Source organism: Triticum aestivum, chromosome 1A (genome assembly GCF_018294505.1).
Source record: "Triticum aestivum cultivar Chinese Spring chromosome 1A, IWGSC CS RefSeq v2.1, whole genome shotgun sequence".
In the NCBI taxonomy this organism is placed as follows: domain Eukaryota; kingdom Viridiplantae; phylum Streptophyta; class Magnoliopsida; order Poales; family Poaceae; genus Triticum; species Triticum aestivum.
The window spans coordinates 542,013,886-542,085,974 of NC_057794.1; the positions used below are offsets into that span (position 1 = coordinate 542,013,886).

The 72,089-nt window shown below is 44.4% G+C and overlaps 2 protein-coding genes across 2 annotated transcripts in view; one reads left to right on the forward strand and one right to left on the reverse strand.

Moving 5' to 3' along the window:
* Nucleotides 1-27,176: 27,176 nt before the first annotated feature.
* LOC123064843 (probable WRKY transcription factor 75) lies at nucleotides 27,177-28,369 on the reverse strand. The gene has a single exon (XM_044488250.1). It carries the CDS (start codon nucleotides 28,167-28,169, stop codon nucleotides 27,507-27,509), a length of 663 nt encoding a protein of 220 aa, XP_044344185.1. The 5' UTR covers nucleotides 28,170-28,369; the 3' UTR covers nucleotides 27,177-27,506.
* Nucleotides 28,370-59,149: 30,780 nt separating this feature from the next.
* The window catches only part of LOC123064853 (myosin-17), an 18,466-nt gene continuing 5,526 nt past the window's right edge, over nucleotides 59,150-72,089 (forward strand). Inside the window, exons 1-31 of the mRNA XM_044488261.1 lie at nucleotides 59,150-59,589; nucleotides 60,436-60,570; nucleotides 60,929-61,072; nucleotides 61,164-61,309; nucleotides 61,419-61,575; nucleotides 61,730-61,788; nucleotides 62,045-62,204; nucleotides 62,279-62,428; nucleotides 62,506-62,642; nucleotides 62,725-62,871; nucleotides 62,950-63,051; nucleotides 63,143-63,200; nucleotides 63,296-63,397; nucleotides 63,866-63,903; nucleotides 64,046-64,172; nucleotides 64,258-64,425; nucleotides 65,162-65,293; nucleotides 65,428-65,537; nucleotides 65,644-65,704; nucleotides 66,193-66,370; nucleotides 66,478-66,683; nucleotides 66,896-67,015; nucleotides 67,110-67,208; nucleotides 67,312-67,500; nucleotides 67,746-67,885; nucleotides 69,916-70,083; nucleotides 70,239-70,406; nucleotides 70,558-70,725; nucleotides 71,330-71,497; nucleotides 71,617-71,784; nucleotides 71,938-72,089. The exon at nucleotides 71,938-72,089 is cut by the window's right edge and continues 16 nt beyond it. Of these exons, the coding sequence (XP_044344196.1) occupies nucleotides 59,587-59,589; nucleotides 60,436-60,570; nucleotides 60,929-61,072; nucleotides 61,164-61,309; nucleotides 61,419-61,575; nucleotides 61,730-61,788; nucleotides 62,045-62,204; nucleotides 62,279-62,428; nucleotides 62,506-62,642; nucleotides 62,725-62,871; nucleotides 62,950-63,051; nucleotides 63,143-63,200; nucleotides 63,296-63,397; nucleotides 63,866-63,903; nucleotides 64,046-64,172; nucleotides 64,258-64,425; nucleotides 65,162-65,293; nucleotides 65,428-65,537; nucleotides 65,644-65,704; nucleotides 66,193-66,370; nucleotides 66,478-66,683; nucleotides 66,896-67,015; nucleotides 67,110-67,208; nucleotides 67,312-67,500; nucleotides 67,746-67,885; nucleotides 69,916-70,083; nucleotides 70,239-70,406; nucleotides 70,558-70,725; nucleotides 71,330-71,497; nucleotides 71,617-71,784; nucleotides 71,938-72,089 (4,060 nt within the window). The 5' untranslated portion in view covers nucleotides 59,150-59,586. The remainder of the gene's footprint in view (nucleotides 59,590-60,435; nucleotides 60,571-60,928; nucleotides 61,073-61,163; nucleotides 61,310-61,418; nucleotides 61,576-61,729; nucleotides 61,789-62,044; nucleotides 62,205-62,278; nucleotides 62,429-62,505; nucleotides 62,643-62,724; nucleotides 62,872-62,949; nucleotides 63,052-63,142; nucleotides 63,201-63,295; nucleotides 63,398-63,865; nucleotides 63,904-64,045; nucleotides 64,173-64,257; nucleotides 64,426-65,161; nucleotides 65,294-65,427; nucleotides 65,538-65,643; nucleotides 65,705-66,192; nucleotides 66,371-66,477; nucleotides 66,684-66,895; nucleotides 67,016-67,109; nucleotides 67,209-67,311; nucleotides 67,501-67,745; nucleotides 67,886-69,915; nucleotides 70,084-70,238; nucleotides 70,407-70,557; nucleotides 70,726-71,329; nucleotides 71,498-71,616; nucleotides 71,785-71,937) is intronic.

A 72,089-nucleotide genomic window follows, 5' to 3' on the forward strand; every position in this document is an offset into this window, starting at 1 on the left:
CTCCCGCACCTCTCTGAACTGTTAAGAAGGAGATCAATATGCATGTGTATTAGTTGTGTGACTAGATATCGATAATGGTGTAAAAATTGTGAATAGTGTTCTGACAAACGTACCTAGTCCTGTCTTTGAGATCTGCTCCTTTCGAACGTCATCATGTGAATGTTCTCGCAAACGTAGTATGCACACAGATTATTTCCCGGCGCCTGCTTCAGGGCCTTTACGAGAATGGAATTTGATCAGATAATAATTAACCAAGCATGATAATTAAAGAGATGACAGCTAGCTAGCTAGTACTACTTAATTACTTATCCTGGGTCGATACCATTTCAGCTTTCCTTTCCATTGGCCTGGAGTGACGCTGATGAACTTTGCCCAAGCCCTGCCCGCCGACAAAGAAAATGAATAAAGGGGTTATTAAATAGTTCATATCAGGAAATGACGAACTAAATAGGCCAAGATATAGTTAATAATGATTGAAATTACCTGTTGACTATCCCAAACAAGATGGTGTAGTCACTTTCTTTTTTAAGTAGTGAGTCCAGTATTTCAACTGATCCTTCATTAACTTTAATGATTAACAAGATCCAGTGAAATCTGCATGTACACATGTTTGCATGTCTTAATTAAGCGGGCATATGTAAGCAAAAACATGTAGCTAGCTAGTAGGCAAAAACAGAATTTGTAGTACAAGACAGTGTGACTCACTCAAAGTTGTAAGGAGGTAGTATATCTTCATTGGTATTGAGGCGCTTGAAGAACTCTAGCATGTTTTTCTCTACACTTTTTTCATAATATGCATCTAATTTCCATGTGTATTCATTAATGGTATTTGGGTCAATGAACCCAATGCCATAGCGTTCACCTTTTTTCATTTCATACATCTTCATCCTTCATAATACCATAGAAAAAATATAGTGAGGATAATTACAGGTAATGATTGATCAAAATGATCGCTACAGCTAGCTTGAGACTTCAATTATAGAAAGAAATCACTTATAGACAATAGCAACTGACGATAGATTTGTCGAGTGCGTCTTCATTGTATAACTGAAATAGTTCTGAATACTCAACGGACACAGCTTTCTCATGGAAGTAATGATCCTTCCTTACATTCACCATGAGGGACTCTCGATTTGAAATCTTGGTAATGTCCATGTACCATTGATGCAATTCATACATTCTCGTTGGGAGCTTCTTGACCTCGTCTGGCTCGACCAAAGGTTGGCCCCGGACATATTTCCGTTTTATTTCCTCCTCTCTAAGCGGAGACATGGACTCGATCTCGAGGAGTTGTCCAACAATGATCTTGAGGATTTCAGCCTGCCTTATATGCTCCTCGGTTATTACCACATCGCCCAGCTCAGGAACGTAAATGGTTTACCCACAATAATATTGGGCGCGCCTACTCTCATGTGTTGTTGGCACAACAAGCGGGGGGATTGACCGCGCCGCCTGTTCTCCCAGCTGGGGAACGGTTTTACCGCATTTTTTGCCAGCTGATTTGCTCGAGCTCGAGCTCGCTTCTTTCTGTAGACGTGCTCGATTTAACTTCCTGAGGTGGCGCTCATAGTCTGTGTCAACAGGCTTGGGAGCTGGTGGTCTAGCCATACGAATGAAGTGGTCAATCTTTTCCTCAGGCACTTTCTCCCTTGGCGGCGGTGGTGGTTTCGGTGCAAAATGGGCTTCCACCTCGGCCTTCGATATGGTTGCGTTTTCCTCCTCGAACTTGTCGTAAGGCCTCTACGGAAGAGGCGTGAGGCTGCTTGGACCATATTAAAATCGCTTGCCTCCGCTTGTACCTCCCGTCCTACCGCGACTTGTACCTCTACGCACCATAGCTGCAGCGGCTCTCTTCCGTGATTGCTGAGGCGGCGGAGACGTCTGACGTGGCTGAGTTGGACGAGGAAGAGTGGCCTGAAGCTGTGCCGGACTTGGAGGAGGAGTGGCTTGAAGTTGTGCCGGACTTGGAGGAGGAGTGGTCTGACGCTGTGCTGGACTTGGAAGACGAGTGGCCTGACGCTTTGCCGGACTTGGAGGAGGAGGAGTGGCCTGACGCGTTGGTGGACTTGGAGGAGCGGGAGTCTGCTGACTCGGTGGCGGACTTCGACGAGGAGTCGGTTGACGCGGTGTCGGTGGCCTTCGAAAGATGATGCAATCCTTTCTCCATAGGATGATACGATTTTTGGCCTCGCCCAGTGTGTGCTCCTCGTCACCTCCAGGAATGTCAAGCTCTAGCCCCGAATATTGGTCCACCACCTCATCAACCAAGACACGAGCATAGCCCGTTGGAATCAGGTTTCAATGGAAGGTTGCCTCAGTGGGATTTGTAAAAGCAACGACGTCCGCCACTGAGAGAGTCCTGGATTAGGGGGTCTCCGGACATCGGGACTATATACTTTGGCTGGACTGTTGTACTATGAAGACACAAGATTGAAGACTTCGTCTCGTGTCCGGATGGGACTCTACTTGGCGTGGAAGGCAAGCTAGGGAATACGGATATGGATATCTCCTCCTTTGTAACCGACCTTGTGTAACCCTAACCCTCTCCGGTGTCTATATAAACCGAAGGGTTTTAGTCCGTAGGACAACAATCACAACATACAATCATACCATAGGCTAGCTTCTAGGGTTTAGCCTCTCTGATCTCGTGGTAGATCTACTCTTGTACTACCCATATCATCAATATTAATCAAGCAGGGCGTAGGGTTTTACCTCCATCAAGAGGGCCCGAACCTGGGTAAAACATCATGTCCCCTGCCTCCTGTTAACATCCGGCCTAGACGCACAGGTCGGGACCCCCTACCCGAGATCCGCCGATTTTGACACCGACATTGGTGCTTTCATTGAGAGTTTCACTGTGCCGTCGCCACCAGGAAGGATGTCTCATCCCGTCTTTAAAGACGACACTATTGCTAAGGGAGCTTTGGCTATCGGCCAAACTCTCCGGCTAGGTGGTTTTCTTATGACCGCCTGTTCGGCCGCTGCGCCAACGATGACTTCTTGGGTCATCGAAAGCAATCTTCACATCAACTTGGAACCTGCCGAGCAGCTAGATCCAATGGAGCTCTCTTCCCTGAACGAGCTCTTGGATCGCATCGCCGCCCTGGGAGTCGCTACAGACTACGATCAGATTGGGCCTAAACCCGATCCGAGAGAGATCAACTCTCCCCAGGTAACCCAACACGTTGCAGTGGTGGAAGAACAATGCGGCAACCCTTCATCTATCTTAAGGACTAGCTATGTCCGGATTCCCGATCCCTCCAAGCCGGATACACGCGGAGGGGAGGACGTCACTCAAGACCTGAACCTAGAGTCAGGCAGCGGGCTAGATTTATTGGAAAACATCCAAGAATCCAAACTTCAGAGTTCGGAAACTCCTTGGCCCCTGAGTCTCAGATTGGGTGAGGATTCGGGTTCAATTCCACCCACCCACCCAAACATAAGCGATCTATCCCAATTAGGCAAGAGCCCGAAGAAACACTACACCATTACTGGGCCAGATTCCTCCTGGTCATGAACATGATAAAGGACTACCGCGAGGAAGACGCAATTTCATTCTTCTGCAATAATTGCACGGACAAGGGAATCATCAACGCCATAAGTCGCCGCGAAATTACACGCTTTGCCGACTTGGTGTCCATAGTACGAAAGTACTGTGCAATGGAAAGCGCTTGGAAAATCAAAATAAAATTTTGGGATAATCCGGCCCTGAATACAAACCCAGTCCGAAATAAAAGGGTGCATTATCACAATACACCTGGGTTAACTACCAAAAAGCATAAGCCCTCTACGGGGCAAGGAACCATACTGGAGGGATGGCTCAACGGACCCTGCAAAATTCATAGTACAGCGGATGCAATACCAACACACAGCCTTAGAGCATGTTGGATACTCCGGCAGGTGGCCAAAAGTGGTGAGGATCTACTCCTCCCAAATACCACAAAGCACCATCCCGTGGACAACAATACGGTGTTAACGGTCTTCGAGACCTTCGCGTCAAATAATAGACGCAAGCGAACACTCCGCAGCATGGCCGAAATCTGCCACATAGCAGAAATAAATCCTTGGAGTGACACGGCTATTACCTTCAATACCAGTGACGAACCTAAATTCTGAACAGCCCGAGCACCAGCCGCACTGGTCCTCGGTCCAATCGTGAACGGCTTTCGACTCACCAAGGTACTCATGGACAGCGGCAGCGGATTAAACCTCATCTATGAGGAAACTCTTCAAAAGATGGAAATAGACTGGAGACGCATTGAGCAAAGTAGCACAACCTTTAGAGGAATCATCCCCAGTCGGGAAGCACATTGTGCTGGGAAAATCACACTAGATGTGGTATTCGGCACGCGGGATAATTACAGGTCCGAAGAAATTACATTCCAAGTGGCCCCGTTCAGCAGCGGATACCACGCTCTGTTAGGGCGGGAGGCGTTTACAATCTTCCAAGCCATACCCCATTACGGGTACATGAAGCTCAAAATGCCCGGGCCCAACGGAATCATCACTCTTGCTAGTGATCCAGACATAGCACTCCGCGCCGAAAATAAGACTGTCGCACTAGCCCTCGAGGCACTGTTCGAAGCCCTAGCGGCCGAGAAACTAACTGCGCTGTGCTCCACGGTGAACAGGGACGACGTGATACTTGATAAAAGATCCAAGTCCACCTCCTTTAAACCGGCGGACGAAATACTCAAATTCCAAGTCCATCCAACGGACCCTACAAAAACAGCTTCCATCGATGCACAATTAAACCCTGATGTCGACGCTGCACTACGAGAGTTCCTACGCGAGAACTGGGACATTTTTGCCTGGCACCCTTCAGACATGCCAGGAATCCCATGCAGGCTGGCCGAGCACAGCCTAAATATCCTAAAAGGATTCAAGTCAGTCAAGCAGGCTCTTCGGCGTTTCTTCGAACCTAAGAGACAAGCCATGGGAGAGGAACTAGCCAAGCTATTAGAGGCCGGATTCATCAGAGACATAAAACATCTGGACTGGCTAGCAAACCTGGTGATGGTACTAAAGAAGGACAAATCCTGGCGCTTGTGCGTCGATTTTAAGGACCTTAACAAGGCCTGCCCAAAGGATCCCTTCCCCCTCCCCCGCATCGATCAAATCATCGACGCTACCGCAGGAAACGATTCATTGTGTTTCCTCGACGCATACTCCGGCTACCATCAAATTAAAATGGCAGAGCCAGACCAAGCCGCAACGGCATTCATCACACCATACGGCCTGTTCTGCTTCAACACAATGCCCTTCGGGCTCAAAAACGCCGGCGCGACATATCAGCGCATGATTCAGACATGTCTGGCAAACCAGATCGACAAAACAGTGGAGGCAAATGTAGATAACGTGGTCGTCAAAACCAAGCATGTCGAATCTCTAGTAGACAACTTGAGGCTCACATTCGATAACCTCCGAACATATGACATCAAGCTCAACCCGGAAAAATGCGTTTTTGGCGTACCAGCCGGAAAGCTCCTGGGATTCATTGTCTCCAGTAGAGGTATTGAAGCTAATCCGGCCAAAATCATAGCATTGTCATAGTTGGCTACCCCAACAGACCTCAAGCATATACAAAAATTGACCGGATGCGTAGCGGCTCTAAGCCGCTTTATCTCCCGCTTGGGAGAAAAGGCATTACCCCTTTATCGCCTCCTCCGGCGCACCGAACACTTCGAGTGGATGGATGCCGCCACGACCGGACTCAGCGAAATAAAAGCCATATTGGTAACAAACCCAGTCCTAGTCGCGCCAAACATTGGCGAACCAATGCTATTATACATTGAGGCAACTCATCAAGTAGTAAGCGCAGTGCTCGTCGTTGAACGAGAAGCGGACGGACACAAATTCCCCTTCAAAAGCCGGTTTACTATGTGTCCACTGTCCTTACTCCATGCAAATCACGGTACCCGCATTATCAAAAGATAGCATACACAGTATTTATGGCATCCCGGAAGCTGCGACACTACTTTCAAGAGTGTCCGATAATGGTAGCCTCGGAAGTACCACTTAACGATATTATAAACAACCACGACGCGATGGGCCGGATTGCCAATTGGGCCATTGAGCTCCTCCTATTCGACATAACTTACAAGCCACGGCGAGCTATTAAATCGCAAGTTTTGGCTGACTTCGTCACCGAGTGGACGGAAGCCGAACTCCCTAAGGAGTACGGCACATATTCAAACTAGATCATGCACTTCGACGGCTCCAAAATGTTGGCTGGTCTGGGGGCTGGCGTCGTTTTGACGTCCCCAACAGGAGATTCAATTCAATACGTACTACAGATAATGTATACGGACTCCAACAACGCAGCCGAATATGAGGCCCTTCTACATGGTCTCCGGATGGCAGTATCCATGGGCATTCAACGCCTAGAGGTGCGCGGGGATTCGAACCTCGCGATATCCCAAATAAATGGAGACTTTGATGCCAAGGATCTGAAAATGGGAGCTTATCGCAATGCCGTCCTAAAAATGTCAGCTCGGTTCGAGGGGCTCGAATTTCACCATGTGGCTCGGGAAAACAATCAGGCGGCGGATATCCTCACCCGCATCAGCGCAAAACACGATGCGGTCCCTCCCAACATATTCCTGGAAAGGCTCTTCAAGCCATCCGTAGCATGGGAAGGGGACACCGGTAACAACAGTCCGGACCCGGCCAAAATACCCGATACCGAACTCTCTGACACAATCGGAGGCTCCGCCACCGAAATAACACATTCAGCCCACGAAATAATGGCCATTATTGCCCCGTGGACAAAACCATTCATGGCCTACCTAACTAGACAGGAACTTCCGGAGGACCAAAATGAGGCACGCTGCATAGTGCGGCGATCCAAGGCCTACAGGGTCCATGAGGGAGAATTGTACAAAAAAGCGCTACCGGAGTCCTTCAAAGGTGCATCTCCGAAGAGGAAGGGCGGAACCCTTTGGCAGAAATTCACGCCGGACTCAACGGTCATCACGCCGCAGCCCGGGCTCTTGTAAGCAAGGCCTTCCGTACAAGATTCTATTGGCCAACGGCCCGGGCAGATGCACAGGACTTGGTCCAACATTGCGCCGGTTGCCGGCTCTTTGCAAATCAAAGCCACATGCCACCCACCGCCCTCCAAACAATCCCCATTACATGGCCCTTCGCGGTCTGGGGGCTTGACATGGTTGGACCCCTTAAAGGGGGAACCCACAAGAAAAAATACTTATTGGTCATGGTGGATAAATTCACCAAATGGATAGAGGCTAAACCGGTTAAAACAACCGAATCCGGACCGGTGATAGATTTCATACCCGGGGTTGTATACTGTTACGGCGTCCCCCCACAGCACCATCACCGATAACGACACGAACTTCATGGCCGACGAGGTAAAACTCTGGTGTAGCAAAATGGGCATCAAGCTCGATTACGCTTCAGTCTATCACCCACAAACCAACGGTCAAGTCGAACGAGCAAATGGTCTTATAATGAGTGGCATTAAACCCAGATTAGTGTGCTCCTTAACGGAGTCTGACACGCACTGGGTAGAGGAGCTCGACTCCGTACTCTGGGGGCTGCGGACAATGCCGAATCGTAGTACCGGATATACACCGTTTTTATGGTGTACAGCGCAGAGGCAGTCCTGCCCTATGACATAATTCATGACTCACCTCGAGTGCGCATGTACGAAGAAAGAGAAGCCGAGCTCAATCGGCAGGACAGTCTGGACACCTTGGAGGAAGAGCGCGGCATAGCCAAAGCCCGTTCCGCATTTTACCAGCAACAGGCTCACAGATACCAAAGCAGAGAAGTACGGGCCAAAACTTATAACGTTGGCGAACTAGTTCTACGACTGCCGGATAAGAAAAAGAACAAGCTCGAGCCCAAATGGGAAGGTCCCTTCATTATCGACCAAGTTCTAACCGGTGGAGCGTACCGACTGCGGGATGCATCGACTAGTCGACTCGAGCCGAACTCATGGAACACAGCTAGGCTTCGAAGATTCTACGCCTAGCATCGGACTCTATGTTAGTCCCCTCCCTTTGTCCATTTTTCGCATATACATCATCTGTCTTGTTTCCCTTTCTTTCTTTTTCTTATTATTTCTCTAGGCCTTCAAGGGTCACCTGTGCCTCACTCGCACATTACGGATGCGCTAGCCGCACTCTTCATACCTGGGGGCTTCTTTCACAGAAGCTTAAATTATTTACCTGGGCCTCACACCCAACACATGTGTTATACTTCCGCATGTACCTTTTTTCACCATTATATGCATCGATATGACTTAAGTTTTGGCCAAGCTGGGTTGCCTGGCTCTTGTATTTATGCCCTACGTTCCAGTTAATTCGGCTAGGGCATAAGGGCAGGACCTCTGTGATTGTTACCGCCGGGTCAGCCGGATGTGTACCTCAGACTGGGTGAAGCCGAAAGCTAGCATTCTTAAGGGAATATTCGGCCAGTGAACAAAAGATGACTTTTATTTATTTTCCATATCTGCCCCCAGATTCTTTTTCTGCGCTTCTTATCGCAGTCCGGACATGCACTTTAGGGCATGCTCACCCAGGGAAAGGAACCCTTAACGGAACTATTCTCCCTGGAAGATGTTTCTTACTACCCATGTGATATAACATAACTAGTTGGGCACTTGTCTGATAAAGCACTAATGTCCCCTACGCCTGGTCTCCACGCATGCCCCGGTTCTTACATAACCAAGAGGGTATTCGGATACACTCCGGACCGTCGGGTCCCGAGGTTGAAGCGAAAAGGTCCGCCACGACAAACGATCTACAATCCGGCTAGAAGGCATTATACATGTCACTTTAAATTACATAGTCAATTTGACTGGTTGAATTCCTCTTCAATACCATCCAATAGGATGTCTAGCATACAGTCCTATTGGGAATACTTTGCGGCCAATTCTACTTGGCCGTACACTAAGCTCACAGGGATCTCCTTCCCATCGGGCCCCACAGGTCCGACTTCGGCCATGTGGTTCGGGTCAGCCTTCGTGTACTGTGTCTTCACCATTGCCCAGGCTTCCCTGGCGCCCTGACGGCAGGCCGATATCTTCCATAATCGGAAGCGTTGGCATGCTCCCTTCAGCTTTTCTACAAGCTCTCCAAGGCCTTCGGGTATGAAGACGGATGGCCACAAGGCCTGGGCGACGCCTTGCATCACCTGTCGAACTCGTTCGTGCAGCTGTGAGAGCTCGGGAAGAAGGTCACCCGTTGAACCGGGCATTTCCTCGGCAGGACGACCTGTTAGCATACCTACAGACATAACTCTGTCAGCCAGCTTCCTCGCCGAACACTTTTTCAAAGTTCGTTCAAGCACTTACTAAATATGCCGCGTCGAAGCCGCCGATTCTCCTTAACAGAGTCCGACAGTTGGGCACGAACATCTTTTAGTTCCACGCCCAGCTTGGTGTTGGCATCTAGGAGATCATTCTTCTCCTGCCTCACCCTCGTAAGCACGCTCTCACCAGCCTTTAGCTGGCATAGGAGTTGTTGCTTATCCGGATTTACTCCAGCGTCATCTGCAATTTTATCGTCAGATCTGCATATACGCCGCATCCTATATGACACTTATCATTTGAAGGATATATTACCAGAGGGGGTCTCTTTGGGCTCCCCTATCGCGGCCAGTGCAGCCTGAAGTTGGGCTCTGCACTCTTCCAGCTCCAGGGACAGTTTAGTATTCTTTTCGGTAAGAACCTGCATAACAAATGATCCTTAAATCAGTTATTCTAACTGTTTCAAGTCTCAGGGGCTACTGATATATATAATCACGAAATTTTCTCACCCGTGTGTCTTTTACATACTGCTCCGTGGTTCTGGCTAGACCATTTTGAGCGGCACGGAGGTACGCATCTCCCGAGTTGAAGGCATCCAATGCCTCTTGGGAGAAACAAGCGTCACGAAGAACAGTCCGGCGACGCCTGTGGTTCATGGCACTTTCCACCTCGAAATTGGTGGTGGACAGTTTATCCGCATCCTCTGTCGCAGGAGCGCCCGGCGCACGCCTCGTATTCGTTCCCGCCTCCGAATCCGGCCTTGGAGCCTGGCTGGTGGAGGCGCGATTAGTAGCCTCTACGGGTATGGTCCGGTGAGCGCTCTTTTTCCTGAAAAGAAGGCACGGGCGTTAATATGCCTCTGAGAATAATGTCTTGCAAAAATATGGCGCGCCGTACCGCTGCGCCGGTATCTCAATCCGGACTGCAGGTCTTCTCAGCCTGCCTGGCCTCGCGGCCCCTTGTTGGCTAGTCGCCGCAGGCTCGGCCTTCCGCCTCAAGGACCTCCCCTGCAAAACACGGCTGTTATACGACAATCAAAAACACGCAAGGACGGATCCGCTTTCGAAGTGCTGGGATTTCGGTCTTAGTCACCTGTGAGGCTGGAAGTAGCCCAGGGTAATCGGCTGTAATGGCCACCAAAGCATTGTCATTACTGGATTGGTAGAATACCCCATCGATCAGCTCCACAGATATGTCCGGATCCTCCTGGGAGGCCGGGTCGAGGGACCGTCCAGGGTCCTCGGGTTGTGGAGGGGGCTGCTTATCTTCTTTACAGCCTGGTGCAGCTCCTGCGATGAAATCGCTAGACTGAATACTTAACTACAGGAATACGAAACGGATAGGCGAGAAAAAGTCTCCGCTTACCCAGCTCGGAGGATTGTACATAGAAAATCCGCCCTGCGGGTTGACACGAAGGAATTCCTCCTCTTCTCCCTTGTACAAAGTGGATAAAATCTTCATTAGATCAGCAATCGATCCTGGCCCTTTGCGGCCGTGGCGGGTGGCGTCATCCTCCCCGTTGAAATCCCACATGGGGTGGCCTCTATATTGAAGCGGCTGCACCCCCACATAATACATATGGCCATGACCTCGATCATGGTCAATCCGGATCGAGCTAAAAAACTTATCCGGCTCATCAGCTAAAGAACGTCCCTGTCATCTTCCTCTAGGGAGCTCCATGGACGCCAGCTCCGGCGCTTCTTCAAAGGTGCATTGTCAAACTCAGGAAGGCCGATTCTAATAGGATCCGGGAGGGGGACGTCTTCTATATAAAACCATTCTGAAGGCCAGTTTTCGGACGTCTTCTTTGGGGTTCCGGACAGGTATCCGGTCCCGGCAATATGCCACACTTCGGCTCCGCCCACTTGATATATTGACCCCTTCTGAGAATGGGGCACAAGGCAGAACAGTTTCTTCCACAAAGCGAAATGAGCCTCACAACCCAAAAACAACTCGCAAAGGGCTACGAATCCTGCGATATGCATCATGGAGGCAGGCGTAAGGTTATGCAACTGGAGGCCGTAGAACTCCAGGAGCCCCCGGAGAAACGGATGAATTGGAAATCCGAGCCCTCTTACCAAATAAGGGACAAGGCATACCCGCTCTCCCTTGGAGGGATTGGGAAGGCTCTCCGCTTGCTCTCCGCCATCATAGGTGGCAAGCCCGGCTCGAACCGGGACCAGGTACGCTGGGGGAAGAAATCCCTTGGTCTGAAGCATCACTAATTTGCTGTGCGGGACAGAACATCTCTCCCAATCTCCAGGCTTGGGGCTAGGGGAGCGAGAGGAGGAGCTGTGTCTACTGGCCATGATGGAATGGATCTCTGTCGAATGCGCTCCGATGAAGGATCGCCGAGGGAGGATGGTGTGATTTGGATCTGAATCCTCGTCTTTTTAATAGGCAGCTCATTCACACAGCTAGGGGGGTAAATGTAAAAACACCATGGCTCTTCACATTCGCTCGACACATGGAAAGTGGCCATTATTGGGCATGGAATCCAAGGAGTGCAACATTCACAAGAGGTCGGACACTATTTCGACAGGTACACGGAATTTGGAGAGGAACCCGCCCTGCAATGCCGAAGGCAATACTGCGCGCCGGACTCATCGTCATTGAAGCCTGGTTCGGGGGCTACTGAGGGAGTCCTGGATTAGGGGTCTCCGGACAGCCGGACTATATACTTTGGCCGGACTGTTATACTACGAAGATACGAGATTGAAGACTTCGTCTCGTGTCCGGATGGGACTCTACTTGGCGTGGAAGGCAAGCTAGGCAATACGGATATGGATATCTCCTCCTTTATAACCGACCTTGTGTAACCCTAACACTCTCCGATGTCTATATAAACCAAAGGGTTTTAGTCTGTAGGACAACAATCACAACATACAATCATACCATAGGCTAGCTTCTAGGGTTTAGCCTCTCTGATCTCGTGGTAGATCTACTCTTGTACTACCCATATCATCAATATTAATCAAGCAGGACGTAGGGTTTTACCTCCATCAAGAGGGCCCAAACCTGGGTAAAACATCGTGTCCCCTGCCTCCTGTTACCATCCGGCCTAGACGCACAGTTCGGGACCCCCTACCCGAGATCCACCGATTTTGACACCGACAGCCACCTTCATGGATATGTTCTTCATTTTGAAGTGTAGCTCGCAGTTAGTGTTCTCCATGATGTCATCCACGGGGTATCTATCCAGCATTGCATCGCCCGGGGCCGAACCCACGCTACTTCTCGGCATGGATGGGACGGTGTTATCCAATGCTGGATCATCCGCTAGCTGCTGCAGCTGCTGAGACCCCCTTTGCTGGCTAAGTGAGTCGATCTGTTGCTGCCGCCGCTGGAATTTGACTGCCAAGTCTGCGTGCGCTGATTCTAGGCCTTGAAGGCGTTCATAGTCCAGCTTCCTCTGCTCCTCCTCCATCTTCCTCTTTTTCTCCTCCGCAATCTTCTTTCTCGCACGGGTTCTATAGTCGGCGTTCCAGTCCGAAAACCCCTCATACCACGGAATAGCGCCGTTGCCTCGTGTTCTTCCCGGGTGTTCAGGATTTCCCAGGGCACGCGTAAGCTCGTCGTTCTCTCTGTTGGGCTGGAACACCCCCGATCGAGCCTCTTCTATTGCAACAAGTAGCTTATCTTCGGCTCCGTTCAGACATGCCTTCTTCGAAACTTTGCATGTCTTCGGGTCCAACTCCCCCCCCCCCATGCGCATAGAACCAAGTCATGCACCTGGGGGGCCAGCTAAATGTTTCTGGGGTGACACCTGCATCCTCAGACTTAGCCCACTTAGGCTTTGCCACCGCGTAGCCACCTGGCCCCAGCTTATGAAACTTATCCTTTTTTCGGCATTGGCCTTGTTTATTCTCGACCGTTCCTTAGATAATTCCGAATCCTTGAATTTCACGAAATCGTCCCAATGAGCACTTTGCTTCTCTAGAGTTCCCTCGAATACTGGAGTCTTCCTTCCTCCCTTGACGTACTTGTACCATACACGATTCTTGTGGTTGTTGAATGCAACCGCCATCTTCCTAAGAGCAGCGTCCTTGACTTTCTCCACATCTGCATCTGTGAAATGATCTGGTAGGGTGAAATGTTCCACGAGAGTTTCCCAAAGCAGAACTTTTTGTCTGTCGTCGACAAAAGTAAGATCTGGATGTGGCTTTGCTGGCTCTCTCCATTTTTGAAGGGAGATCGGGAGTTGGTCCTTCACAAGAACTCCACACTGACTAATGAACTTGTCCACAATCTTCTTAGGAGCTAATGGTTCGCCATTAGGTTTGATGGCCTCGATATTGTACTTTACGCCCTCCTTCAACTTTTTGTTCGGGCCTCGTTTCCTGCTGCCTGAAGATTTGCTTGATCCGGATGGCTGAAAGAAGAAAGATCGATTCGTTAATATATCTTCAAGTCATTTAAAACATGTGATGATCACCAGATGCCTGCTTATATAAATATACCTCGTCGGTCTTTGTTGTTTCAAGATCAACATTTTCTTCTTCATCAATATCATAATCATAGTTCATGACTTCATCAATTCGGTCATCACAATCGAATATCAGATCACCCTCCCCGGTGTTGTTTAGATATCCGGAGCCATCATAATCTTCTTCATTCTGATCATCATCTGGCCCGCGAGGATGGCGTATGATATCGAACAGGGTCTCTTCTCCCTCTCTGCCGGTATTGTCCGCCATAGCTTTTATTTAACTAACTCAAACGAAATATAAAACAATTTAGTATTCAAATTACAATGCATGGATGCAATCAATTAATAAGGAAAAACTGAATCAATCATAGTACATAATAAGCATCATCGAATATAATCTCGAATACATTGTCTCGAATAATAGATATAATCTCGAATTCATCGTCTCGAATAATATATATCGAATACATCACTAGCTAGCTAGCTAATAAAGATCGAATACTAAAGAGTAATCTAGGCCACTCGCGGTTCCTGAGGCGTGGGCGGTGGACAACCAAAGTGAAGGAACCATCACTGGATCATAGCTCGAGTGATCTCCCCAAAGAACCTGCCAGGCATTGGAGAACCTGACGTCCATAGCAGCCATGTAGCGATGGACATGCTCGTCCTCCTTCCTGACACGGTGATGTACCACCTCTGGCGGGGACGGCTCCCTCCACACCGACAGTGGCCCACGCAAACGCCACCAAAGGAGATCAGGGTCGACGACGGGACCCGAGGCCGGGTTCCTCACCAAGCGTCGCGCCCTTGAAGGTAGCACCTCCCAGTGCCAGCCCGGCGAAGCCCAGTCCCGGACATGGGTCCTCTGAAGTAGGACGTCGTCGCGAACGGGTCGACGACGAGGATGCGGGCCGGGCATCGTCGACAACAAATACTATATGCCGCAAAAGTAAATTAACATTTTTTAAATGATGGATTGTGATTTCATATATGCAAATTCTAAATTTTATAACTAAAAATATAAGAAACTAAAAAACATCGATCATCATCTAACAATTTGAAATTAATCTAATTCATCTAGCTAAAACTAACATTTCCAAAATTTCTAACATTTCTATATAACTAACATTTCTATAACATTTGTATAAAAAATAGAAAAAACCTTTGACATTATATATATTATAACTAACATTTCTATATACTATTTGACATTAATCTAATCTAATTAATTAATTCATCTAAAACTTTGTATGAAAAACAGAAAAACTAAAAAAACTAAAAACAAAAAACTAAAAACAGAAAAATTGTGTGTGTGCGCGTGTAGTGTGTGTGTGTGTGTGTGTGTGTGTGTGTTTGTGTGTGCGCGTGCGCGTGTGTGTGCATTAGCTACGGCCGGCGCCGGTGGCGCGATGGCTTTGATCGATTGGAGGGAGGAGAGGGGCCGGGGGAGGGGCTCATAGCGCGCGCGGGCGAGGTCGAGGCGACGGTGACGGCGAGGCGAGGTCTATCCAAGGAGACGGCGACGGCGAGGCGAGGGGACGATGACGGGCCGACGACAGGGGCGGCGCGGAGTCAACGGGGACGACGCGACGAGGACGGGGGCGTCACGGAGTCGACGGGGACGACGCGACAGGGGCGGCGACGGCATGGGACGGGGCGGCGGCAGAGAGAAGTGCGAGATGAGAAACTGAAATTTTTCGAAGTGTTTGTTATACAGGGGACACCTTTAGTACCGGTTGGTGCCACTACCCGGTACTAAAGGCCTGTTTTGGCCAGGCCAAGCGGCGGGAAGAGCACACCTTTAGTACCGGATGGTGGCTGGAACTAGTACTAAAGGCCCACTCATTAGTACCGGTTGGAGCCATCAACCGGTACTAATGGTTGTGCGCTGCCACCGGCGGTGCACAATGTTTAGTCCCACCTCGCCGAGCAAAGGGCAGCCGCACTGGTTTACAAACCCAGCCGCGGCTGCTCCTTCGAACTTCTCTATATAGCAGACTTCTGGACCTAACTATGGCGCGCTGCCCTATGAGCCTGCTGGCCCTTCTGGGCCTGCATTTTCACACCCTAGGTCTAGCAGGCCCACTAGGCAGCGCCCCAACAAATTTTTCGTATAGTTTTTTCTTTTCTGCATTATTTATTTTCTTCTATTTATTTTTGAGTAATTTTTTATATAGTTTTTTCTTTTCTGCATTATTTATTTTCTTCTATTTATTTTTGAGTAATTTTTTTAAATAGTTTTTTTATTTTCTGCATTATTTATTTTCTTCTATTTGTTTTTGAGTAATTTTTTATATAGTTTTCTTTCTGCTTTATTTATTTTCTTCTATTTATTTCTGAGTAGTTTTTTTTTCTGTATTTAGTTTCTTTGTAATGCCCGTGTAACAGATGAGTTTAAAAAACATTGAAGTACCCGTGTAACAAATGAGTTCTCGTCCGAAACACTGATACTCCGAAAGAGATTGTCCAGTTTGTACACAAAGTGCGTCCAGTTTTTGTCGTGACCCTCTGTACTCTTTTGCACATGCTATGCGGGTGAAATGATGATACCATGCCCAATTTCAACATTTTCAGAGTTCATTTTATAGTGATTTTCAATTTCACGGTCATTTAGCTCTCTAAACAAATCGGTAAATGACTGAAAAACAGCAAATGATGTCAGAACATGTTGGAAATTGATGACGTCGCTTTGAATGATGCATAATGAACGTAAAAGAAGTACGGAGTTCAAATAAGTTTAAAAAATATTAAAGTGCCCGTGTAACAGATGAGTTCTCGTCCGAAACCTTGATACTCCGAAATAGATTATCCAGTTTGTACACGAAGTGCGTCCAGTTTTTTTCGTGACCCTCTCTACTCTTTTGCACATGCTATGTGGGTGAAATGATTATACCATGCCAAATTTCAACATTTTCAGAGTTCATTTTGTAGTGATTTTCAATTTTACGGTCATTTAGCTCTTTAAACAAATCGATAAATGACTGAAAAACAGTAAATGATGTTAGAACATGTTGGAAATTGATAACGTCGCTTTGAATGCTGCATACTGAACACAAAAGAAGTCCGGAGTTCAAATAAGTTTAAAAAATATTGAAGTGCTCGTGTAACAGATGAGTTTTCGTCTGAAACCTTGATACTCCGAAAGAGATTGTCTAGTTTATACACGAAGTGTATCCAGTTTTTGCCGTGACCCTCTCTACTCTTTTGCACATGCTATGCGGGTGAAATGATGATACCATGCCAAATTTTAACATTTCAGAGTTCATTTTGTAGTGATTTTCAATTTCACGTTCATTTAGCTCTCTAAACAAATCAGTAAATGACTGAAAAACTGCAAATGATGTCGGAACATGTTGGAAATTGATGACGTCGCTTTGAATGCTGCATACCGAACGCAAAATAAGTCCGGAGTTCAAATAAGTTTAAAAAACATTGAAGTGCCCGTGTAACAGATGAGTTCTCGTCTGAAACCTTGATACTCCGAAAGAGATTGTCCAGTTTGTACACGAAGTGTATCCAGTTTTTGCCGTGACCCTCTCTACTCTTTTGCACATACTATGCGGGTGAAATGATGATACCATGCCAAATTTCAACATTTTCAGAGTTCATTTTGTAGTAATTTTTAATTTCACGGTCATTTAGCTCTCTAAACAAATCGGTAAATGACTGAAAAACAGCAAATGATGTGAGAACATGTTGAAAATTGATGACGTCGCTTTGAATGCTGCATACTGAACACAAGAAGTCGGAGTTTAAATAAGTTATTAAAAATAAAAAGAGGTGCAATGTTGGTTAATTAGCTTCAAGCCTTTCGGAATAGTGTAGACTGTACTGCACATAGCTTCATGCAATCTATGCTATTCCGAAAGGCTTGAAGCTAAGCAACATGCAGGTGAGCATTGCGCCTCTTCTTCATCGTCTCTGCACTCACGGCTTATAAATCGCTCATACTGCCTCTCTCTTGGCGAGGTGGGACTAAAAATCAGCTTACTAAGAAACTATAGTAGCGGTTCATGCCATGAACCGGTACTAAAGGTCTTCGTGGGGGGCCCAGCCTGACACAGCCTCATTAGTACCGGTTCGTGGCATGAAGCGGTACTAAAGGTTGCCCACAAGCCGGTACTAATGATGTCCGCCCGCCTAGTCATTGGAACCGGCACTAATGGACACATTAGTGCCAGCTCAAATTCAAACCAGCACTAATGTGCTTCACATTTGACCCTTTTTCTACTAGTGCAACTAAGCCTGAGCAAAGCTCAAACTTATTGGTCGGAACTGGCTTTGTCATCATATCAGCAGAATTATCATGAGTACTTATCTTGCATACCTTTAATCGCCTTCAGCAACAACATCTCGAATATAATGAAATCTGATATCAATGTGCTTTGTTCTCTCATGATACATTGGATTCTTTGTAAGATATATAGCACTTTGACTGTCACTTAATACGGTAGGGCAATATGAATCTACACAAAGCTCAGAATACAAACCTTTCAACCAGATAACTTCTTTGCATGCCTCAGAAATAGCCATATACTCGGCATCGGTAGTGGAACAAGCCACAATAGACTGCAAAGTTGCTCTCCAACTCACAGCACAACCACCAATGGTGAAAACATAGCCTGTGAGTGATCTTCTCTTATCCAAATCACCAGCAAAATCAGAATCAACAAAACCAACAAGTCCATCTCTAGTTTTCCCAAACCGTAAATAAGCATTAGAATTACCATGCAGGTATCTGAAAATCCACTGAACTGCTCTCCGATGCTCTTTTCCAGGATTAGCCATGTATCTACAGACAACACTCAATGCATATGATAAATCCGGACGAGAACAAACCATGACATACATAAGTGAACCAACTGCACTCGAATAGGGAACTCTAGACATGTACTCAATATCCGCATCTGACTTAGGACATAAGGCTAATGATAATTTGAAGTGTGCAGCTAATGGAGTACTTACTGGCTTGGCATTATGCATATTAAAACGACGAAGAACTTTATCAATATATCCCTTCTAACTTAGATATACTTTTCCAAACGGTCTATCTCTGGATATTTTCATGCCAAGTATTTTCTTTGCTGCACCCAAATCCTTCATCTCAAATTCATTACTCAATTGCTTCTTTAGTTCATCAATATCTGACATACCCTTTGCAGCAATTAGCATATCATCAACATAAAGGAGCAAATAAATAGTTGGAACCTTTGACAGTTTTGAAATAAACACAACTATCATAATTAGACCTTTTGAAACCTTGAGAGAGCATAAAGGTGTCAAATCTCATGTACCACTATCTAGGGGATTGCTTCAATCCATAAAGAGATTTCTTTAACTTACAGACAAGCTTTTCTTTTCCAGGAATAACAAAACCTTCAGGTTGTTCCATATAAATATCCTCTTCTAATTCTCCATGTAAGAATGTAGTTTTAACATCCAATTGTTCAAGCTCAAAATCATTCATGGCAACAATACTAAGTAAAGTGTGAATAAAGCTATGCTTCACAATAGGAGAAAAGACTTCGTTATAGTCAATACTTGGAATCTGGCTATAACCTTTTGCAACTAACCTTGCTTTATATCTTGTCTCATCGTTAGGAGAAACACCTTCTTTCTTCTTGAAAACCCACTTGCAACGAATATGTTTCTTCTCTCTAGGTAATGTTACTAAATCCCAAGTGACATTATTTTCAAGTGATTCCATCTCATCATGCATAGCGGTCATCCACTTACTATCACCAGAAATAATAGCATCAGAATATGAAGAAGGCTCAGCATTACGTTCAGTTTCTTCTGCAATAGATAAAGCAAAAGAAACAATATTGCACTCTTCAATTAACCTGTCAGGTTTATTAATACCCCGCCTAACTCTGTCACGTGCAAGATTCCAACTGGGCGGAACAATAGGCTGATTTCGAGTGGGAGTGATATGATCATCATTAGCAACGGGTTCATCATGTGCATCAACAATTTCATTACCCGATGTATCACCTGAATCAATAACATGCTCCACCTGAACAGTAGGCTCTTGAACAATAGGCTGTTGTTCACTCTCAACGAGAACATTAGTAGATGAAACATCATGTAACATAGCAGATTCATTAAAGATAACATTTCTGCTAATAACAACCTTCTGGGTTTCAGGATTCCATAATTTAAAACCTTTAACACCAGACTTATAACCAAGAAAGATGCACTTAACAGCCCTAGGCTCCAATTTTCCATTATCAACATGAGCATAAGCAGTGCAACCAAAAACTCTCAACTGTGAATAATCAACAGGTGAACCAGACCATACATCAATTGGAGTTTTCTTATTAAGAGCAATAGATGGTGAGCGATTAATCAGATAACAAGTAGTGGAAGCGGCCTCAGCCCAAAAACGCCTATGCAAACCTGCATTGGACAACATGCAACAGGCTTTGGAAATAATGGTCATGTTCATACGCTCAGCAACACCGTTTTGTTGAGGAGTATAAGGAACGGTGTAGTGTCTTACAATGCCTTCAGACTTGCAATAATTCTTAAATTGCTTAGAACAGAATTCCATACCATTATCAGTGCGAAGTATTTTTACCTTCTTTTCAGTTTGTTTTTCAATCATAATCTTCCAGTCCTTCAATGCCGAGAATGCTTCATATTTATGCTTCAAGAAATATGGCCAAACTTTTCTCGAATAATCATCAATAATAGTCAGCATATAACTAGCACCACCTACTAACTTTCTGCGAGATGGTCCCCACAAATCAGAATGAACATAATCAAGAATACCTTCAGTTGTATGAGTCGAAGTGTTGAACTTCACCCTCTTGTGTTTGCCGAAGATACAATGCTCACAAAATTTCAATTTACCAGGTTCATATCCATCAAGAAGACCTCTCTTATTTAACTCTGCTAAACCAAGTTCACTCATATGTCCAAGACGCATATGCCAAAGATTAGCAACATCACAATCAGAATTCTTTGAAATAACTAGAGTAGCGTTACCTGAAACGGTAGAACCTCGAAGGTAATAAAGACCATTGATCGAACTTAAGTCACCTTCCATCACAACAAGAGAGCCTTTGGTGACCTTCAAAACACTATCAACACCTGAATACTTGTACCCCTTTGCATCAAGGGCACTAACAGAGATAAGATTTCTCTTCACCTTCGGAATATACCGAACATCTGTCAAAGTTCTGATTATGCCATCAAACATCTTGATTCGAATAGAACCTATGCCTTCAATCTTGCATGGTGAATTATCAAAATACAAAACGGAACCAACAGCAGTAGTGGAATCAAAAGTATTAAACCAATCTCTATGTGGACACATATGAAAAGTGCATGCGGTGTGAAGTACCCACTCATCATTAGTCTCAGCACATCCAGCAATAACGACAAGAGCATCATCGGAACTATCATCACGAGCAATGTTAGCAGAATTTTCACCTTGTTTGTTACCTTTCCTCTTTTCCTTATTCTGAAACTTGAAACACTCTGGGATGTCATGCCCGTCTCTCTTGCAATATTTGCAATATTTCTTGTCTCTGGATTGCGACCGGCCTCTGTAGCCGTTTTTACTTTTGCCTCTGTTTCCATTATTGAAGTTCTTCTCCTTTGTCCTGCCACGAACAGATAATCCCTTAGCTTGGGATGAACTCGAACCATCATGAGGCACAATTAATTTTATCTTCTCCTTAGAGTTCAAAGCTTCATAAACTTCATTAAGCGTGAGAGTATCACGACTATATAATATGGTGTCTCTAAAATTGGTATAAGAACGTGGCAGTGAACAAAGTAACATTAAAGCAGTATCTTCCTCTTCATACTTAACCTCCATTGCAGATAGATCAGATATGATCTCTTTAAATTCAGAAATATGATTCAAAACATTGCCTCCCTCGGGTAACCTGTGCAGGAATAATTTTTGCTTCAGATGCAGCTTGCTGGTAAGATCTTTAGCCATGCAAATCCCTTCCAGCTTTAACCATATAGCGGCGGCAGTTTTCTCGCTCAAATCTTCCTGCAAAATATTATTATGCAAATGGAGTTGAATTTTTGACAAAGCCTTACGATCAATTCTTTTCTCCTCATCAGTCCAGTCCTCAGTTCGGTTCTTCCCAAAACTATATAGTGCTTCATCATAGTTGGTCTGTGACAACAACACCCGCATCTTGACTTGCCATAGGGTAAACCTTGTGTCACGGTCCAGCGGCGGAAAATCGTATTTCATGGATACCATGAGTCGATAAACTGTGCAGAAAGTAGTACAAGTCGAAGTAGAATAATTCTTAACAGAATTAATATGCGGAGCAAACAAAACAGAGTAAATAGCACTTAATAGTAGTTGGCTGGACGTAGCAACGGACAGAGAACAAAAAAAAATCTGAACTAGCAGATAATAACCTTTGACCTCCACGTGAGAAGTACTAGCAGTAGTACTAATGATCAGGTAGCCTCGGGACTTAAGCTTGTACGTGCAGCAACCACGGCTCGGTGGATTTGACGTGTGATGCTGCGATTTTGCTTCTGTTGCCTTGAGAGTTGGCAGTAGAGGCGGCCAGAATAAATCACAGAACACAGCTCGGTCCAGCGGGATTCGTCTCGATCTCGTCGAAGAGGAAATCAGTCTCCGAACTGACCTGGACACGGATGATGAGCCGTTCCTGTCGGACTCGGCGGATTGCACAACGCGGCGACGGCGCGAAACCCTAATCCTCTCGATCTCAAATCTTGTATCTGTAAACTTGGCTCTGTATACCATTTGTTAGATAATAACGAGAATAAACAAGACATGAGAGCACACGGATTTTTACGTGGAAACTCTTGCCGAAGAAAACCACGGACGCATGAAGGCGCAATCACTATGAGGAGGAGTATTAAAAGCACGGGACGACAGACAGTCTTTGGGTGCGACTACATGAGGTATATAAGAGGGCAATATATGAGAGTCCTTGGCGGGCAAGTAAACGAGTTGTACTCGTACGCGTCGGTACCAACGCAAAGGCCCACATCGTATGTACTACGTCTAGTCCAATACAATAGAATTTGGATCACAATTTAACAGAGGGAGTATCTTATTTGTGATAGTGGAAAAGACATATATACATATGTGGAAAATGACGGAAATTTCTATGTTATTATTCCTGGACTCGGTACATGGAGGCTTTGAGATCAGCAAATTTAAGAGTGGGATGGTTGGTAGTGGTATCGTACTGCCAATTGGTGGTGTACCACTTCTGTTGCTATCACCAGTTTAGCCAGCTGGGTTGCGTCTGAAGGGTGAAACGGCAAGGTGTGCGCCAATCAGCACGCACCCCGGTCGACGTCGACGCACGATCCCGGCCGCATCGGCACGCTGGTAAAATCCGCATGCATGCATGTGTCCGCCGCCACGCACCGACCGGTGCCATCGGCATCTCGATCACCCCGGAGGCTGTCCGGAGGCCACACACACGACCACTTTTCTTTTAGGGGAACAGGTTCATCTTTTTTCAAGTACTAGTAAATGGAACGGCGAAAGCGAACCCAATCAGGCCACTGGCAGGAATGATAAAAACAAAGGTCAGCGAGCTGCCTGTGTGATCGCTAAGGCCAAACATAGAAAGATTCGGGCCGGGCCGCAAATCGTTCGCTAAGGTTAAAAAAGAGAAAAGAACTCGTTCGGCACAGTGGTAACGGCGACGGGCATCGACGGCGATCCCGCGAACAAAACTGTAAAAGATCGCCGAGGAAGCTGCTGGGAATCTGACGGTGTTCTGCCGATTGCACCATCTTACTCTGACGTGGCCTCGTGCCGTAATGCCATTCATTCAGTTATTCTTTATTGGAGACGATCGAAAGAGACGGCCGTGCGTCCTCCAAAATATTACTGGAGTATGTTCGATATACGGTGCACGTAGGTGCCGCCCGGGACACCTGGTCACGGGAAAAGACGTCATCTTTGGATCTTCTGGGTGGTGGCTAGCCACCTACCCTCCATCGGACGTTTTGTTTGGATTGTGGCTCGATCACCTTGCAGCGGCGTGGGTCAGTGTGCAGTGAGCGGCTAGCTGGGAACGTTGCCGCATCTGCTCAGGTCAGTTGGGTGCATTCTAACCATCATGCCCTTTCTAGCTTGGTTTTTTATTATTTTTTGCGAAAAAAATGTCTTTATGCCATTTCTTTCCTTGCGGGTATCTTTATGTCATTTCAGAGTTTCTAGCGAGTATATTTATGCATTCCAGATCTTTAGTAACACAAACGATTGTCATCTTTTTGTTCGTACCGAGGGTAGGACCATGACTTGGCTAGGATCGGGACCCTCTAATGCGGTTGAGCTGTCTCTTGCTGATTGTAATCTTGATGGTTGAGTAATACAAACTTTCACTCACACACACACAAAAAAAGAATGTCATCTTGGACAACAGCACGATCCTCACTATATAGTTTGGGTCACCAAATCGTATAAAAATGTTTCTTTTAAATATTCATTAAAAAATTACCCATGAACAAATTGTTTCCATTTACATGTGAAAACTTTTTTTTTGAAGTTTCACTCCTATACAGGAAAATATTAATGTTTTTGAGCAAACTACATTCTTTCATTTACACCTTCTTAATTGTCACGTTAATACAAAGTTCCAGAGATATTTTTCTGGAGTGCTCAGATTTTTCCCACATGGAACTTGTTATATTCTATCATTCATGTCCGACTGATGTATTTCTTTTGAATTTACTACTACTATTCCTATTTTTTAAAACCAATTTTATGTTCCCTGTGTAACGCCTTCCAAAAGTATTTATCAGAAATGCTCTAACCCTTTTTGACGTGGAACATGCTACATTAGATTGTTCTTGCCAATGTTAGGAATTTTTCTGAAACTATCTGCTATTATTTAGACATTCAATGACTTTATAGGTATTTACTGGACACAATTCAAAATTGAACTACAAGTATATTAACAAAAACAGTACATTTAAAAAAACATGTTTAAGTTCTTAAGGGCATCTCCAACGCCAACCCGCAAATTCCTCCAGTATATGTCCGTTTTTGTGTCTGGACATGGTCCGCGGACATGATACGGGAGAGAAATCCAACGCTAATTGCAAAGTATGTGGCTGGGAGGAGAAAAAAAAAGACGAGGACCATGCATGTGGTGGAATATTTGTGCGCTGGGAGGAGAGCGATAGAAGAGTGGGACCATGCATTTGCGAATGGAGAGAGAGAGAGAGAGAGAGAGAGAGAGAGAAGAGGGACCATTTATGTGATTGGTCAATTGCATGTCCGGACTCCGGCAAAACTCCCTACGTTTGTCTCCAAAATACCGGAATTTGGACGTCCGGATAGCTTGGCGGACTCATACAGGTTCCCTTTGGATTACCAAAGTGAACAAATGTGCTCGGCCTGATATATACCGGTGTTTTGAGTGTCTCCCTTGGAGATGCCCTAAGTGCCTAGGTAGATGTTATTACAAAATGTGGGAAAACTTCAATTTAATTCAGAATATTCGAACCCTTACTTGTATTTTTTGTTTTCCAATATTTAGAAAAAGATATGATGTAAAAAAAATATGAAATTTGGCATGGTGCCATGATGTTATGTCACGAAGCGGTGTTCAAAATTTCAAGCAGTTACATCAAAATTGGACTATGCATTGCTCTGTAACTCCAGTATCTCTATATAAGCGACATATCATTCAAAGCGAATGTATGAAGATTAAATTCTACATCAAAGTTTATTCATCATTTAAGCTTGAAATTTGGAGTATAGCAATATCACACGACTATGCACTAATATACATCCATTTTCCATCTTGTTATTTGATAATTTGCATTTCATTTTTTTGAAATGCCAATTTCAGCTAGCATGTGTAAAACCTTCCAAAATTATTTATAAAAATGCTACAAATATTTTCTACATGGAACAAACTACATTAGATTATTCTTGTAAAAATGACACATTTTGCTAAATTCATTTCTATTATTTAGCCATCAAATGAATTTCTAGCTATTTACTATTGTATAATTCAAATTTGAGATACATGTACATTAAGAAATGCCTACCATTTTGGAAGAGAGATCACATTTGAGTTCTAAAGTACCTTGGTAGATGTTATCCCAAAAATGTATGAAAAATTCAAAATTTTGGTTGGGAAAACTAAAAACAATTACTTGCATTTTTTTTTTCATTTTTTAAGGTAAATGGTGTCAGGACAATATGAAATCTAGCATGGTACCATGATATGACCTCAAGACTTTGGTTTTAAAATAACAAACAGTTTCACAAAAGCTACAGTGTGTAAAACCTTCCAAAATTATTTATCAAAAATGCTACAATTTTTTTCTACAGGAAAAAAACTACATTAGATTATTATTGTCAAAGCTAGGCATTTTGCTAAATTCATTTATATTAGTTAGTCATTAAATGAATCCCCAGCTATTTACTATATATAATTCAATTTTGAGATACATGTATATTAAGAAATGTCTGACATTTGGAAGAAATATCACATTTGAGTTCTTAAGTACCTTGGTTGATGTTATCCAAGAAATGTATGCAAATATCAAATATTTGATTGGGAAAATTCTAACATTTACTTGCATTTTTATTTTTCACTTTTTAAAGAAGGTAAATGATGTAAAATATAAAATTTAGCATGGTACCATGATATGACCTCAAGATTTTGTGTTTGAAATTTCAAATAGTTTCACAAAAGCTGGACTATATATACATTGCTTAGTAGCTAGAGCATCTCAGAGTAATCATCATATCATTCAGAAGAAAAAAACATTGAAGATTGAAATCCACATCAAATTTTATTCATCATTTGAACCGCCATTTGGACCGTAGCTTGATATTACGCTATTACCATGCACTAATACACATTCATTTCCCATATAAAGAAAATCAGATGTTTGCAAAGAGAAGTTCAAACATTTACGGTGTCGTGTGCATATTTGCACACGGCAGTCACGGTTGTATTGACTGTCAATCGGGATGGGGGGGTCAGATTTTTTTTTACCATTTAAAAATATGCTACTGAGTTTGAAGCACGGGAAGCATCCTAGGGGCGGGAGTACCAGGTATTCTCCCGGGGTGTCCCAGGTAGTCCTGGCCATCTTAGGCCCGGCCCTGTCGGCCCACCCAGGCCCGGCCCTAAAATCCAGGGCCTAGGCCCGATGGGCTTGTCTGTGGGCCGGGCTTGGGCCTGAGTTTTGAGCCCATCAGTAGGGCCTGGACAGGCTTGGGCTTGGCATATTGGCATTTTAAGGAAGAGGCCCGGCCCACGGCCCTAAGCCCTAAGGGCTTTTCAGACCTTTTTACGAGATGGACCGGGCTTGGGCTTGAAAAGTAGGCCCGATGGTAGGGCCTGGGCCTCAGTTTTCTGCCATGGGCTTTTTTAGGCCCGGCCCATGGCCAGATATAGCCCCAGGCGATTGTTGAAATTGCGCACGTACAACCGTGATGGCGTTTGATTCAGAGATGGATCTCTCCGAGGCGGATGGTTCTGTACATATTTATTGCACGGTTAAGTAGGTAGCACTAGCAGTGTAGTGGAGTGTGTCTTACATTCGTCGGGAGGGCTCTCGTGATCGAGCCCACACTGCACACTGATGTCCACAACACTGGTACAAGACGGGGAGAGAAGAAAAGGTCGAGCTATATGGATAGATCGATCCCAAAAAAAGCCCCACGCCTCGAGAAACCGAACCTGATGATCCACTAGTCTAGCTACGAACTAGTGGCTGCACCTGCACCTAGCTGTCTAGCTTGACCAAGATGGAAGCCCCGTGCCGATCTCGACGTGCCCCGTCGTTGGCGGTGGGTGCTACTCAGTTGAGTGAGCCTGGCGGCGGGTGCGTGCCGGCGACGAAGAAGCGGCCGGAGGCGGCGTCCTGGCTGGCGTAGTAGACGGTGCTGGGGCTCACGTGGCTGTGCGTGCCCTCGTACGTGGTCACCACGTACGCCGGGTCGTCCCGGTCCCGCTCCACCCGCTTCTTCACGCTGCACCCTTCCGTCGAGCACCGGTAGTAGTTCCTTGGGTTGGGGCTGTTCTTGACGGCCTTCTTGCCGTACTTGCGCCACTTGTAGCCGTCGTCCAGGATCTCGACCTCCGACCGAGTCCGGAACGCGATGCGCTCCGTCCGCGGCCGCTCCGCCGACTCGGCGCTCCTCGCAGTCACCGCGGACGCCGAACTTGCAGCAGCCGCGCCAACGGCCGGCACGGAGACGACGGGCGGGAGCGGCGCGGCGAACGTGCCCTCGTCGTAAAGGTACTCGGAGATGTCGAACTGCGCCGCGGGGTCCGCCGCGATCGCCGGTGCAGCGGGCGGCGTGGCGCCGAGCGCCGCGGAGAAGCTGGAGGCCGGGCTGGAGGAGGTTGAGCTGATCCCCCCGTGGGAGAAGTGGGAGGACATGGAAGAGAAGTAGCAGCCGTCGCCCGCCGCCTGCGCCTGCTGTTGGTAGAGCAGTGGTGCCGCTCCGACTGCCGCCATGACCGAGTTTGACACCGGCGAGAGCGCTTCGTATTTATAAGACCCCCTAAACCGCCGGTGCGCTGCTGCTGCTGCATGGATTGGGTTGGGGGGTGGATTTGTACTAGGAGGAGAGGCGCTGGCCGTGAGCTCCTGGGGATTTCGGGCGGCTTCCCGGTGAGCTTCGTGCTGAGAAGGTTCGGCGATGGTGAGTGGGTTGCCCGCCCGCCGCCGCAGACAGGCTCCTCGTGCCACTTATCACTTATGGCAGGGTGGGCTGGGAGAATTGTCTCGGAACAAAGACTTGAAGAAAGGTCTTCCTTGGCCACGTAGGAGTGTGTGTGGCCCCTCCGATCGGACTCAATTCAAGCAATCAAGCCGCATTCTTCCTTTGCGTTGTGCTCAAAATCTCTTTTCTGGACCAGCTTTACCTGATGTGGAAAGCCAACACATTCTAAACCGGTCCACGCCGACAAATGTCTACTCCCTCTATCCCAAAATTCTTGTCTTAAATTAGATACGGATGTATCTTTGAGACGGAGGCAGTCCATGTTTATACAAAGTTTATATTTTCATATTTTACAAACTTGGTCAAGTTTATAAAAGAATATATTAACATATGCAACACCAAATTAGTTTCATTAGATTCTTCATAAATATATAATCTCGTATTGTGTACTCGCTCCAACCCAAAATAAGTGTCGCAGTTTTGAACCAAATCTAGTTCAAAACTGAGATACTTGTTATGGATCTGCGGTAGTATATATGATGTTGCAAATTTTATCATGTTTTTCTATAAGTTTTGTCAAACTCAAGTTTAAGGCAGCATAACATAGAACTTCAATTAATTTGGAAAAAGAGAGTATTTGCTATCATGAGTTATATTCACTAGATTTCTGTACTTGATCAAACAACTTCTAATCTCTGCTATACTGTGGCTAACTGAAATTTTGCAAAACCACAATATTTCTTAGTTGTTTGATTCTTCGCGACAATATAGGCGAGCATGGACCAAGTCGGAGGTGGCGATTACACTGAGCTTGTAAGGTGTGTGGGGGTGAGCTTGGACCAAGCTAGATGCGCCATCGGCGTGGAACAGAGGTGAGGAGGGGTTTGAGGTAGAAGGATCGACGGTTGCGTTACCAGACTAACACAAATGTTTGGGGAAACCAACACCCAGTCCCATGGCAGTGCTGACACCAGGGCCACCTCGACGGGATGAAGCTAGAGGTACTTGTTTCACTTTGTCATTCTCTCTGCTACCCGGACGAACAACACAGTGACACCAAAACCTAATAAGCTAAAGCAAGACTTCCGACGAGCACAAAAGTACATGGTCTCCTCGCCTCCCAATGCTAAAATCGGCCAATGAAGACGAGGGAGGTCTGACGAAACCCGGATGGGATTCTGCGACAGACAAAACCAATTAAAAACGATGAAAATCGGATGGGATTCTGCACCAGATGAAACCAATTTAACACGGCAGGCAGGAGATCTTGTGGCGGATAGAGTCTAGACATTCTTAAATTTAACCATTGCTATAGAAAAACTACCCAACATTCTTAAGACCAAATATACTTTTGTAATCGGGGATGTAAATGGCAAATAAGCAGCGTCTGCAAGTCCTGTTTAGTTAGTTTGAGCTAGTTCCATAATTCATTTTCCTAAAAAGAAAACAATTTTTTGAATTGATAGATTATTAGTGGGTTTGAACGGAATTAAACGGAACCCGATTGACATCCCTATTTGCAATGTATGCATTTTGAACGAAATACTTGTATGGGAGCTGACGACCAAAACATCATCACAATGAGTATCGTTGCCCAAACCGACATACATTTGTGTTATCACGTTTTGACTTGTGTGACATGTGTACAGAACAACAGAAAAAAAATGTTAAGGTATTTTCAATGTGTCTCACCATTTCTCTCCTATATATCTGGACTGGATGGTCCAGATACTTCTAGGCCTTTAAAGCTATCCTTCAATATATAGTTCGTAAACACATGGGGACACCTCAAATCACCTAGTCCGAAACCAAATCTAAGGAAGGCCACCAAGGAGAGTTCAGACGGTACGTCCGGCTCACTGTCATCCACGTCACAGACTCATCTTTCTCTCTCTCGGTCCGCCTAACCTACAGTAAACCCACAGTCCACGGTATAGAAATGCAGGATATCGTTGGAGGGCCTCCACTCAACCGGCTGTCCGTGAATATGTCCAGACGGGTACGCGGACATCTGACCCATCGCCTTCGCATGAAGAGGCGCAAACCAATCAAAGCTATAAGTTATCTAGCTAGCCACCATGCTGAACATCCAAAACGACGTCTATTCCCGTAGCCATGTCAGGCGTAATAAAGAAACAGGTGTCCCGGTCGGCGCTCAGGTGCACTGTACACTGGACGTCGCTTTCATTTGGCATCCAATAATACAACTGAACGAATGGGATTACCGCACGAGGCCACGCAACGGTGGCAATCAGAAGATTGAGTGATGTCGAAACCGTCGGATTCCTCGCAGTTTCCTCGGCGATATTTTTTCTACAGTCCTAGTAGTATTTGCATGCTCGCTATCGATGCCCGTCGCCATTGTCAGTTTGTCACGGCAATTCCGGAGTCCCTGTCATCCCCGAATCTTTCTATGTTTGGCCATCGATCACACACACAGCTCGCTGGCCTCTCGCGGTTCATTCCTTTTTCTGTTTGTGTGTGGACTACGCCCTCCTCAGGCCAACTCCACGGCGCGACCCCAAACGAACGTCCGGTTTGTCCGAATTCTGTCCGTTTGGATAGCAATTTGGAGTCGTGTCCGGACGTGTCCTGGAATGCGGTGGTCGTGCGCCCAGTACACGGCCGCATCCATTTGTCCCATCTTATCCGCGTCTATTTAAAAAACCAGAAGCAATGTTTCAAATGCCAAGCCCTAGTTCAGGCCACCGGCCCCGGTTCATCACGCCGGCAACAGAGCCAGTGGCCTACACGTTCATCGCCGGCATCAGCCAGCGGCCGACAACACAGCCAGCCTTCAAAATGAATAGTTGTCCTCGCCGGCAACACAGCCAGCGGCCGGCAACACCTTTGGTGCACTCCGACCGCGGCTTCCTTGGCGCCTTCTTCTTCTTCACCTTTGCGGGCGGGTCGACGGCCAGACCGTCGGAACTCGGCGGGGCGTCGGCCATGGACGGGGGAGAGAGAGGGGGCGGCGGGAGGGACATGGGGGTTTTTGGGGGAAATGGCGCCAAATGGGCGTGAGGGGGTTTGGTTTCTCCCACCGACAGGCAGGCCAGGGGAGGACAAGCGCGCGCGTCCCGCCCGTCCGCGAGCTGTCCATTTCACCTCAAAACCGGCGCAAACTTGAGCCGCGGATGGGTCGAAAGCGCACACAAAACGGATAAAAATTCGTTTGCGCCCGCGCGCTGGGCCGTCTCGTTTGTTCCTTTTACTTCAAACGAACGGGGATGGACATGATAGGGTCGCGCACTTGCTTCCCGACTCGGCGAGAGCTTGTCTGTTTTTTTGTTTTGTTTTTTGTTTTTACCCTAGAGAGAGCTTGTCAGTCGGGCGCGGCTTGATAGCAACAGAAGTGGCACGCCAGGAGAGGCGGCTTGATAGCAACAGAAGTGGTACGCCAGCAGAGGTACCGACCCTTAAATTTCCTGATCTCAGAAGCCTCCACGTACCGAGCCCATGAAACTAGGGCGGGCACGTGCGACGACGCTGGCCGCCACCACGTCCGTAGCAATCTTCTGGGAAGCCTCCGGCCAGCAACGGCACCTAACGCAGCACACACGCACCAGCAACGGCCGGTACGCCCTGTCGCCGTCTCCGGTACGTCGGAAAGCGGCGGTGGCGCTGCTGGCTGGATCGGGTTCATTTATCGGCGCCGCTCTCGATCAGTTCCGGCGGGCGTCCCTGTCGCCGTATAGGTTTCTGCCTATCCGCACAGCACAGATTAATGGCTCCAGGGCAGCGACACAGGGGCGTCGCGCTCGCCCGCCCGGTGGATTGATCGGCCGGAACCTGCCACGAACGCCGGCTGCGGCTGGGGTCGAGCTGGGTGGCCTGGCGCGCTCGTGCTAGACCCATCGATCAGCCTGCGCCATCTCTCTACAGGTCACCTTGTCTACGTATGCTCTCCCCACGCTGGAGGCTCGAGTCTGTGGTGTTGGATCGACCTCGTCTGCACTCTGCACGTCCACACCATTGGTGAGCCCATAGCGACTTCTTACCGCACCCTACGAAATCACTCCACCTACCTGGTTGATGGTGACGGAATAGTTAACAGAGAAATTACCGTCGGTCGCCAACTACCGTCACTTTGATCACCTTTTTGTAACCTTTGCTTTGACCGTGGATATGTCGCTACCAACTGTCACAGTAAGCCCGCAAAAAAGAAAAACTGTCACAAGTAAGAGCATCTAACCGATCTCTTAATTTAGCGAAGCAAACGGCCTTCTGTCCTTCAACTCTATATATTTGCTCCTCTAAAAGATGTGGTTTCTAATCATATCTCTAAACTTAGCTCCAAATTTTTCTCTAACACAAATTCATTCATTTTTTTCGCCATCGAGTTAAGCTTCACTACTCAATTATTTCATTAAACGACATCTTGGTCATATACTTCACCAATTCTTCGCTAAGAGACCGGTCCAACGAAAACAAATTACACACTTCAATAGAAACACCACTTCTTTAACTGCTCCTACTAGTCCATTCAGTATTTTCTCCATCTTTCAATTGCCTGCATTGTCACTTTTCTTTGTTGATACGACGCACTTGCGCCACTAGCTTAGCCTCTCGCTGAGGCTACCCAATAAGAGATCAAAGCTCGTAAAAATGTTATACAAGTAGCATATACTCAATCAAATCAACTTGCTATTATCCACGCCAAACGTTGTTTATAAAAAAGCTCACCTGCCGCGTAAAATAAGATAACAGGATCTATTAAAGAAATACAATTTGGCTGTTATTTTCGTCTCCATCACCATCAGGTGGAGCGTATTGGCCGGCGCACAACCGATCGATCGAGCACGTGAGTATTCAGAAGGGGCCGGGAAGCTCGATCACGTAGTTGCAATAACATCCTGTAGTTAGTGGCAACTTTGTTTTGTACATACGTACATCGCCATCCTGCGTTGTTCCTGATAATGAAGGCAACACGATCCATACAAGCAATTTGCTTTAGGGCCAGTTCTTTTTATGGTTTTTTTAGAGCTTACTTTAGAAGCCCAACAAAAATATATTTTAGAAGCCTGCTAGTCCCATCTTAATTAATAAGTTTAAAATAATAACTTTTATTGGGCTTCTAGAATAAGCCGAATAAAGAATAGTTTATTCTAGCTCAATCAAGAAGCCAGCAAAAGAACTGATCCACGTACCGTACAACATGGTTGCATGTGCACATGCATGGCCGCAAATGTACATTAGCTCAGAGTATCTATAGTTAGACTTGGCAAATCCGACTCTCAAACGTCCGCGGACGCGACGGGTCACGCCTTAAATTTGCTTCTCCGCATCATATTAAGCTTCATGCACTGGCCAACGCAACCAAAAGTCTAAACTGACGGAAAGGACTAGTGCAATCCACATATACTGTAACACCCCCTCTCACGGGTAACAAAGAAGACAAGTCAACACATGCAACCGGAAGAAAGCGACGGCGCGCGAGACTCACGTATGACTAAGAGGCCTATAACGTGGACACAAAGGGGAGCTAGCAACAATTTTTGGATAAATTGTGAAAGCAAGGACTTGAACTCAAGACCTTGGACCCTGATACCATGTTAAGATTCATGCACTAGCCAACGCAACCAAAAGTCCGAATTCATGAAAAGAACTAGTGCAATTCACATATACTGTAACAGAGTCTCTCATATTTCATCCCCTAGATCTGTACAAACCATGCAAAATAAAGCTGCGTACTATGATACCCTAGCTACGATTCGTCGTTGGAGATGTCCACGACGTCGGTGCCGGGAACCGGGTGGACGGGCGCATAGGAGGGCTCCGTCTCCTTCTCCTCTACCTCATCCATGTACGCGAGCATCTCATCCTCCTCCGCGGCATGCTCCGCCTCCATCTCCTGCCAACGATGGTGTCTGGCCTCAGTATCCGACTCGAAGCGGAGGGAATCGAGGATGGCCTGCTGCTCCGCCTACAGATCCGCCGCTAGCATCCTCACATCCTCCTCTGTCTCCTCCTCAGCCTCCTCCTCCTCCAAGTCCTCCTTCGAATCTATTGCATCCGGAGGTAGCTACGCGGCGATCCAGGCTTCTCGCCTTGCTCGGATCTGCTCAAGGAGCTGCAGCCGACGCTCCAGCGTTAGACATGAGTAGCTCCTTACCCGGCGGCGTGGGGGCATGACTACTAGTGGCGGCGGATGGGAAGTGAAAAGTGGCAGCGGCGATGAACGGGAGGGGGAAAATGTGGACGGGTAGAATTTCGGTGCCAGCGGTCGGTTTAAATAGCCGGGTTAGGCACTACGCGGTGCCATCAGTCTGACGGACCATCGGGTTTCGAACTGTTATAGTATGGAACCTCATCGTCAATCCGGCGTGACAAACACGCCCGTACATACCGAACACCCTATATTAACCTCATATTTAAGCTGAATATGAAGGGTGCCGGTCCACCCGGGCGGCATTCAAGTCCCGTTTGAAAAGTCCGGCTGTAGATGCTCTTAGAGGGTGCTTGGATATGTTTTAGTCTGATGACTAAAAGTAGTGGGACTAAAACTTGCTAGTCTCACCCATGTTTGGATCCAAATACTAAAGAGACTAAAATCAAGTTAATGAGCATTTATTATCCTCCAAACCCTTCAATCTAGAACTCGCATGTGTTAAAGAGAAAAGTTAAATGAGGAGAAAGATGACTAATCCACATTTTAGTAGGGATACCTCTGACTAAATAAATTTAGTCTCAAAACTAATTGTAGCCCCACTTTAGTCAGGGGTGTTTGAAACTTTAGCCTCTTAAAAAGACTATTTTTAATCAGACTAAAATAAGTCCCTTGGATCTAATCACCCTCTTAGCCTCCCACTGATGCTACCGAATCACTCCGGGAAAGCGTGAAGGCTCGCTGACTCCGGTGGCCCTTGACGTGACGCGACGAGAAGAGTCACGGTCCCAACGTTTGACCTCCCGCCGTCCCTCGCCCCTGCCTCTTTTTTCTTCCGAAGCTTCTGGCGGGCGACACGGCAGGGTCCGGGAAGCAGGTCAGCACGCTCCAGGAAGCCAACGCACGGATAGATCCATCTTTTCAGTTCAGATGAACGACAACGGCGACCGACCGGTGCAATGGCAACGGCAGCGCATGCAGGCGGATATTAATCAGTAGTGCTGTATGTGTGCTGGGTGCTGACAGCAACGTCTCGCCAACTCAGTACTAGGATTGTCGCTGCATGCGTCGTGGGCAAACTCCTGCCTGGTGGTTTCCCACTTCCCAGCAGGCCAAGCCGTCCTCGAGCTTGGAATTCAGGGCAGCGACGGTGCACGCTGCGGCAGACGTACGGCAGGGGCGGTGCACCATTGACGACGGCGTTTGACTGTTTGAGAAGCACGGGCTGCTGCACTTGCATGGTTGGTCGGGTGATGTTTTACTCGAACTGTGCAGAACCTGGAGTCTAAGCTAGTCGGTGGACTTTTTTTGGGTAGCTAGTCCATTGTTTGGTTCTTCAACTTCGAGTACTAAGAGCATCTACGGTCGGACTTTGCAAATCTGGCCCTCAAACGCCCCGGACGTGATCGGACGTGTCCATGGGCAATGACCGGTCACGTCTCAAATTAGCCATTCTGCATCCATCTTTCTCATATTTCATCCCTTTAAATCCATACAAAGCATATAAAAAAAATCCAACGTACTATCCTAACTACTTTTCGTCGTCGAAGATGTCCACGACGACGGTGCCGGACGCCAGCTGGACGGGCGGGTAGGAAGGCTCCGGCTCATCCTCCTCCTGCTCGATCTCATCCATGTAGGCGAGCATCTCCGCCTCCTCCGCGGTCTGTTGCGCTCCATCTCCTGCCAGCGACGGCGTCTGGCCTCCGCAGTCGACTCTGACCAGAGGGAATCAAGGATGGCCTGCTGCTCCGCCTACAGATCCGCGTCGCCAGTGTCCCCCACATCCTCCTTCGGCTCATCTTCCTCCTCCCCATCCTCCTCAACCTCCTCCTCCTCCTCCTCCTCCGGACCCACTGCATCCGGAGGGAGCCCCTCGGCGATCCGGGTTTCGCGCCTAACCCGGATCTGCTCAAGGAGCTCGTGCTGGCGCTCCGCCGTCAGAAATGGCTCGCGCCTCACCTGTCGGCATGGGGACATTGGCTATTAGACGGACGGATGGAGTGGAAAGTGGCAGCGACGGCAGACCGGAGGAGGAAAATGTGGACGGGTGGTAGGGTGTCGGTGCCGCCGGTCGACTTAAATAGCCGGGCTAGGCACTACGCGGCCCGCCTGAGCTGCGCAATGCGACGCCACCAGTCTGACGGAGGAGACGAGCTTCAGACCACCAGGTTTCAGGGTGTTTCCGGTTGGGGACCCTTCGTCAGTCTGACATGGCGGGCGTGCCCGGGCGCCCCCATATCCGCCCTATATTTGGGCTGGATATGAGGGGTGTCGGTCAGCCCAGGCGTTTGAGCCCCGTTTGAGGCATCCGTCTGGGTCAAAAAATCATGACCGAGCGACCCGCCCGGGCGTTTGAGGAGGGTTTGAGGCGCCCGGCTGTAGATGCTCTAAATTTTCATAACTATGTAACTACGTCTCTCTCTCTCTGGGAATTCAAAACCACATCTCAGAGTCACGTACAAAAATTTATCTCAGATTATCATTGCTTTTCTGTATGTAGGACTCTTGAAATAGTTTGGATTGCTTACCACATGTGTCACGTGGTTTGTGTGTGGGACTCAGATGGTCTTGTTTTAGAAGATATTTTTGCAAAAAAATCCTTACATATGTACCAATACGATGAATTCATTCTACCAACCCTAGCCCCCTCGTTGTCCCCCACGGGGACTAGGGTGGCGGCACCACCTTCCTCTTCCCTCACCTCTGCGCCCTCTCTTCCCCACCACCATGTTGGACGGAGCCGCCAGGGCAAAGCCCCATACGGTGGTCAGCGGCGAGGCCCTTCTCCCCTTGGCTCGTGGGTGGCTGACGGGGGCGACCGGACTAGGCGGAGGCGCTCAGCTCGCACGGGACTTGGAGGAGCGACGATGAGCATATGTGGTGGCGACATGCACATGTGGTGGTGGCGCAACAACGTTGTGGGTGGTTGGTGGTACCGCGACAGGTGTGCGTAAATCTGGCATAGGGCCATGCTCGGTGGTGGAGGGCTGTGCCCCGGCATGTGCGGACTGTCGTGCGATAGTGGGGATGGGGTTCAATGAGCAGCAACGAGTTGCGGGGAGTTCTTGTGGTGGTGACGCGGAATCGGGCCCCGGCGTGCTCGGGAGCGGTGCTTCGGTGCTCCAGCATGTCGGGTCCTTCAGACGACGCGAGGCAACCCCCTCGTCGGTGTGGGGCAGGGGTGTACGAAGGCCAGACCATGACCGACAGTTGACGATGGTTTTGTGCCGTTCTTCGGCGGCCCGGTGGGCAGTGGGGTTAGATGTAGGGTTAGGTTGTGGCGGGTTTTGAGGGCTAGACCAAACCTGGCCCATTGAGTCCCGCTACTCCGACGACCTGTCTTCCAGGGCTGGCCTCAATGACGATGCTGGCGGGGCCCAATGATCCATGCCCCAGGCTTAGGCGGGGGTTGGACCCGAATGGGATTTGGCTCCCATGTCTTGGTCCCTTTGCACGTGGATTGGCTTCGTTGTTGGCCGGTCCGACATGGCTACAACATTCCCACCCATTTTGTTGTCCATGTCTATGTGTGTGCTTCGGCGCCCTAGAGGTCTAGCGGCGGTGGAGTATTTGTCTTGCAAGCCGGTGCAATAGCCCTGTATGGTGAGGTTGCTTGGTTTGGCTCTCCGACGAGTGGCGTGGCAGTGAGTATGAGTGGAATGTGGCGGTCATGTGTGTGGTGAGGCGTGTTGTGGTGGGTGATACCGGCGAGGCTACCGCCGACGGTGGCGGTCAAGCCCTGGTCCGGATCTAGAGTCCCTGGTACACTGGTGCGGGATCCCCGTCAGGGTGGGTCTGCGACCTGTTTCCATGATGTGGCAGGTAGAAAAGGTTGAGCAAAAGCTTTGCGCTTTGATGACGATGGAGGCAATGCATGTGGGTGTCCTTATCTTCTTGGGGTGCCGCCTTGGTCCTCTCCTTACCCTTCGGCACCCCGGGTGAAAACCTCTTCTGTCTGCTTCGGTTGACGCGACGGAGGCGGCGCTTCGGTGCTCCAGCGTGTCGGATCCTTGGGACGACGCGAGGCAACCCCCTCGTCGGTGCGGGGCAGGTGCATACTGAGAGTAGGCCATGACCGACAGCAGGCGATGGTTTTGTGCGGTTCTTCCACGAACCGGTGGGGTTAGATGTTGCGTTAGGTTGTGTTGGGTTTTGAGGGCTAGACCAAACCTGGCCCATTAAGTCCCGCTACTCTGACGGTCTATCTTCCAAAGCTGCCCCTAATGATGATGATGGCGGGGCCCACTGATCTGCGCCCCAAGCTGAGGTGGGAGTTGGACCCGAATGGGATTTGGCTCCCATGTCTGGGTTCCTTTGCACGTGGATTGGCTTCGTTGTTGGCAGGTCCGACATGGCTACAACATTCCCACCCATTTTTTTGTCCATGTCTATGCGTGTGCTTTGGCGCCCTAGAGGCCTGGCGGCGGTGGAGTATTTTTCTTGCAAGACGGTGCAATGGCCCTGTATGGTCAGGCTGCTCGGTTTGGCTCTCCGACGAGCAATGTGCCAGTGGGTATCAGTGAAATGTGTCGACCATGTGTGTGGCGAGGCGTGTTTTGGCGGGTGATCCTGGCGAGGCTACCGCCGATGCTGGCGGTCAAGCCCTCATCCGGATCTTGAGTCCCCGGTACACTTGTGTGGGATCCCTGTCGGGGTGGGTCTGCGACCTGTTCCCACGATGTGGCAGGTAGAAAAGGTTGAGCGAAAGCTTTTGCGCCTTGATGCCGACGGCGGCAATGCATGTGGGTGTCCTTATCCTCTAGGGGTGCCGCCTTGGCCCTCTCCTTACCCTTCGACACTCTGGGTGAAAACCTTCTGTTCGCTTCGGTTCAAGCGGCGACGACGACACTCATGTTGTGTCCCTCCCCGGGGCGTCATCGATGAGTTTGATGGTCCCTCAGACGTGACGGTGTGCCTTCTGTGCTTCTTCTCGATGGCACGCTGGAAACGTTTAGTTGTATGGTTGTGTGTTTTTAAATGTTCTTGGCTTGCTTTATTGTGCACTGTTTTTAAATGTTCTTGGCTTGCTTTAATGTTAGTTGTGCACGTTTGTGTTGTTTGACCGTGTGGCTTTATTTATATATTATATATAAAGTGTGACGAAAGACTGTTTCAAGTTTGTATCATCAATATAATTTATTTCTCAAGAGCAACCCCCGTTGATGGACATGGCCGAGGTGGGTGAGCACGTAGGCCCCAAATAACCAAGTATTAGTACAGAACACCATTTTTAATGAACAAACACACTTAATTTGGATCACTGATGTTCAATGGGATACAAATGTGAGGCTCGAGGAACCAGACATGGCACCCAACATCTAAAGAAGTAGCTAATCTAGCTAAACGATGATCCTTCATAATACATATGCGTTGTTCATGGCTAAAACCACAAGCCCAAAACAGATTTGTTCTGGAATGAACCTTCTTCATGATCATGTAGAAATCACCAAGACGCGTTCGATATTTCAAATGTTGACTACCTCAGCATAAGGTTGTTAAGCATAAGCTCTCCTCCAAACACTTAGACTGTCCTATATGCAGTGGCGGAGCTACAGCAAGGCTACATGGGCCATGGCCCGCCCAGCTTTGTAGCATTTCCTTCTATGAAAGTCAGCTCCTGAGCCCAGAAAATCAGACATTGGTATTCTTTTGCATTGCGGCCCGCCCAATCTTTTGCTGGAAGCTCTGCTGGTGCCTACATGCGTAAGCTTCAAGGGTCGCCGGCTTAGTAACTCTCTCGTAATACCACTGTTGACGCTCCGAGGAACACTCCATTCTCGACTCTGCAAACCAATTTCCTTCTAAAACTTATCAGGGTCTAACAATGTTGGAGAAGTAGCATTGCTGCTTTTTTTAACCCAACAACTCCCTTGTTCGATTCATTTTGTTGGTTTTTCTTTGTACTTTTTTCTTTGTTTCTTCACCGATTTTCTTTGTTTTTCTCCTTTTTATTTTTTTAATACATGCCCGCTTTTTTCAATACATATTGTATATTTTTTATATTTGTGCAACATTTTGCAGTACACATTGATTTTTTTCCAAAAGATTACATACATTTTTTTGAATACATGTTAAACATTTTTAGATACACATTGAACCTTTTCTAATGGCATGAAACATTTTTAAACCATGTGAACATTTTTTTACAATGCATACACATTTTTTAGAATAACATGAAGATATTTTAAATATGAGTGAACATTTTTTTAAATTCCACATATTTTTTAACTACACAAATATTTGTTCTACATTTTATAAAATTTTATTAAAATTTCATGAAAATATTTTTGAAACATGTAAACATTTTTACAATGTCATGTAATTTTTTAAATGCTATAATTTTTTTCTAAAAGTTGCGCAACCATTTTTTATACACTGTGTTAGCTTTTCTTCAATGTGTGATGAATCTTTTAACTGAATTAATTTTTGAAATATAAAATACTGCTACTGTCCCAAAATGTAAGATCATTTTTGACACTATGGTAGTGTCATAGTAGTGTCAAAAATGAACTTACAGTTTAGGACCGAGGGAATATATTTTTAAACTATTGTAAGAAAGGGAAAAAACGAACCTGACACTACGTGGGCCAGTCCACCATACGCTCGCTTGAGGTGATACTACATTTCATCTTGCGTCAAGCGAGATATAGGAGCCCACGTATAGCCAGAACGTCTTCTCAAAAAAAAAAGTATCGCGAGAACGAGTGTATGATGTACAGGGACCCTCTAAATTGGAAGGCTTAGTAGGAAGTTGTGTATGTGTAGCTTCGTTAGACATGTGTTGATTCGCTCATTTTGTTTCTTCTTTTAAATTTATTTATGTTTCAAAAATTCTAAAACATATGTATTTTAAAAACTACTCCCTCCGTAAACTAATATAAGAGTGTATAGATCACTAAATATTAGTTTAAAGAGGGAGTACTTACTATTTTCTTTAAATCACTGTACATTAACAAATAATTAAATAATAATCTAACCAGAATGTCCACTCAAATTTTAAAAAATGCTGATAACATTCAAAAAATTATTTGCGACATTTAAAAAAAAGCATGTGTTTCAAAACAAATGTTTTTGACATTTTTTCAAAAACATGTTTATAAAATATAAAATAAATGTTAGTGGAATTTAAAAATATATTTTGTACCTTTAAAAATTGTTTGTGTGTTTCAATAAATATGTTTGTGGATTTTTTTCAGAACATATTATACAATGTAAAAAAACTATTGTAATTTTAAAATAATTTTTACCATTCAAGAAAATGGTCTTAACATTGAAAAATGTTCACTTGTTTCAAAATTATTTGAGTGAATTATTCTAAAATGTTTATACAATGTAAAAAAATGTTCACTTAATTTATTTATTTCATACCATTAGAACTATATTTCAATGGGTATGTGAAAAATGTTTAGCATGAAAAAGAGAAATGCTCAAACATGTATTTAAAAAATGCTCATCATGTATTCGGAAAATGTTCAACGTGCATCAAAAAGTTTCCATGCATATACAAAAAATTGTACAACATGTATTAAAAAAAGTCGACGTGTATCTGAAAAAAGAAAAGAAAAAAACAACAAAGAGAAAAATGGATGAAAACCATAAAGAACAACACAGGAAAAAGAAAAATTTCCATGGAGCCTTCCAAAAATCGCTCGATTGGGTCGTCCCACTAAGACAACGCAACAGCGAACGCGAGAGGCGGGGTAGGGCGATGTCTCGCAATAAGAAAATTATAGGTCCCGTGTCCACCAAGCAGGCATGTATCCTTTTAGCTTGTTCATGTACCGCTCGTTCTTTATTTATTTTGTGCCTTGTTTCACATGTTCTCTTTTACCAATCGATGTCACACTCTTGCTGCATCTTCCTGATTCGCCGATTGGTAATTGCCCACGAGTCCACAACCCATGCTTCGTGCCTTCGCTATTAGGTCTTGGTAATGAAATTATTTTTCTTGATTACTAGTACTTCCTTTGATCCATATTAATTGTCGCTAATTTAGTATAAAGTACTAAGTCAGTGACAATTAATATATTTTGAAGGCCGTACTTGATTAATTTTGATCTCCACGGAGCTTGGTGAGGGCTAGGAATAGGATGAAATTATTTGTTTATGGGGCTAGGTATTGGTAATTAATTAATATTTCTGCGGAGGTAGTTTGGAGTTAGGTGAGTTAAGTTTGTTTCTGATTAGTTGTTTAAGTACTAAATGAAGCATCTCCCTCCAGCCCATTCTCTATCGGTCCATTTACTGTCGAAATATAATTTCATCATGCTTTATATTACTAGAGTTAAACGGCCAAATGATACAAGTTATTGAGACCCATTTTCGCACCCAGGAACAACCCAACTCATAGGTGACATCCCCAAGAGGGTCACGTCGCAAAGCCCCGCTTCTGGCATGTAAGTTGAGGTAGACAGCGTTTTTCACTCTTAGTGTGGTAGGGAAAGGTGGGGACAAAGGTGGTGCCCCAAGAGGATCAAAACACCCACGAAAGCATTGCCACAACTGAGATGGAAAGCATTCTCTCGACCCCACCCCGACCGCGTCGTGCGATTAGACCACATGCCCCTCCATGATGGGGACCCCACCGTGACAGAACCAAGAGCGCATATCCAGATCAGGGCTTGGGTTCCATAGACGGGGACAACTTCACCAATGTCATCCACCACATCACACCTCGCCACCCACATGGCTGAAGCACATCACCAATACCAGCCACCGTGTTGCTCGCTGAAGAGCCAATTCGGGTAGCCCGCCATCCAGGGCCGTTGCCTCATCAACCTTGGCCCCCGAGACCACCCATGTGCCATGTCTACAGCCACTGACCACCGTAGGAGAGGATAAGAAGGACATGCCCATGTGCCATGTCTATAGCCACTGTCCACCGTAGGAGAGGATGAGAAGGATATCAATTACATTTTAAATTGAACACATATGCCAAGTATATGACATAAAGTGAACCTATATGTTAAATGGAAGGACATCAATTACATTTTACTCTTCTATTTTATTTTGTAAAGAGGCTAACCAGGTCATGTTCTTCTCAAAACATTTGGAGGACATCGGGAGGGGTCTTTGCATGAAGTCTCGCTCCTTGCAGTTTTTTTGCATCTTCCCATGTGTAAGCATGCAACAATTGCGTCATAATGTTATTTTCAAATAAATGAAAGAAGAAGATAAATCATGCCTAATGTGAATGTATATAGTGAATGTGTGTGTGTGTGTGCGTGCACGCGCGCGTGCCAAAATCCACCACTAAATTGTCCGTTCAAATGCTAAGGACTCTATCTGTCTTTGAAGGTATGTTCGCCACTTCTTGGAACAAGGATGAGTGGTTTCACAACTCAGCCTTTAAACCTAGCTTGGACTCCTCCTCCCAAGAGGTTTGTAAAACTAAATGTGGATGCATGCTTTCTGGACAACATGAGTCAAGGTTCTGTGAGTTTAATTGCCCATTGCCATTGTGGTGAGGCCTTATGTGCATGCAACCATGTCCTCGACCTTACTCCGAGGTGTAAGAGGCGAAAACCATGGCTATCAAGTCGGGTTTGCATTAACTATTCTTATTTTGGATACCATAATTTTAGTTGAATCTGACTTGGCTACGGTGGTGAACATACTCAGTTGTGATGGTATATATTTATCTAGGTTGTGGCAAACTTACATAGACATTTGTCGTTGATACGTCCATTTTGCATCATGTTTTTATATTGATATTTATTGCATTATGGAATGTTATTACACATTATGTCACAATACTTATGCCTATCCTCTCTTATTTTACAAGGTTTGCATGAAGAGGGAGAATGCCGGCAGCTGGAATTCTGAGCTAGAAAAGGGGCAAATATTAGAGACCTATTCTGCACAACTCCAAAAGTCCCGAAACTTCATGGGAGCACATTTCAGAATATATAAAAAATATTAGGCAAAGAAAGGACCATAGGGGGCCACCCACCATCCACGAGGGTGGGGGGCGCGCCCCCTACCTCGTGGGCCCCCTGGCAGGCCTCCGGTGCCCATCTTCTCCTATATGAAGTCTTTTACCCTGGAAAAAATCATAAGCAAGCTCACGGGACGAAACTCTGCCGCCACGAGGCGGAACCTTGGCGGAACCAATCTAGGGCTCCGGCGGAGCTGTTCTGCCGGAGAAACTTCCCTCCGGGAGGGGGAAATCATCACCATCGATCCTCTCATCGGGAGGGGGTCAATCTCCATCAACATCTTCACCAGCACCATCTCATCTCAAACCCTAGTTCATCTCTTGTATCCAATCTTTGTCCCAAAGCCTCAGATTGGTACCTGTGGGTTGCTAGTAGTGTTGATTACTCCTTGTAGTTGATGCTAGTTAGTTTACTTGGTGGAAGATCATATGTTCAGATCCTTTAGGCATATTAATACCCTATGATTATGAACATGAATATGATTTGTGAGTAGTTACGTTTGTTCCTGAGGACATGGGAGAAGTCTTGCTATAAGTTGTCTTGTGAATTTGGTATTCGTTCGATATTTTGATGAGATATATGTTGTGTCTCCTCTACTGGTGTCATGTGAACGTCGACTACATGACACTTCACCATTGTTTGGCCCTAGAGGAAGGCATTGGGAAGTAAGAAGTAGATGATGGGTTTCTAGAGTGACATAAGCTTAAACCCTAGTTTATGAGTTGCTTCGTAAGGGGCTGATTTGGATCCATATGTTTCATGCTATGGTTAGGTTTACCTTAATACTTCTTTTGTAGTTGCGGATGCTTGCAAGAGGGGTTAATCATAAGTGAGATGCTTGTCCAAGGAAGGGCAGTACCCAAGCACCGGTCCACCCACATATCAAATTATCAAAGTACCAAAGGCGAATCATATGAACGTGATGAAAATTAGCTTGACGATAATTCCCATGTGTCCTCGGGAGCATTTTCCTTCATATAAGAGTTTGTCCAGGCTTGTCCTTTGCTACAAAAAGGATTGGGCCATCTTGCTGCACCTTATTTACTTTTATTACTTGTTACCCGTCACAAATTACCTTATCACAAAACTACCTGTTACCGATAATTTCAGTGCTTGCAGAGAATACCTTGCTGAAAACTGCTTATCATTTCCTTCTGCTCCTCATTGGGTTCGACACTCTTACTTATCGAAAGGACTATGATAGATCCCCTATACCTGTGGGTCATCAAGACTCTTTTCTGGCACCGTTGTCGAGGAGTGAAGCGCCTTTGGTAGGTGTAATTTGGTAAGGAAATATTTATATAGTGTGCTGAAATTTAGTGTCACTTGTTACTACGGAATATAATCCTTTGAGGGGCTTGTTCGGGGTATCTTCACCTGACCAGTAGAGCAAAGAGTTGCTCCTCAACCTACTGAACCTACTGAAAATGTTTACTTTGAAATTCCTTCGGGTATGATAGAGAAACTGCTAGTTGATCCTTCCACGAGTGATGGAACATTACATCCCAATTTGCACTTAATCTATGTGGATGAAGTTTGTGGATTATTTAAGCTTGCAGGTATGCCCGAGGATGTTATCAAGAAGAAGGTCTTCCCTTTATCTTTGAATGGAAAGACATTGACATGGTTTAGGCTATGTGATGATATGGGATCATGGAACTACAACCGATTGAAATTGGAATTTCATCAGAAGTTTTATCCTATGCATCTTGTTCATCGTGATCGTAGTTATATATATAATTTTTGGCCCCGCGAAGGAGAAAGCATCGCTCAAGTTTGGGAGAGGCTTAAGTCAATGTTATATTCATGCCCCAATCATGAGCTCTCAAGAGAAATTATTATTCAAAAAATTTACGCTCGGCTTTCTCTCAATAATCGCTCCATGCTCGATACTTCTTGCACTGGTTCTTTTATGATGAAGACTATTGAATTTAAATGGGATTTATTGGAAAGAATTAAACGCAACTCTGAAGATTGGGACCTTGGCGAAGGTAAGTAGTCAGGTAGAACCCCAAAGTTTGATTGTGTTAAATCTTTTATGGAGACCGATGCTTTCCGTGAATTTAGCACTAAATATGGACTTGACTCTGAGATAGTAGTTTCTTTCTGTGAATGCTTTGCTACTCATGTTGATCTCCCTACAGAGAAGTGGTTTAAATATAATCCTCCCATTGAAGTAAAAGTGGTTGCACCTATTAAAGTTGAAGAAAAGACTATCACTTATAATGATTTTGTTGTTCCTACTGCTTATGTTGAGAAACCACCTTTCCCTGTTAGAATAAAGAATCATGCTAAAGCTTCAACTGTGGTTCGTAAGAGTAACACTAGAACACCTACACCCCCTGAGCAAACTAAAGTTGAATCTAATATTGCTATGGTTAAAAATCTCTTGGCTGATAATATTGATGGGCATGTTATTTACTTCTGTGATGAAGCTGCTAGAATTTCTAGACCTGATACTAAAAATAAACATAGACCTGTTGTAGGCATGCCTATTATTTCTGTTAAAATAGCAGATCATTTCTATCATGGCTTATGTAATATGGGTGCTAGTGCAAGTGCAATACCTCATTCCTTATATAAAGAAATTATGCATGATATTGCACCTGCTGAGATAGAGGAAGTTGATGTTACAATTAAGCTGGCCAATAGAGACACTATTTCACCAGTTGGGATTGTTAGAGATGTTGAAGTCTTGTGTGGGAAAGTCAAATATCCTGCCGATTTTCTTGTTCTTGGTTCCCACAAGATAATTGTTGTCCCATTATATTTGGTAAACCCTTCTTGAATACTGTTAATGTTAAGATAGCTTGCAAAAAGGATGTTATTACTATTGGTTTTGGGGATATGTCTCATGAGTTTAATTTTGCTAAATTTCGTAGACAACCCCATAATAAAGAATTGCCTAGTAAAGATGAAATTATTGGTCTTGCCTCTATTGCCATGCCTCCTAATGATCCTTTAGAACAATATTTGCTAGATCATGAAAATGATATGTTTATGAATGAAAGAAGGAAAGTAGATGAAGTATTCTTTAAACAGGGACCTATTTTGAAACACAACTTGCCTCTTGAAGTCCTAGGGGATCCTCCTCCACCCAATGGTGATCCCGTGTTTGAGCTTAAACCATTGCCTGATACTCTTAAATATGCTTATCTTGATGAGAAAAAGATATATCCTGTTATTATTAGTGCTAACCTTTCAGAGCATGAAGAAAAGAAATTGTTGAAAACTCTGAAGAAGCACCATGCTACTATTGGATATACTCTTGATGATCTTAAGGGCATTAGTCCCACTCTATGCCATCACAAAATAAAATTGGAGAAAGACGCGAAACCGGTTGTTGATCACCAACGACGGTTAAATCCTAAGATAAAAGAAGTGGTAAGAAAAAGAAATACTAAAGCTTCTGGAGGCAGGTATAATTTATCCCGTTGCTGATAGTCAGTGGGTAAGTCCTGTCCATTGTGTCCCTAAGAAGGGAGGTATTACTGTTGTTCCTAATGATAAAGATGAATTGATCCCACAAAGAATTATTACAGGTTATAGAATGTTAATTGATTTTCGCAAATTAAATAAAGCTACTAAAAAGGATCATTACCCTTTACCTTTTATTGATCAAATGCTAGAAAGATTATCCAAACATACACATTTTTGCTTTCTAGATGGTTATTCTGGTTTCTCTCAAATACCTGTGTCAAAAGAGGATCAAGAAAAGACAAATTTTACTTGCCCTTTCGGTACCTTTCTTATAGACGTATGCCTTTTGGTTTATGCAATGCACCTGCTACCTTTCAAAGACGTATGACTCCTATATTCTCTGACTTTTGTGAAAAGATTGTTGAGGTATTCATGGATGATTTTCTCGTATATGGAACTTCTTTTGATGATTGCTTAAGCAACCTTGATCGAGTTTTGCAGAGATGTGAAGAAACTAATCTTGTCTTGAATTGGGAGAAGTGTCATTTTATGGTTAATGAAGGTATTGTCTTGGGGCATAAAATTTCTGAAAGAGGTATTGAAGTTGATAAAGCTAAAGTTGATGCTATTGAAAAGATGTCGTGTCCTAAGGACATTAAAGGTATACGAAGTTTCCTTGGTCATGTCGGTTTTTATAGGAGTTTCATTAAGGACTTCTCTAAAATTTCTCGACCTCTGACTAATCTCTTACAAAAAGATGTTCCTTTTGTCTTTGATGATGATTGTGTAGAAGCATTTGAAATACTTAAGAAAGCTTTGATTTCTACACCTATTGTTCAATCACTTGATTGGAATTTACCCTTTGAAATTATGTGTGATGCTAGTGATTATGCTGTAGGGGCTGTTTTAGGACAAAGGGTTGATAAGAAATTAAATATTATCCTATATGCTAGTAAGACTCTGGACAGTGCCAAGAGAAATTATGCTACTACTGAAAAGGAATTTTTAGTAGTTGTATTTGCTTGTGATAAGTTCAGACCTTATATTGTTGATTCTAAAGTAACTGTTCACACTGATCATGCTGCTATTAAATATCTTATGGAAAAAAAGATGCTAAACCTAGACTTATTAGATGGGTTCTCTTGCTTCAAGAATTTGATTTGCATATTATTGATAGAAAGGGAGCTGAGAACCCCGTTGCAGACAACTTGTCTAGGTTAGAGAATGTTCTTGATGACCCACTACCTATTGATGATAGCTTTCCTGATGAACAATTAGATGTCATAAATGCTTCTCGTACTGCTTCATGGTATGCTGATTATGCTAATTACATTGTTGCTAAATTTATACCACCTAGTTTCACATACCAACAAAAGAAAAAGTTCTTCTATGATTTAAGACATTACTTTTGGGATGACCCACACCTTTATAAAGAAGGAGTAGATGGTGTTATTAGACGTTGTGTACCTGAGCATGAACAGGAACAAATCCTATGCAAGTGTCACTCTGAGGCTTATGAAGGACACCATGCTGGAGATAGAATTGCACATAAGGTATTGCAATCCGGTTTTTATTGGCCTACTCTCTTCAAGGATGCCCGTAAATTTGTCTTGTCCTGTGATGAATGTTAAAGAATTGGTAATATTAGTAGACGTCAAGAAATGCCTATGAATTATTCACTTGTTATTGAACCATTTGATGCTTGGCTCTTTGATTATATGGGACCGTTTCCTTCCTCCAATGGGTATACACATATTTTAGTTGCTGTTGATTATGTTACTAAGTGGGTATAAGCTATTCCAACTAGTAGTGCTGATCATAACACCTCTATTAAGATGCTTAAAGAAGTTATTTTTCCGAGGTTTGGAGTCCCTAGACACTTAATGAATGATGGTGGTTCAGATTTTATTCATGGCGCCTTTCGTAAAATGCTTGCTAAGTATGATGTTAATCATAGAATCACATCTCCATATCATCCACAATCTAGTGGTCAAGTAGAACTGAGTAATAGAGAGCTTAAATTGATTTTGCAAAAGACTGTTAATAGATCTAGAAAGAATTGGTCCAAGAAACTTGATGATGCATTATGGGCTTATAGAACTGCATACAAAAATCCTATGGGTATGTCTCCATATAAAATGGTTTATGGAAAAGAATGTCACTTATCTCTTAAACTAGAACATAATGCATATTGGGCCATTAAAGAGCTCAATTATGATTTCAAACTTGTCGGTGAGAAGGTTTTTTGACATTAGCTCACTTGATGAATGGAGAACCCAGACCTATGAGAATGCCAAACTATTTAAAGAAAAAGTTAAAAGATGGCATGACAAAAGGATACAAAAACATGAGTTTAATGTAGGTGATTATGTATTGTTATACAACTCTTGTTTAAGATTTTTTGCAGGCAAACTTCTCTCTAAATGGGAAGGTCCTTACATCATTGAGAAGGTCTATCATTCCGGTGCCATAAAAGTCAACAACTTCGAAGGCACAAATCCGAGGGTGGTGAACGGTCAAAGAATCAAACATTATATCTCAGGTAATCCCATAAATGTTGAAACTAATGTTATTGAAACCGTAACGCCGGAGGAATACATAAAGGACACTTTTCAGAATGTTTCAGACTCCGAAAAGGAATAGGTATGAGGTACGGTAAGTAAACCGACTCCAAAACAGTTCTAATAGCAATTTTTCTCTGTTTTGGAATATTTAAGAAAATAGGAAAATAAGAAGCAGCCCGGGAAGGACACGAGGCTTCCACGAGGGTGGAGGGCGCACCCTACCCCCCTGGGCATGCCCCCTGCCTCGTGGGCACCTTGTGCGCTCTCCGGACTCTGTTTTCTTGCACGATACTTCTTTTGGTCGGTAAAAATTCATTATATAATCCCCCAAAGGTTTTGACCACTGTATCACGCAAATATCTTATGTCTTTGTTTCGAGCTGTTTTTCTGACAGATCTAGATCGCCATGACGTCTCCAAGTGCCCTCAAGGACAAGTTCTTCGAGAAGTTCATCAACCCCTACCTCGCGGAGGTGCTGCAACACCCTCAAACCATTGATATGCGTGAGGGGTTGTTGCACATCCATGATGTTGAGGGACCAAGGAGGACCAAAAGTATGGGGACAAGACTTGAGGCAATGGAGCAACAAGTTTTCAAGTGCCAGGAGATGGTGGAGCGTGGACTCGATGCCAACCACATAATGATCATGGAGTTCACCAACAACACCAAGAAAGATGCCAGGAACATCGGGGAGACCATCTTCAAGTTTCATGAGAAAATCGAGCATCTCCAAGCCCAGATCTATGACCTGCAAAACCAAAACTGTGAGTATGAATAGATTCAAGGGTATGAGTTTGGCTACAGATTTGAGGATCCCGGAGACTCGATCATCCTTCTATGATGGTGAGCCTATGCCTTGGAAGATGGATGACAAGCCTACATCATCAACAACTCCATCATCATCACCTCCGAGGAAGGAGGCATAAACACATGGGTATGAGCACTCCCCTTGGCAACTGCCAAGCTTGGGGGAGTGCCCCGGTATCGTATCACCATCACACTTTTATATTTACCGTTTTTCTTAGTTCGATCCTTTTGCTAATATCTTGATCTAGTAGAATAAAGTTTTAGTATGATCTAGTTTTGAGTTTTGCCTTATGATCCTTCTATGTAATGGAGTCCATGAGCTATATATAATAAAGATTAGTGTTGAGTCAAGGGCTTGATTATATTGCTATGATCTTGAGGGAATGAAGATAAAAATAAAAGAGAAGGAATAAAAAGAAATAAAGAGATCATATGGATCTTATGGAGAGTAATGACTTCACATATAAAGAGTATGATGAATAAAAATTGTTAAGAGTTGACAAACATAGTTTTGGTCATCGTTGCAATTAATAGGAAGTAATAAAGAAAGAGAGGTTTTCACATATAAATATACTATCTTGGGCATCTTTTATGATTGTGAGCACTCATTAAAATATGACATGCTAAAGAGTTGACGTTGGACAAGGAAGACAATGTAACGGGTTATGTTTTCTTACATCCGAAATAAATTATATTGTCATGGATCATCCAACATGTTGAGCTCGCCTTTCCTCTCATGCTAGCCAAATTCTTTGCACCAAGTAGAGATACTACTTGTGCTTCCAAATATCCTTAAACCCAGTTTTGCCATGAGAGTCCACCATATCTACCTATGGATTGAGTAATATCCTTCAAGTAAGTTGTCATTGTTGCAAGCAATAAAAATTGCTCTCTAAATATGTATGATTTATTAGTGTGGAGAAAATAAGCTTTATACGATCTTGTGATGTGGAATAAATAAAAGCGACAGACTGCATAATAAAGGTCCATATCACAAGTGGCAATATAAAGTGACATTCTTTCGCATTAAGATTTCATGCATCCAACCATAAAAGCACATGACAACCTCTGATTCCCTCTGCGAAGGGCCTATCTTTTATTCTTGCCTTATACTTCATACAAGAGTGATGGTGATTCTCACCTTTCCTTTTTACATTTCATCATTGGATGTGAGTTTTCATGAACTATTATTGTTGACATTACCCTTGAGGTAAAAGGTTGGGAGGCAACACTATAAGCCCCTATCTTTCTCTATGCCCGACTAAAACTTCATAACCATAAATATTGCGTGAGTGTTAGCAATTGTGAAAGACTAAATGACGGTTGAGTATGTGGACTTGCTGAAAAGCTCTTATATTGACTCTTTCCTATGTTATGATAAATGGCAATTGCTTCAATGACTGATATTATAGTTTGTTGGTTCTCAATGAAGTTTCTGATTCATACTTGAAATTGTGAATGAATTGTTACTTTAGCATAAGAAATCATATGACAATATATATATATATATATATGTTGCTATTCTAAGAATGATCATAATGCCCTCATGTCCGTATTTTATTCTGTCGACACCTCTATCTCTAAACATGTGTACACATTTTTCGATATCGGCTTTCGCTTGCGTACAAGCGAGGTCTAAGCTTGGGGGAGTTGATACGTCCATTTTGCATCATGCTTTTATATTGATATTTATTGCATTATAGGCTATTATTACACGTTAGTCACAATACTTATGCCTATTCTCTCTTATTTTACAAGGTTTACATGAAGAGAGAGAATGCCGGCAACTGAAACTCTGGGCTGGAAAATGAGCAAATATTAGAGACCTATTATGCACAACTCCCAAAGTATTGAAACTTCATGGGAGCATGTTTCAGAATATATAAAAAATATTGGGCGAAGAAAGAACCAAAGGGGGCCACCCACCATCCACGAGGGTGGGGGGCGCGCCCCCTTCCTCGTGGGCCCCCTGGCAGGCCTCCGGTGCCCATCTTCTCCTATATGAAGTCTTTTACCCTGGAAAAAATCATAAGCAAGCTCACGGGACAAAACTCCGCCGCCACGAGGCGGAACCAATCTAGGGCTCCGGCGGAGCTGTTCTGCCGGGGAAACTTCCCCCGGGAGGGGGAAATCATCACCATTGTCATCACCATCGATCCTCTCATTGGGAGGGGGTCAATCTCCATCAACATCTTCACTAGCACCATCTCATCTCAAACCCTAGTTCATCTCTTGTATCCAATCTTTGTCCCAAAGCCTTAGATTGGTACCTATGGGTTGCTAGTAGTGTTGATTACTCCTTGTAGTTGATGCTAGTTAGTTTACTTGGTGGAAGATCATATGTTCAGATCCTTTATGCATATTAATACCCCTCTGATTATGAACATGAATATGAATTGTGAGTAGTTACGTTTGTTCCTGAGGACATGGAAGAAGTCTTGCTATAAGTAGTCATGTGAATTTGGTATTCGTTCGATATTTTGATGAGATGTATGTTGTGTCTCCTCTAGCGGTGTCATGTGAACATCGAATACATGACACTTCACCATTGTTTGGGCCTAGAAGAAGGCATTGGGAAGTAATAATGCAGGAAATATGCCCTAGAGGCAATAATAAAGTTATTATTTATTTCCTTATTTCATGATATATGTTTATTATTCATGCTAGAATTGTATTGACCGGAAACATAATATATGTGTGAATACATAGACAAACATAGTGTCACTAGTATGCCTCTGCTTGACTAGCTCGTTAATCAAAGATGGTTAAGTTTCCTAACCATAGACATGAGTTGTCATTTGATTACCAGGATCACATCATTAGGAGAATGATGTGATTGACTTGACCCATTCCGTTAGCTTAGCATTTGATCGTTTAGTATGTTGTTATTGCTTTCTTCATGACTTATACATGTTCCTATGACTATGGGATTATGCAACTCCCGTTTACCGGAGGAACACTTTGTGTGCTACCAAACGTCACAACGTAACTGGGTGATTATAAAGGTGCTCTACAGGTGTCTTCGAAGGTACTTGTTGAGTTGGCGTATTTCGAGATTAGGATTTGTCACTCCGATTGTCGGAGAGGTATCTCTGGACCCAATCGGTAATGCACATCACTATAAGCCTTGCAAGCATTGTAACTAATGAGTTAGTTGCGGGATGATGTATTACGTAACGAGTAAAGAGACTTGCCAGTAACAAGATTGAACTAGGTATTGAGATACCGACGATCGAATCTCGGGCAAGTAACATACTGATGACAAAGGGAACAACGTATGTTGTTATGCGGTTTGACTGATAAAGATCTTCATAGAATATGTAGGAGCCAATATGGGCATCCAGGTTCCGCTATTGGTTATTGACCAGAGAAGTGTCTCGGTCATGTCTACATAGTTCTCGAACCCATAGGGTCCGCACGCTTAACGTTCGTTGACGATATAGTATAAATGAGTTATGTATGTTGGTAACCGAATGTTGTTCGGAGTTCCGGATAAGATCACGGACATGACGAGGAAATCCGGAATGGTCCGGAGATAAAGTTTGATATATGGGATAATAGTGTTTGGTCTCCAGAAGGGTTTCAGAATTCACCGGAAGGGGTTCCAGATGTTTCCCGAAATGTTTGGGTATGAGAACACCTCATTTGGGCCAAAGGGGAAAGCCCACAAGGTTTTTGGAAAGCGCAAAAGGAAGTTTTGCGGAGTCCAAGGGCCAGACGACAGGGTCCCTGGCGTCTGGACCCAGACGCCGGGAACCCTGGCGTCTGGCCCTGGAGTCCGAGAAGGACTCTTGCCTTTCGGGTGAAACCGACTTTGTGGAGACTTTTACTCCAAGTTTCGACCCAAGGCTCAACATATAAATAAAGGGGTAGGGCTAGCACCCAAGACAGATCAAGAAACACCAAGCCGTGTGCCGGCAACCCCGTCCCCTCTAGTTTATCCTCCGTCATAGTTTTCGTAGTGCTTAGGCGAAGCCTGCGAAGATTGTTCTTCACCAACACCGTCACCACCCCGTCGTGCTGCTGGAACTCATCTACTACTTCGCCTCTCTTGCTGGATCAAGAAGGCGAGGACGTCATCGAGCTGAACGTGTGTAGAACTCGGAGGTGCCGTGCGTTCGGTATTTGAATCGGTCGGATCGTGAAGACGTACGACTACATCAACTGAGTTGTGCTAACGCTTCCGCTTTTGGTCTATGAGGGTACGTAGACATACTCTCCCCTCTCGTTGCTATGCATCATCATGTTCTTGCGTGTGCGTAGGAAATTTTTGAAATTACTACGTTCCCAAACAAATAAGTAGATGATGGGTTGCTAGAGTGACAGAAGTTTAAACCCTAGTCTATGAGTTGCTTCGTAAGGGGCTGATTTGGATCCATATGTTTCATGCTATGGTTAGGTTTACCTTAATACTTCTTTTGTAGTCGCGAATGCTTGCAAGAGGGGTTAATCATAAGTGGAATGCTTGTCCAAAGAAGGGCAGTACCCAAACACCGGTCCACCCACATATCAAATTATCAAAGTACCGAACGCGAATCATATGAACGTGATGAAAACTAGCTTGACGATAATTCTCATGTGTCCTCGGAAGCGTTTTCCTTCATATAAGAGTTTGTCCAGGCTTGTCCTTTGCTACAAAAAGGATTGTGCCATCTTGCTGCACCTTATTTACTTTTATTACTTGTTACCCGTTACAAATTACCTTATCACAAAACTACCTGTTACCGATAATTTCAGTGCTTGCAGAGAATACCTTGCTGAAAACTGCTTATCATTTCCTTCTGCTCCTCGTTGGGTTCGACACTCTTACTTATCAAAAGGATTACGATAGATCCCCTATACTTGTGGGTCATCAGTCGTCTCATCAATATTCGGTCTGACTACAAAATTCAGAAGACTTGAAGGTGAAAGAACTCTATTGAACATGATTTGACAACTTTGATGGGCCATCCGGGGATTAGTAATCTATCGTTGCCATCAATATTGCCCCCTATTTGTGACTTGGTTTGTAAAGACTTTGTATTCCTTATTTGTAATATGTGGGGACAATTTGCTACATGGAGCGCATAGCCGACCATTCGAGGGAGTGATCGGGCTATGGAACAAGATGTTGTTTGAGGTATGGCTCAACTTCTCATTGGATTCATTGTGCCATTTGTCGTGAGACTAGATGATTTCATGTTTGCTTCACCAACATGCCCGTCAAAATGCTTATATTTTTGTAGTATTAAATATTTTCTCAAATGCCATGGATTTGGTGGATGGGGTCCATCATGTGACTTACTTTAATCTAAGATGCTAGAGACATCATAATGGTTTATTTTTGTGAAGACCCATGACTTTACACAAAAATGCGTGGCACGGCTAGTAAGGTCCAAGTCAACACTACTGTGCAAAATGCTTTCCAGCACGTTCAATTTTTTTTACTAAACTGAATGTATATGCCGAGTTTAAGGTGCCTATTTAACCATTCTCAAGTTTATGAGATAAGTTGAACCCACACGTCAAATCAAAAGACATCAATTGCATTTTATTCTTCTTAAATATATTTTTCAAAAAAGAGGCTATCCAAGTTTTTGTTCTTGTCGAAACATTTAGAGGACAAGTGGTTCGTTGCATGAAGTTGTCGCTTCCTGCACGTACATATTTTGATTCCCCCGTGTGCAAGTTTGTATCCAACAGTGTCATAACATGAGTACTAAAGACATGTAAGAAGAAAATCACGCCATACACATGGATCTATATAGTATAAGGAGCTGTTTGGTTTGTGACTAACTTTGCCAAAGATTGCTACACCTAAGGTTAGGCAAGTTTGACCAACTTAGGTGAGTGTTTGGTTCAAGCCACATCTTAGGCAAGCCACACTTGAGCCCCACATGGCATACACACAAAAAGTATGGCAATATTTCCTTAGGCTTGCCAACTTGTGACTCTCATTTTGATGAACTAATCTTAGGCAAGTTTGGCAAAAATGTGTGGCAAAGTGTGACAGTGCTAGTCCTAGAATCAAACATCCCCTAAGTGTGTGTGTGTGCGCGCCCCAGAATCCACCACTAAACCGTCTCCTCGAACGCTAAATGGAAGACTCTAGTTGTCTCTGAAGGTATGTCTGACACTCCTTGGAACAATGACGAGCAAATCCCTCCCCCCCCCCCCCTCTGAAAGGTTTGTAAAGTTAAATGTAGATGCATGCTTCCTGGAGAACAGTGAAAGCTTGGTGAGTTTCATTGCCCGAGACCATCGTGGTGAGGCCTTATGTGCGGACAACCAAGTCTTCAACCATGATTCGACATGAAAGAAGAGAAAGCCATGGCTACCAAGTTGGGTCTGCGTTAACTATCTAGATTTTGGATGCCACAATTTTAGTTGAACTTGACTTGGCTACGATGGTGAACACACTCAATTTGTGATAGTGCAAATTTCTCTAGGAAGTGATAAAATTGCATACACATTTTTCATCTCATCAATATTCATTCTGACATTGTAAACGACTTCATTTTCTTGCAATTTTTGGGAAGGAAAAATAAGAATTTAGAGTCGGGAGTTGTGACTTGGAAATGGAATATATGATTCTATTCCTAATCCCTCGTCTGGTATTGGGTGAGTATTATGTATGAATATTTAAGAGGAGTGTTTATTCCCTCGTTTGATTATTGGGAAATGGGGACTTGGCCGAGAGATGGCAACATAAGTTATGATGAAGGGATGCGATGTTATGTGTAAATCAATTCCCACCCCCTATTCTGTTAATAAAATGATGAAAATTGGCCTCTAAACTCCCATGTCCAATCCCATTTAAATTCATATTCCTTCCAACCACTGTCTAATTACTCCTAACCAAACATGTTGTTAAGGAAATGGGGGTCATGTGGCCTCTCTCGTTGTAGAAGGACAAAAACTCTATTGCTCGTGGTATAGCAGGTTCGACGCGCCATTTGGATATCAACAATCTGTGATTACCTCTCCAATACCGTTCCTTGTATGTGACTTGATTTGTAAAGACTTTGTAATCTAGAAACAGACTCGCGCCCTGCTTTATAAATAAAGTAACAACCAAAGTACAAGGCCGAACGATACAAAATGAAGAGGTAGCCCTCTTACAAAACAGATCCTGAGATCTCGGTACCGTGCAGAGCCTATGCTGCCGAAGAAGAACAAGGGAATGTCAGAGTAGAACGCCACGCCTCACCCTAGCACGCCTAGACTCCACGACAACGCCCTCAAGAGGACGAACGACACAGAGTGTCGCCACTGCCAAGTCTGGAATGGACAAGGGTCTTCATCCGGAGCCCGGACATAGAAGCTTTGCTACATCAACGGACAATTACAGGCTTGTTACGGGGTGAGGTTGAGTTGTCAAACTATAATTGGATTAAGGGGGGAGGAAGGGCCCCACCCACCTGAAAATATGGGAAGGGGGGTGAAGATTAGTTAGTCCGAAGGGTCCGTTGCAACTTCATAATCAACCCGTGCGTGTAGCATTTTTGCGGACACAAAGAAGAGAACCACAACGACGTCTTCAGGAAGATAGCACCGTCCGCAGGTGCCGTCCTCATCGGCGCCAAAGCGGGGAGCTTTCGCTCAACAACTTATCCATGTCACACAATATATGTAGGACAACACCAGGAGATTCAAAGACTTTGTAGTCCATAGCTAAAAGTTCACAACAACTTTCTCAGAGCTTAGAACAGCTTTTTTAGAATCTGCAGCTCAACCAAACACAACGATTTGCAAGATTTTTCTTTAGGTCTTTGTTAATCAATGCCAAACTGAAATCGTAGTTACTCGACCGTCGGATCTCATCTCAAGCAACGCAACATTTTCAAATTTGGTGCGTCCCGTTCGTCACACTGCTACAGTGCGCACCATCGGCGCGGCGCCATTCTCCCCCACCTCCCATGGATTTTGGCCAAGGCGCCATTGGTGGCGCTGCGGGTGGCGGGCGCTCCCAGAATCGCACGTTCGCCCGGGCGGCCAGACTCGTCCTCCTCCCCCTCCTCCTCCTCTCCCTCTCCCTCCCCCTTCCCCCACCCCATGGTGCCAAAAATAGATGGGAGTCGCCTCGCCTCTGGTTCGCGCCCCACGTTCCCGCTCCCCTCCCGGCTCCGGCTCCGGCTCGCCTCCCTCCGCCCGCCCGCGCGCTCACCGCCGGTGCCGGCATCGCGCGTCTCCCCGCACGCGCGCGCTCGATCGACGCGGAACGCACCGGGCTCGGGCTGTTCCCTCCGCCTCCGCGGCCGCGAGGCGACCGGCGAGCGGCCCAAGGGAGGGAGACACCGCCGCCGCCCGCCTCCGGCCGCCGCCTCCGCCGAAGGCTCGATTCTCCCCCGTACGATCGTAGCATTCCGGCTCCCCCGCGCGTGACCCCATGGTGAGTTGTTTTGCCCTGTTGCTGTCTGACGAATATTTTTAGATCAACTGTCTGACGAATATCGGACGGTGAGATTCCCTTGTTTTGGTTTGGTTTGCACGGCGTGCGTGCGCGCCTCGCTTCCCGTAGTTTTGCGTCGTCGTCAATGTGTTTATTGGGCTCGAATCGTGCGTTAATGGTGCGAGGAAAACTCAGTACATTCAGGATTTCAGGTCAGCACGCGCGCGGCGTGTCCCATGCGGTTTGATGCACGCAAGACCGAACTGATTATGTTTGCTAAGTATGGGCTCAGTGACGGAGGATCGATTTTGTGTCGCTGTTCAGGATAACTCAATTGTTTGATCTGTTGGGGGCAGTTCAAAGCTGAAGGACGCAGAGTTTTGTGCTAAAATGCACTTTTAGTTAATTAGCTAGGTTCGTTTTGCTCTACGAGTGTATATCAGAAGAAGGCCTCTTGTTTTTACATGGCAAAATTGGCTGAATTTGATCAAGCAACCTTGCTTTTCTGGTTCCGTTGTGCGAGACAAGTACTTATTTCTAGTTATTATCATGTTAGGCTGGGCTTAAGCATGCTGGACAGTATTAGCTGAAATCTAGTTTGTTAAATTATTGACAACGCTGTCTTCTACTCTTGACGACGCTGTTAGTGTACTGGATGTTTTCAGATTGAGTGCGTTAGTTTCAGTTTCATCATTTGACAGGCCATTCTTAGGTTTACTGCACCTATCTGCTTTTCATAAACTATGCCCCTAATGGTGTTTTGAGCCTTCTTGCCAATTCATTTACCGCAGAAACTACAAGAATTTTCTCTGACTTGTTTTTCTCTCCTACTTGCCACATGTGCAGGCTCAGGCTGGGACATTAAACATTGTTGTAGGCTCCCATGTATGGCTGGAGGATAAAGATTTAGCTTGGATTGATGGTGAGGTCTTCCGAATTGAAGGCCGAAATGCCCATGTCCGCACTACTAACGGAAAGACGGTATGTGTGGGCGTGTGGGTGATGTCGGTTACAAGCTACATGCATCAGTAATGGTTCTCTGTGTTGTCCAAATGTGCTCTTTCCTTGTTCATGATGGGCTACATCTCTAGTTTTATTACCTAAGGCACTCGTTGATTTTTAGGTATTATAGCTGTTTTAGATATCCTTATACAACACTTGTACCTATAGTACTAGATGCCTATGTATTCAGTAACAATTATAAGAGTTAATACATGTATCTGTACCTACCTAAAACAGTTACATACATATCTTTAGTGTGCCCTTTAAATTGCAGTTTGGTATTATGATATATATTGATATGCTTCTGGTCCTGAAAACTTTAATTTCGCGAGACCAGGTTACTGCAAGCATATCAAACATTCATCCGAAGGACACAGAAGTTCTATCTGATGGAATTGATGACATGACACGCTTATCATACTTACATGAGCCTGGTGTTTTGGACAATCTCGCTGTCCGATATGCCAAAAATATTATTTATGTAAGTTTTTGTTGTTCACTTGTATCATGAGAGAAATGTTCAAAAGTAAATGGGTTTAAATTTTCTTATGTACTTTTTGTTTGAGTTCCAGACCTATACTGGCAATATTTTGATTGCAATAAATCCATTCCAAAGGCTGCCTCATATTGCTGAACCCAGTACTATGGAGAAGTACAGAGGTGCAAATTTTGGTGAGCTTGATCCTCATGTATTTGCACTCGCTGATGTTTCTTACAGGTGAATGCCTATACAAATATTGATGGATAATTTCTTTAACATATATACTGCATGGGCAGTACCAATATTGATGGTACCTCTTGTGACATTGTTTTGAATAAGGAAACAGGCAAATGATGAATGAGGGAAAGAGCAACTCCATTTTGGTGAGTGGTGAAAGTGGTGCTGGTAAAACTGAAACCACAAAGCTGCTTATGAGATATCTTGCATTTTTGGGTGGACGATCTAAAACTGGAGGGAGGACCGTTGAACAACAAGTTTTAGAAGTGAGTTGGGAATCATAATATTCTTACAGTTCTTTCTTGTTGCTTATGGTAGTATTCCTCCTGTTCAAAATACAGTGAAGGCATTAGAAGTTATATGCCATATGTAGTTTCACCTGCAACTAATCTCCTGTATCTATATTTTGCTTCATCGCAGTCAAATCCAGTCCTCGAAGCATTTGGCAATGCAAAAACTGTTCGGAACAACAACTCAAGGTTTGTTTTTACACTGACAGTTTGAGTCTTCGCAGATAATTCGTTCAGAAGTTATCCAGTTTAGGATATTTAATAACTCTTTATAAGCAAGGAACAATGCTAACTGCTCCTAGCCCCCCCCCCCCCCCCCACACACACACACAAACACAGAGTTCTCATGGATATAAATGTATTGTAATTCATGCATCATTTCTGTCCCTTTTCACTCATACTATTTGCTTACTGACCTGTTTGCATTTTGGACAACATGGTGAAGTCGATTCGGAAAATTTGTTGAAATCCAATTTGACCAGAGTGGGAAGATATCTGGTGCAGCCATTAGGACATATTTGCTTGAGCGATCTCGTGTTTGCCAAATCAATAGCCCAGAGAGGAACTATCACTGTTTTTACTTCCTGTGTTCAGCACCATCGGAGGTATTTTTTCTAACTCAATGTGACTGATCAGCTGAGTCTCTCCAACATTTTTCATAAACAAAACCCAATGGCAGGACATTAAAAGGTATAAGCTGGGCGACCCTTCGTCATTTCACTATCTCAACCAATCTTCCTGCATTAAAGTTGATGGAATGAGTGATGCTGAGGAGTATCTTGCAACAAGAAGTGCGATGAATACAGTTGGCATAACTGAGCAGGAACAGGTTTTTCCCTTTTGAATAATTGATATTCTACGTGAATGTCTAGGTGACCTCTGCAAGTAACATACTTTATAACATAGGAGGCTACATTTCGGGTTGTTGCTGCTGTGCTTCACCTTGGGAACCTCAATTTTGTTAAAGGGAGAGATGCAGATTCATCTGTACTAAAGGATGAGAAAGCTAAGTTCCATCTGAATGCAGCAGCAGAGCTCTTGATGTATGCCTAATATCTACCCTGTTGTTCTATAATTATTATACCCAACATTCATACTCTATACATTGTGGAATTCCTCTTACAGGTGTGACCGTGAGAAGCTGGAGAATGCACTGATAAAGAGGAAAATAAATACGCCAGAAGGAGTGATTACCACAACAGTTGATCCTAATTCTGCTACTGTTAGCAGGGATGGCTTAGCAAAACAAATATATTGCCGACTATTTGACTGGTAATGAATATGGCACTGTAATTCATTCGTGGCTTATGTATCGGTCTTTGTGAGTACATATGGTTGTACCTTGTGCAGGCTTGTAAATAGGCTAAATGCATCAATAGGACAAGATGCACACTCAGCACGTTTGATTGGGGTGCTTGATATATATGGTTTTGAAAGTTTTAAGACTAACAGGTAAATTCTTAGCAAAAGACTGATTCCAATATATTCCATTGAAGACCATTTATAGAAGTCTCCTGTTGTTATAATTCTCTGATGGAAACAGCTTTGAGCAATTATGCATCAATTTCACCAATGAAAAACTCCAACAGCATTTTAATCAGGTACATGTGGAAGCGGAACACATGCTTGGAAGTTATGATGGTAGACTTATCTTTGCTTCTGCTGTTTGGTAAATTAGGCAGTGTTGTCTTTGCAGAATGTCTTCAAAATGGAGCAGGAAGAGTATAATCGAGAGCAGATCGACTGGAGTTACATAGAATTCGTTGACAATCAAGATGTGCTGGACTTGATTGAGAGGGTATGTGCATATATGGCATTTGTTTTATTTAGGGTGCTTAAGTAGCCTTTATATCATGTATTGCAGTCTTGTAATGGTCGTTGTCAGCAAGCTAAAATACTAGTTTTAAGATGTATTCATCAAGTAGTCTGATACTGTTTGACTTATAGATTGGCTATTTGGTGTTTAGTGAATTAATGTGGGCATAAACGTATATTTTTTCTTACCAAGTGTCAGTTTAAGCACCAAATAATCGAACACTGCTACCGTACTCTTATTTTGAGGCTTGGAGATGTTGCATGTTGGAGTTATTCAGAGTTGTTAACTTATTATGATAAGCTGCTTATCATAAGCACCGGTAATTTTGTGCAAGATAAGTGGTTTAGAAATAGCCCTGATGTGTTGTGTCAGCGGGTAATGTATTTGTGTATGCTTCCTAGTTGTGTGTCCCATTACCTCAATGTTTGTATCTCCCTCTTTCATTTTCAGAAACCTGGTGGAATTATCGCACTTCTTGATGAAGCTTGGTGAGTTTGAAGTATTCTTGTTGCACTACATGCAACCAGCAGCTTGTAAATAGTTGACCATCATTACTTGTTTCTATTTCTCAATTAATGCTTCTAACTGTGTTTTTTTTGTTTCTTTGTTTCTTTGTCCTGTATGCATTAGTATGTTCCCGAAATGCACGCATGAATCATTTTCTCAAAAGCTGTATGAGAAGTTCAAGAACAACAAAAGGTTTAGCAAACCAAAGCTTTCTCGTACTGCATTTACAATTCAACATTACGCAGGAGAAGTAAGCATTTCTTGGAACACATTACTCTTTGCTTCTGCATTTAATTGAATATACTCCTTTCAGTTCCCTGAGTTTTTTTTTGCAGGTAACCTATCAGTCCGATCATTTTCTGGACAAAAACAGAGATTATGTAGTAGGAGAACATGAAGAATTGCTTAATGCTTCCAAGTGCTCCTTTGTATCAGGGTTATTCCCATCAGTACCAGAGGAGAACACAAAATCGTCGAAGTCATCAATCGCTAATCGATTTAAGGTGTGATTCTGCTAGCTGTTTCCTATGTACTCCCTCTGTTCCTGAATATAAGTCTTTCTAGAGATTTCAATGCGGACTACATACGGAGCAAAATGAGTGAATCTACACTCTAAAATATGTCTATATACATCTGTATGTAGTCCTTACTGAAATCTCTAAAAAGATTTATATTTAGGAACGGAGGGAGTACATGTTTCCTCATTGTTCTTTAGGCACTAAGTTTAGGGTAAAATCCTATTTTAATCCTCGAAGTTTTGTGCACGTAGAACTCTTTGATAGTTTGTTACACTTTATATGCAGACTGTATAATGGGGGTATATCACTGCATATTTGTAGCTTGGACAATCACACAACTACCTTAGTTTGTGCATCAAATCAACATGCAAATATTTAAAAGAGGTGTCTGTACTTCTCAATTTAGTCTACCTCCCTTCTGTCACCATAAAAAATCAAGAACAGTTGTTCTATAACTTCACTATGAATTTAGTTGCAGGTATAAAGAATATTTATGCCATCTTGGTTTTTGCAAAAAATAAATAATAAATGTACTGAATATAGTGAGCAAATGCATATGCATGTCCCAAAAAGGATGAATTAAGTACATTTTATGAAGTGAATGAGTATTACTTGGTAGACATAATGAAGCGATCAAGACCATTGCTCCAATGTGCTTCTGTTTTTTTATGTAAAATCTTTGGTATGATTTTGACATCTGATTATTCCATGAAATTCTTAGGGGCAACTCCATGAACTAATGGAGACTTTGAGTTCTACAGAACCTCATTACATTAGATGTGTTAAGCCCAATAATCTTCTTAAGCCTGCTACTTTTGACAACATCAATGTTCTGCAGCAACTTCGATGTTCGGTAAGGACGCCATTGATCACAAAGTTTCCACATAACTTTTTTGTTTCTTAAACATGTGTCGTTTTGTATTAGAAGAAGAATGTTAACATAGAAGCTCAGTACCACTGTATACTCATGATTCTTCACCCTTTCAGGGTGTTCTTGAAGCTATCAGAATAAGCTGTGCTGGATACCCTACACGGAAATTATTTCGTGATTTTCTTCAACGGTTTTGCATCATTGCTCCTGAAATTTTGAAAGAAAGGTGTGTAAGTTGTTTGATAATAACAGTAATAATGAATGTTCCCCTATGCCTCTAATTATATCACTTGTGGCCTGCTTTTATAACTATTTTCATGATATCTTGATAGAAACGATGACAAAGTAATCTGCCAAAAGATTTTGGACAAAACAGGACTCCAGGGTTATCAGGTGAAGCATGCTTCTACCATAATGAATCCTTTTTTATGTATTCTGTACATCACATTGTTCTTTGATCTGCATCTTGCCGAAAAGACAGGGAACTAAAAATGAGATGCTTGTTTTTAGTTGAATAATTACCACGTGTGACAGAGGTGATGAATGATGGGGAAATGTCTAGTGAAAACCATCACCATATTTTAAACCTAAAAGCTTTCTTAGCAGGCGATCGTAAATAATCTCTCTGAAAAAATTTCATGAAGATTTAGACCATTTGGCAGTAAAACTTAAGAATTACTTAGATATTCTCCTGGTAAGAATGCAAGGTGAGAGTATGCATATACAGTATAGCTAATGTGTACACCTTTTCGCTCATGTTTTTTTTTCATGATACTGCATGGAAGGAATATATGCATGCGTCATTTTCAGAGGGTATATAATACACAGTTTATTTAGTCATGATCTTTGTCACAATATTTCAAATAATTTCTGTTTTACAGATTGGAAGAACTAAGGTGTTCCTGAGAGCGGGTCAGATGGCTGAACTGGATGCTAGAAGAACTGAAGTGCGGAGTAAAGCAGCTAGAGTTATTCAGAGTAGATATCACACTTATGTTGCTCGTCAGAAATTCCTTGCAATACGCAACACATCTGTATCTTTTCAATCTATTGTTAGAGGTATGGTCACACCATATGACATCTAGAGGGAGACAGTTCTGACCGCAGTATTGCACTGGTGGATGTGTGGAACATATACTTACAAAGAGTTCCATTCTCCTTTGCAGTAATATTGGCTTGTAAGCGGCGTGTATTCCTGAGAAACCAAGATGCGGCGTTGAAAGTACAGAAAAGTGTCCGCTGGTACCTTGCTTGGAAGTCTTATTCCAAACTGCGATGGTCAGCCGTTACATTGCAGGCAGGATTGAGGGCTTTTGGTGCTTACAATGAATATGTTCGCAGAAAACAAAGGAAAGCTTCTATCCATATCCAGGTAGACTATTAATTCATGCTCTCTCTTTTTTATTTAAGGGGAGCATTTGTAGGTTATCATTCAAGCCATTTTACACATCTATGTTACGATAGACCAATTAATAATCGGTCCTTTACTATGGATAAAAGTTAAGAATCAGTCTCCTTACATCTTATAAGCTTTCTCTGTTCATCTCTTGGTTGTACCATCGGTCTGATAATTGTTACCTGCAGGCTCGGTGGCGTTGCCACACAGATAATTCAAATTATCTTAAGCTGAAGAGATCAGTGTTGATTTATCAGTGTGCATGGCGAAGACGTGTCGCTAGAAGAGAACTCAGAAAGCTTAAAATGGTACTCAAGCTGTCATACCATTTTTATTTATTTGTTTATGCTGATTTCATATTTACCTGTACAGTTTTTTATTTGTGTTGCATAATTTCTGTAGGCTGCAAGAGATACAGAAGCTCTGAAGGTGGAGAAGGAGAAACTTGAGGAACACGTGGAAGAGCTAACAAGCCGTTTAGGTTTGGAAATGAAACTGAGGGTAAATGCTGCCCCTTGAATCAAGCCATATTTAGATACAGAAATAGGATGCCATCTTGCTGATTATCTGGTCACGCTTTATTGACACATGTGTCTATTTTCAGGCTGACTTAGAGAACAACAAAGCAGGAGAAATCTCCAAATTACAGGCTGCCCTTCGTGAGATGGAGCATCGAGTAGAAGAAGCCACAGCAGTGCAGGAAAGTGAATCGGCCAAAAGGGCTGTTGAAGAAGCTCTAGCTCAAGAAAGAGAAAAAATCACTATATTGACTAATGAAATTGAGGGGATGAAGGTACTTCTCCCCAGGCTCAACTTATGTATCATTGCAACAGTATAAAATTGGAAAGGTTTAAGTATTGCACCATTCGTTGTTTCAATGAAATCAAATGCGGTTGCAGTAGCTGTTTCAGGCTAAAAGGATTAAGAAAACCTGTGTATGACTATAAAATATTCCTGTTTCAACAGAGTACAGTGTTCAAGTAACTTGTTCAGTTATGTCATCATATCTGATTGGATGATGGTTGTGCCCTTGGACAGGTACTACTATCAAGAGAACAAGAAGAAAACACTGCAACAAAGAATGATCTTGCTATTGCTCAGGAAAGATGTGAAGACCTGAATGGAAAAATCGAGGTTGCAGATGAAAACATCAAGCAGCTTAGAGATACTGTGAAAAGGTTAGTTGCTTGGTGACTACTACTCCCTCCGTTCCTAAATATTTGTCTTTCTAGAGATTTCAACAAGTGACTACGGTACGGAGCAAAATGAGTGAATCTACTGTTATGACTGGCATATTAGGGGCTTAGCCCAGTTAGTTGTGGCCCAGTTTATCTTATCGTTATTAGGGGCTTGGCCCAATTATCTTATTAGGAGGATTATATAAACTCGTATAAGGACCCGTTTTGGAATTAAGCAAAAAGCAATCATATTTGCTGGGCTTCCTTAGGGAGCCGGGAGACCTAACCCTAGCCGCCGCCCCTGCTCTCTCTCGCGCGCACGCAACGACGGCGTCCCAGCGCCGGCGACCACGCCTTCCTCCACGCCATCCCTCCTTCCAGCCCTACAACCTGAGACCACGCCCTGATAGGGATCCGGCTCCTACCAATTTGGTATCAGATAGCTTCGGAGCCGCGCAGACGTGGTACTACGCCCTCGAACAGGACGAGGGTGGCATGCCACGATGGGAGCACTTCCGTGATTTGTGCCTCTTGCGCTTTGGTCCGCCTATACGCGGGAGCCGTCTGGCGGAGCTTGGGCGTCTTCCGTTCCTCACCTCGGTGCAAGACTTCGCCGACCGCTTCCAGGCACTGGCGTGCCACACCCCCGGCGTTTTGGCTCGTCAGCGGGCTGAGCTCTTCGTCGGCGGCCTACCGGACCACATCTGCGTGGACGTGGATATGCGCGGGCCACAGGCCCTTCAGACGGCCATGTACTACGCCCGCGCGTTCGAGCGTCGCGCGGTGGCCATACAGCAGGCACCACCGCCCCGAGCCGCTGGGCCGCCACCCTGGCCGGAAGTTCCCGCGCAGGGTCGGCCTGTCCAGGCTTCCGCGGCGCCCCTCGCCGTGGCTGCGACACGCTCGTTCCGCCGGCTCACCCAGGCCGAGCAACTCGAGCGTCGCCGCCAAGGGTTGTGCTTCAACTGCGACGAACCCTACGTACCAGGCCACGTCTGCCCATGACTCTTCTACCTGGAGGCTGCAGACTACATTGAGGAGGACCCCGCCGCTGCCGGGCTCGGCGACCAGCCCGCCCCAGTTGACGTGGAGGTGTTTGGCGACCGTTGATCTTCTCCGCCTTTCAGCTCGAGGACGAGCTGTTTGTGCAGGCGGGGAGAGATGTTATGACTGGCATATTAGGGGCTTAGCCCAGTTAGTTGTGGCCCAGTTTATCTTATCGTTATTAGGGGCTTAGCCCAATTACCTTATTAGGAGGATTATATAAACTCGTGTAAGGACCCGTTTTGGAATTAAGCAAAAAGCAATCTTATTTGCTCGGCTTCCTTAGGGAGCCGGGAGACCTAACCCTAGCCGCCGCCCCTGCTCTCTCTCTCTCTCGCGCGCGCACGCAATGACGGTGCCCCAGCGCCGGCGACCACGCCTTCCTCCACGACATCCCTCCTTCCACCCCTCCAACCTGAGACCACGCCCTGGTAGGGATCCGGTTCCTACCATCTACACTCTAAAATATGTCTATATACATCCGTATGTGGTAGTCCATATGAAATCTCTAAAAAGACAAATATTTAGGAATTGAGGGAGTAGATCTTAGTAGACTAAGTAGCAGGTTCTTTTGGTTCCGAATAAAGCTGGTTGAAAGTAAAGAGTCGGGTGCATATGCTTCATACACATGGATAGATGGTGACGCACTCATGCATATTATCAGGAAATGGGTACACAAAGTTCAATCTGGGCTATTATAAGATCATGTTTCTCCAGACATATCTTTAGTAGAGCAATAATAAAAGAAAATCCTTTTAAGACCCCAGCTGCAGTTATTCACAATAAGAGCCATGTGTATATTCTTCATGAGGAATTTGTAGAAGGCTTGTGGTTTCTCCCACATGTTTACATGCTGGTGTTTGACACCTTTTAAGTCTACAAAAGTAGTTTTTTGTACAATAGGAAGTTACCATAACCAAGTAAATCCACTTTCATCCAGTCCTACTATGTGGGATAACAACTTGCTCCCTTTCTGTTGGATACAGATTTGAAGAGAATGTGACAGAACTAGAATCTTCACTGATGACGGAGAAGCAACACAATGAGGCAACCAGAGGGGAACTTGGTGAAGCACACCAGAGAGTTGAAGAACTACTGAGACAAGTTGCAGATGCTGATGGAAAATCCGCCGTACTTCAGTCTACTGTGCAAAGGTCATATTCGTTTTGCATGACATATAATCCTTGTCCAACAGCCACATAGTCTTATAACTGACCAACTTTCAGTACTGTTATTGGTGTGATATTTCTTGGCTACCAGGTGGTTAATTCATTATCTCATAGTCGTCGTCTTTTCTTCATGAGCACAGGCTGGAAGAAAGTCTAACAGAGACAGAGGGCACTTTGCTTTTAGAAAGGCAAGAGAGTGAGGCAATCAAGAAATCACTCACTGAAGCTCGTGGAGACAATGAAGAATTAGTCCATAAAACTGAAGTTTTTGAAAAGGACATTGCTAGGTTTCAAAACAACATCGAAAGGTCTATTGCCTAATTCCTTGGGTTGCTGTTTCCTATGCTTGAAGCTTGATTGCACTCGAAAACCGGCTTTAAGTCTTAACTCACAGTTTTAGACTATCATAATCCTAGTAATATGAATGCTGATTATTCTTGTCAACTGACAATTTGACAGACTTGAAGAAGCTGCAAGAACATTTGAGACTTCATTGCTGGCTGAAAAACAACACAGTGCTGCAATCATGTCACAGTTAGCTGAAACAAAGGAGGAAATTGAAGAACTGCAAAAGAAGTTTACAGATGCCAATAGGACAAATGACACGCTTCAAGATTCTTTGAAGAGGTTTAGCTCTCACGTCGCATTAATTACTCAATGTAATCATACTTCTACTGTTATACAGGCATCAGCTGATGTTCCAGTTAACAATATACTGTATCACTCACATTCATCCAAGCTCTAATGTTCATGTTTGTTTTTGCAAATATACAATCTTTTTTGGTGAACAAAATGGCAATAAAATGACGCAACAAGGAAAATAATGAACATTTACGGGCAAGGTAGTCAGCATCTCAATATGAGTTCCAGTTAACAACCTGACTATTATATCATAATATCATATATTCTTAACATTATGATGCTTCTAGTTTATTCCTACTTATATATATTCTTGGAAAATAAAGGCTTAAAATTAAGACATGATTTTAAAGATGGAAAAGAACAGTCAGGCCCTGAATCATTGGTTTGTATAATATAGAGGATAGTGAACCTGTTTGTTCAGGAAATCCTAGAGGATTGGTCATTGCTTGGGATAGGGTGATATATATGTCGATGTAACTTTCTGTCGTCAGATCTATAGCAATATGGCATCAACCATTTTTTTAACCTTTACCCCTGCCCTCAGTAGTACAAGCTAACCATTGTTAACATTTTTCTTCACTTGATATAGGCTTGAAGAAACTGCAGCCACAAGGGATGCCTTGCACGTAGCAGAAAAGCAAGAGCATGGTCAAACCAAAGAAGCGCTTTCTAAATCTCAGGAGAGAAATTCAGAATTGCTTACGAAAGTTGATGAGTCTGAGAAAAGTATAAATAAGCTGATGGAGAATGTCAAGAGGTTCTCGCCTTACTTCCATTATGCATTATTAGCAGCTGACCTTAGCTTTCTGAAAACTATAAGATCATCTCCTCAACTTTGTGAGCTAAAATGCATTTCATTTCTTACAATGTATTTAGACTTGAGAAACATGCAACATCAAGGGAGTCATTGCTGTTAAAGACAAAGCAAAATCAGGATGGCACAACAAAAGCACTAGCTGAAGCTGAAAAGAGAAACGAAGAGTTAATGAAAAGCTCTGAAGATTCAGATAAGAAAATCAGTCTGCTTGAGGATTCAGTGAACAGGTTTGATTTCATTGCTTTACAAATATTTATAACCTTTAAACAACCTAGCAACTATTTCGTGGCCAACTTCTCCGATTACCTCTCATCACAATACATCCTTATTGCATGACCATGTTAAGTGACTCCAACAGTATTTTTCTTTCTTGCGCATAGACTAGAAGAATGTGCTGCAGAGAAAGACTCTCTATTGGCAACAGAAAGACAAGAAAACAATGCTACCAAGGAAGAACTAGCCAATGCCCAGAAAAAAACAAAGGAATTAGTAAATGAGTTACAAAATTGCCAAGAAATCAGAAAGCAACTCG

Excerpts from the sequence above, each read along its gene's own strand:
- LOC123064843 (XM_044488250.1), bottom strand. The coding sequence starts at position 28,169 with ATGGCGGCAGTCGGAGCGGCACCACTGCTCTACCAACAGCAGGCGCAG.